This window comes from Salvia hispanica, chromosome 1 (assembly GCF_029641045.1).
Source record: "Salvia hispanica isolate PSC_SH4W2 chromosome 1, Shi_PSC_v1, whole genome shotgun sequence".
Classification (NCBI taxonomy): domain Eukaryota; kingdom Viridiplantae; phylum Streptophyta; class Magnoliopsida; order Lamiales; family Lamiaceae; genus Salvia; species Salvia hispanica.
This window is the reverse complement of record NC_142692.1, coordinates 46407737-46479825: the sequence shown is the minus strand read 5'-3', so window position 1 is coordinate 46479825 and position 72089 is coordinate 46407737. Positions and strand designations below refer to the sequence as shown.

Here is a 72089-nt window from a genome sequence, read left to right as displayed (position 1 = left end):
TAATATTTTGAATATATATCTTTCAAATTTCATCACTTTGATTCTCTCTCTAATTATAAACTTTATTTTCCAAATACTTTAACAATTCGCAATCTCTTGACACATTACATTTTATAAACTCCACTCTTCGTCAGAGCATCCACTATAGGTGGATGCTTTTTGGCGGACAACTTTTTCTTTTGTCCATAGCCCCAATTTATTTGTCCACGGTCATAAAAAAAAGTGTCTGCAGCAATAGTGGACATTTTTTGGTGGACAAATTTCACTTTATTTTTTTTATTGTATATTTTAATTCAATTATAATTAAAATTATCAGACTATAAATAATTAGAGAACGAGATAATAATAAAATTAAAAAGTTCGATGAGACCAAATATTCGTTGTATTAATGGATACCGGAAAATTACACAACGAACATTTAAAAAAAAAAACATACAAAAACAAATAAAAACACCGCCACCATCTACTCGGGGGCGGAGTCGGAATCCTCTGCCTCATCTTCGTCGCCCACTCCCCCCGGCGCCGCCGCCCCTGCCCCCGCCGCCCCCGGCGTCGCCCGTGGACCAGTCAGCCCCAGATCCTCTCTGATCCTACACATCAGCTCATAGTATATCGCCTTGGTGATCGGGTCGGTGGCCGACTCGTAGAAACGACAGTTATCTTGCAGTTGTTTAATCAACTGCACATTCAGGTTCCTGTTCAAGACCACATGGCCCCATGGTCCATGGACTGAGCTCCAGAAGGCGCCTGCGCGCCTCGCGATCCAGACGCGGCCGCCGAGTAGCGGGAGGAACCTGCAGACATTCGGGCGCTGCGGATACTTGCCTTCTGCCCCGGAGGGCGTGAGCGCCTGGTGTGTGTATCAGAGGGCTCCTCCGCTTGGGCATCGTTGAGGTCGATTGATTGTCCGCCGCTGCTGCTGCTGTAGTTCCCGGCTCTGTTGCGTCTATTGCGCTTCGCCGTGTGATCCTCAGTCTCCTCTGCACAGATGGCCTTGAATTCCGGGCAGTTCTCGAGAACGAGAAACTCCTCCCAGTGGTTGAACCTAGGCTTATATAGCGCGTTGTATTGGGACACAGACAGAGCCTTCACGTCGGCTTCGTTGCGGCCACTCTCAGCGTTGAGAAGGTTGTTGCCGTAGATGCCCGCAAACTTCTTGGTGGGTGTCAGAATCCTCCCAAATTTTTTCCGGAGCTGTTCTGCGTCACGCGGTTTGGCGCCTCTCGGCTTGAACTCATTGTAGGTCAACAAGACGCACTTCCAAAAGCCCATCTCGGTCTGATCGGTGCCAACACAGGGGTCTAATGTGACGGCATCCCATGCCCTCGCCACAGCAATCGACTCGTCTTTGGTGTAGTGCCCGCCCCGACTTGTTACCGCGGACTCGCTACCGCCGCTGCCGCTGCCATCCCTGTCGCCGCCGGCCCGCCCCCCACCGCCGGCGCCGCTGCCTCTCCCCTCCCCGCCGTCGCCGCCGCCCCTCCCCCCACCGCCGTTGCCGCCGCCCCTCCCACCACCACCGTTGCCGCCGCCTCTCCCACCACCACCGTCGCCGGAAGATCTCGTCGGCGGGGTCTCCGGTAGGCCCGGACTCATCAGCCCCATCATCTGCTCTAGTGTGAACCTATCGAAATCAGACAACGGAGTCTGGGTGCGCTGGAAAGAGTGAGAAGGGGTATCCGGCCGCGGATGGTTGGGCGAGTCCATAGTGGGTCGATAATCTCCAAATGCCGAACGACCCAAATGTTGGGGTTTGGTGCCCCTTGCACAGCGGAAGACTTGTACAAAACAAATAAATCAGATATGGATCTATTTGACCGATTATGCGATTAATCAATTCACATGTTAAACAGATAATTGCATGCTAGAACGCAAATAATTCATGCTCAAAGAAAGTAAATCCTAAAACATGAATTCTACGGTTTAGAGTTACCGATTTTGATTCTCCAAAGAATCGTCGATTGCTCGCGCCTTCTCCACGTGATGATCTTCAATACTAGACCACGGATCTTCTCTCTAGTTCCCGAACTGTATCTCGATATCAGGGTGGGCTGATCTTATCAAAACACTAGGACTCGAATAAAGAAGACAGAAGAAATCCTTTTGGGAAAAAGAGTGGAATTCGAAAATTCCTACAGCTGATGGGGCTGATATTTTCGAAAATTTCAGTAATGAAAATTGTGATTATTCTGTCTCCTTTATTCTCCTATTTATATTAAGTTCCTTTTGGGCCCAGACAGGGATCTATGGAAGGTTTTGGATATGGGCTCGCCCAATTAGCTTTTTACTAATTAAATTGAACCCACAATTTAATACAAGCTTATATTGGAATATTACGAGCAGCCACTACAGAAGTAATATTGAACTCTCCCCATCCAAATCCGAAATTACAAGTAATCCGGGTTTCCACTTTTATTATTTATTTCCCGCGCTTAAGATATAAATGTCCATTAATTAATTAATGTCTGCTATGGACTTAATTAATTAATATCTTATTAATTCCAAGAGTGGACTTAGCAAGAATCATTTATTTATTATTCATAGAGTAATAAAACTCCAACTGGCCAGTTTTCCGAATAATAAAACCTTGTTCGAGCTCCTCTTGAGGACATTATCAAACGAGACTCACCTCGTGCACGTTTCAACATAATAGCAATCCTAGCACCGCTAGATATTAATCACCACTACCCAATATATCAGGATTATTGGGTTGCGAAAAACCCGCACCATTTGATAAGTCAAAGTAGTGCATAATCAATACCGTATGCTCAATGCTAACATATGTAGATTAAGAAATAATATTTTATCAAGACCTAGTCTTTCAGTAGATAGCATAAAGACACGTCTTGCTGTTAGATCCGTTCAGTGCTATACCACACCAATGTCAAATTATTTCAGTAAGGCTTAGAAATATGCGGACTGACATTGCAACCTTTCACGATAGGTAGCCAAAGCCTATCTAGGTTGTGAAATTCTTCTTTTTCTTTTGCAAAGCATTGCATAGATCTGACCGTGTTACCTTAAAGTGGACGACGCCCACAACCGGTCTACTAAGCAAAAGACTTAGACTTTGTTTACTTCTTATGCATTTAAATGTTTGTAAAACATCTTATAAATGCACAAGCAAACACAATGTAATAATAATAGTGATTCTATTCGTGCGAGACTGCTCGAATAATACTGAATCAGGTTAAAAGTGGATTATAGAGTTTTACGTATACAAGCAAGATTCTATTCGAGCGAAACTTGCTCGAAACATGCTTTTCAGTATACCAAACCTAACAATCTCCCACTTATACTCAAAACATGCTTTCGAGTATACCCACTGCCAAAAACTCTCCCACTTATACACAAAGCAGGTATTGATTTTAGATATATCGAACTACCATTCATTTCACCAAGTGAAAGAAAAATCTGCTTGGTTGTTCTCTGATAATATCTTTTTCACCATAATGTCTTTGCTGCGTACTTGATCTTTAATTAATTTCATCCCCATATGTGATTGTTTAGCTTAATAAACTCGTGTGTCCCTTGAGTTAGCCTTCACTAGAGTAATCAAAAAATAATACTCATAGGCATACTCAAACTTACGATTAAAGCTATTAGGAAGATATTCCTAAGGTAAACACATATTCAGAGGATGACTTACTCGATCACTGATTAGTCATAAAACTAAGACAGTGTAACCCCAAGGACATTACATGAATGACTGGTAAACTAGAATATAGTTACTAGTCTTTCTCAAGCACTAGGGTATATTCATTACCTCAATCAAAATCCTTTGCCATGGTCAATATGATATATACTTGCTATGCATAAGCATAACTAATATTAAACTTAGTACACATTATAGCATACATGAGACATCTATCTCCAAAACTAATCTCATTATTCTTGATCTCACTAAGTGTCAAACGACACACGACTAGAGACAAGACAATTCCATCTTGAAAAGTAAGACCTTTGCATGGAAATTCTAATGCTAAAACGTTCCAAGCAATGTGTAGATATAGGATTGCTAAGAGAATCTCAACATTCTTTCTAGCATCTTAAAAGGACTTAGATGCTAAGAATGTAATTAGTTTCTCTTAAATCATTTATCTTAAACTGGGTAGACAACCAGTTTCCTACGCCAGATGTCAATCTTAGTTGTTTGCAACTTTTGTAGATTTCATCATCGTAGAGTACCAATAATACCATATGTAATGCACTTTCAACTTCCTTGTGCTTACAGCACTGTTAAGGACACATGTCAAATTCCAAACATTTGACAATTTTGATAAAACACATATACTCTGATTTAGATGCTTGCCTAAGACCACGAAGGTCTATATAAGCTTCTAATCATGCGTTTCTTGCCCTTAATTACATATCCATTAGAACGTTCTAGTAGATGATTTCCTCAAGACTTCTATTTATAGAAGGCTGTCTTGATAATCATAATACATACATTCTAATTTATGTAAGTTCTAATAGACAATAGGATCGAATAAATCCTGGCACAACGATAGCGAGAAGATAATTCTCTTTGGGCATAACCCATTGTCATTGTCTAGCCATTTGAGATCCACATTTACACTTGCAAAGATACTTGCTCCCACTGACTGACACAGCCTGTAGGTAGTATTGCAACTCTTGTAAAACATGTTGTCTATCTTAGATTGTAATATGGAATCTATCACCTTTTCAAAGATGATTATCCAAATTAACCAATACTACATTGTAGTTAAAGGGATTATGTTCAAGTTAATCTAAGACCGAGTCTTACGACACTCTTAGACCCATGAACTTGTTGTGTTCCAGTGGAACGCTCCCACTACGACATGGTTCTTACAATCTTAGGTACTGAAGTTGATTTTACTAGTCCAAAAGTTTCTAATGGTATGGCTTCTTGGTAATGTGGAAAATCCGATATCTCTCTCTTTATCTTGAGAGTTATCACGCTGTTAGGCTTGTAGTTCATCTCTTGATCTTCATACAAGAATTATATCTTTGAAGATTACAGAACTTATAACCTTACATCATTTGGGACAAACCTTAAAACATGCCTCAGTACTCAACTCCAATTTCTTGGACACTTTTCCAACACGTGTTGGAACAACATTACACCTTGAGATGTGCTAGACTAGAGACGCTCTAGTCCACAACTCGTGTTTTGTAGAAGGTACTGATGTTGGTAGTTTCTTTAATGTTTATCCCACCAATGATAAGATTTTAATGAGTACAACTCATCACTTAATCAAACTTGTCTTAGAAAGACTGTGATTCCTTCTTACATAACTATCCCATTCATTAGATGAATGCTTGGATTCGTTAATGGAGATTAGACTCCCACTACTGATCATAACCCTTTGCTTGTCTTCTTATGGTGTAAACCATTAAGACTCGCTAGTCTTTCTATGTTGCACTTCTATAAGTGTTCTGAATCAAACGATTCTAACTCATAGTGCATTAAACAGACATTTTCGACTTTCAAGCTATTTAACAAACAAATTGTTAAAATCTTGATAGTCTAGATCAGTTCGAACAATTGCTAAGTATTTTCTTGGCCTTAAGACTAAGAGCCATAAATACTTTATCATTCAATGATTAAGAAGTTGATGTGTTGTTGAATACTCAACCTTGTCGCACTTATATTATTTTAATACTATGATGCCTTAAGCATCAACCATAAAACAATAGTTGAGCATTAATAGCTCCCACTGCAACAAAAACCTAACTGGATCAAGATTTCTTATTTAGAAGTTGCATTGTCATGTAAGTCATTGTCCTTCTCTAAAGTAGGTCAATCCAACTCACAAAGCATCTTTTCTCGCTTTAAACAAACATTGATGACAATTCAGGCTCTCCCATTTCCATATCTAGTCTTTTGTTCAAATGAACTAGGACTTAAGAATAATGCAGCCTTTATGAATTCGTCATCTATCATGTTACTTTTCTCTAACAGTAACATAACGACTATTCTGAAGATTTTCTACTTTTCAGTTAAACCTTCTTATAGTCATTTCTTATTACTTTAGGCGATGACTTGTGTCAGAAACTATTTGAGTGATCAAAAGATCCTCAAAACATTCTGTCACTCTAGGATATTTCAATCGAATCATCTTGACAGATTCTATTGATATCCATCTTTCATCGTCATGAACCAAGACTTGTCGAGCTACTTAAAGGAAAATAGCTTGACCTTATTCCTCAAAGAGCTTGTCAAGTACATGCATAATGCATTCTCGAACATTCTTCGTGGAATTATGTCGAGGAAATAGAGGACATGAATCATTGAGTATAAACTCAAGGTTTTCAGCGATGAGAAACTTATCCATTTTCGTTTCCGGTCTACATAATTTAGGCATTCGAGTTTTCTTTCTTTAAGGATCGCAGACAAATATTAAATGACATAATGAAGATTTGGCAAATAAACTTATTATCACATACTCATGCTCAATACATAATCACAAATAACCACAAAACAATTATGTATCTTACAACAGCAAAATTAATAAATTGTATCCTCCTCTGGAGGTTAATACGCATTAAAATTTTGACAATTTTCCTGGTCACAACACCGACGCATCAATAGCTTCCTCCTCTGGAGGTTGACACGCCTAATGCTGCCTAAGCACGACCATCAGATTTAGCATTACAGAATTTTATTTCTACAACACACTCCCATAACAATGTTCATGTGTTGATAACAAAATCAAGCTATCTCATAAATTCTGATTGAACCCTGAAACTCGCAATTCCTTAGGATTATTGTCCCCACTCTGCAGGTGGCAATAATATTGGGAACCACTTTCTAGTTCATTCTATTTATTATGTGAGAAGTCTGCCCTTATGAACTTACTGTTTTCGTAGGATTATTGTCCCTACTCTGTAGGTGGCGATAATATTAGAAAATCAGCTTCACAAAATTTTACAGTCCAACCGATGGAGACCATATACAACGCACTTGTTGTAATCATCACTTAGATATTTTTATATGGTTTTTGCATAATTATCACATAAGCAGATAAAGCAGATAATCCACTTAAAATAGATAAACACCAAATAAACAGATAAATCCATCTAATGCATGGCATTTAAACACAGGATAATTATCGAGAATTATTTAATCTAGTCAAGGGGGAATCAATTAAATAATTAAGTTTTATTTTGGATAATGTTTATCCAAATTTATTTAGGATTTATCAAGATAGAGTTAACTATCTAAATCCATTTAGGATTATTCTAGATTTCATTTCGATAAAATCAAATCCTACAATTCAAGATAACGTTGATCTAGGATTATCATCATTTAAATCATACTAGGATATTACTAGATAGAAATAATCCCATCATAATCCATAAGATAAAAATAAAATCCAATCAATAAAGATTCGTACAAATCTTAATTCTATTTAGAATAGATATCCAAAATATATCAAACATTACTTAGGATTTCTTAGATCAATAAATTTATCTAAATCCAATTAATTAAGGATTTCTTATATATCATGTTTATCCTAATCTATCTAGGATATAAATCCAAAAGACAAGGATAAATTGGATTAATACTTATTTTAATCCATCTAAGATTTGTCTTAATAGAATAAAATCTATTCAAATCCATAGGATAAAATAAATCAATATTAATATTAATCCTAATCCATCTAGGATTTAACTTGGAGTAAATCCATATAAATCCATAGAATTAAATAATATTATATTCGAATTATTCAAATCTATCCAAGATTTATCTAGGAATAAATCCATATAAATCTACATGATAAGAATAAAATATTATATTATCACTATCCAAATCCATCTAGAATTTATCTATGAATAAATTCATATAAACTCATAGGATAAGAATAAAATAATATTATATTTATCTAAATCCAACTAGGATTTGTCTAGGGATAAATCCACAATAATCCATAGGATATAGATAAATATTAGATTGTCGTTATCCAAATTTAACTAGGATTTATCTAGGAGTTAAATCCCTACAAATCCATAAAATAAGGATAAAATCTATAATTAATCCATGATTTAATACAAAATCAAATCTTATATAATATATAAAATCCAAAAGATATATTCAAATTTTATTTCTAAATTTAATCTTGAATTATTTCCAAAATTGAATCCAAGGATTTGAAATCCTAATCAAATTTGGAAAGCGAAGTTTCGGGACGAGGCGTGCGACGTCACGCATAGGGAAACCCTAATCTTGCGTCGTCATACTACCACTGAAATTTGCAACTGCCATTGATTCCGGCAGCCGGCATTCGCCTCTCGAGTCCAGGGAATCGTGACCGACGGACTCCCACTCGAATCGCCACTGCTGCCTGCGTGACGACGTCGCTGCTGCGTCGTCCTCGTCACCGCTGCACGCACGCCTCCACCGGGCTCCCACTCGAACAAAAACTGTCGATGCTCGGAGACGTCGCTGCTGTCACAAAATCGTGCACAACGCAGCCATCTCCGTCGACGTTCGAGCCTGGGAAACCCTCTTCGTCCATGGCTGCTGTGGGGCAATCTTCGACGCTGCTGCGTCATCGCCCCCATACCGCTGCCGCTGCCGCTGCTGCTGCGTCGACATCGCCGACATCGCCTTCGCAGCGGCTGCTGTCCGGTGCACGCAGAGCTCCTATCGCTTCAGCGTTGTCCATCTCGAGTCTGGGAAACTGCACACGAAGGGCTCCCACTCGATTGGATTGTCCTCTTCGCCACACTCAGGCGTCGAAGCTACTGGAGTTCAGCGCCGCAGCTGGCCTGCCGGAACAAAAATGCCCAGCACCATCGCGGTTCTACTAAACGCCCCCAAAAGGTTTCATACCATGCAAAATCCCAAATTCACATATGGATACATAAGGAATATCCATAATTAATTCAACCAAGTAATCATTATAAGTTGATTACGTCCTAGGCAAATTAGATTCCACTGAAGCATAGAAGTCAAAGAAGGGTTTATTGATTGCATGGAATTGTTGAATTATTGCAGCGAGCAATTCAATTTCAGTTCTTGTGTTCTTCGTCGTTCGTAGTTTAAAAAAAAATTAAAACAGCAAACATCTAACGAAACACAAAAAAAATCATGCATTCAAGCAATTCACATAACATGAAATTAATCCACATAATCAGAGCCAAAAATTGGCTCTGATACCAATTGTTGGGGTTTGGTGCCCCTTGCACAGCGGAAGACTTGTACAAAACAAATAAATCAGATATGGATCTATTTGACCGATTATGCGATTAATCAATTCACATGTTAAACAGATAATTGCATGCTAGAACGCAAATAATTCATGCTCAAAGAAAGTAAATCCTAAAACATGAATTCTACGGTTTAGAGTTACCGATTTTGATTCTCCAAAGAATCGTCGATTGCTCGCGCCTTCTCCACGTGATGATCTTCAATACTAGACCACGGATCTTCTCTCTAGTTCCCGAACTGTATCTCGATATCAGGGTGGGCTGATCTTATCAAAACACTAGGACTCGAATAAAGAAGACAGAAGAAATCCTTTTGGGAAAAAGAGTGGAATTCGAAAATTCCTACAGCTGATGGGGCTGATATTTTCGAAAATTTCAGTAATGAAAATTGTGATTATTCTGTCTCCTTTATTCTCCTATTTATATTAAGTTCCTTTTGGGCCCAGACAGGGATCTATGGAAGGTTTTGGATATGGGCTCGCCCAATTAGCTTTTTACTAATTAAATTGAACCCACAATTTAATACAAGCTTATATTGGAATATTACGAGCAGCCACTACAGAAGTAATATTGAACTCTCCCCATCCAAATCCGAAATTACAAGTAATCCGGGTTTCCACTTTTATTATTTATTTCCCGCGCTTAAGATATAAATGTCCATTAATTAATTAATGTCTGCTATGGACTTAATTAATTAATATCTTATTAATTCCAAGAGTGGACTTAGCAAGAATCATTTATTTATTATTCATAGAGTAATAAAACTCCAACTGGCCAGTTTTCCGAATAATAAAACCTTGTTCGAGCTCCTCTTGAGGACATTATCAAACGAGACTCACCTCGTGCACGTTTCAACATAATAGCAATCCTAGCACCGCTAGATATTAATCACCACTACCCAATATATCAGGATTATTGGGTTGCGAAAAACCCGCACCATTTGATAAGTCAAAGTAGTGCATAATCAATACCGTATGCTCAATGCTAACATATGTAGATTAAGAAATAATATTTTATCAAGACCTAGTCTTTCAGTAGATAGCATAAAGACACGTCTTGCTGTTAGATCCGTTCAGTGCTATACCACACCAATGTCAAATTATTTCAGTAAGGCTTAGAAATATGCGGACTGACATTGCAACCTTTCACGATAGGTAGCCAAAGCCTATCTAGGTTGTGAAATTCTTCTTTTTCTTTTGCAAAGCATTGCATAGATCTGACCGTGTTACCTTAAAGTGGACGACGCCCACAACCGGTCTACTAAGCAAAAGACTTAGACTTTGTTTACTTCTTATGCATTTAAATGTTTGTAAAACATCTTATAAATGCACAAGCAAACACAATGTAATAATAATAGTGATTCTATTCGTGCGAGACTGCTCGAATAATACTGAATCAGGTTAAAAGTGGATTATAGAGTTTTACGTATACAAGCAAGATTCTATTCGAGCGAAACTTGCTCGAAACATGCTTTTCAGTATACCAAACCTAACACCAAATTCCTCTGATGAGAAGATTGACCCCGATATTGGCTTTGTTGCCACGGCGGGGATGTCGGTGACCACGACTGGAATGGAGGGGGACTGGGACTCGATCCCCACAGCTGAGATGGCTGGGAAGAAGGATAGTATCCGTATCCCGATTCTTCCGTGCCGGATGAATCTTCGTCTCTCCCGTGCATTTGGTAAAATCTAGGGTTGTGAAATTGGGGTGGAGTGAAAATGGGTGTGGAGTGGAAAATAAATTGGTGGGGTATTTAAATAAGCCAAAAAAATGAATTAAAATTCGATTTTTTTTTTTTAAAAAAAAAAAACAAAAATCCGGCTACCGCCGCGGCGGTGCTACCGCGCAATAGATAGGCGCGGCGGCGGCCGCGATTCTCTCTCATGCGGCCCGTCCTCGCCGCAAAGCCGGCGATGCCCCTTCCGCCCCAAGAGTTTTGTCCGCCCGCGGGGCGGACGCCTTCCCCCCTATAGATCGCCGCGGCTAAGCCGCCTCCGGGGCGGCCGGCGCGCCGCCCCTATAGTGGTTGCTCTTACAAGCTTAGTCAAACATGCCCTTAGTTTGTACACAATTATGTGAAAATCTTGCAGTCATAAAACAATACACAATTACACAAACAAAACCCTATGTTGAAACATCATTAATATACAGTCCATTTATATTTCATGACACGAGTTACACTTGAACACAAAATATTACACCGTGAAATGAAGAAGGAAAGTATACAACACTTCCATTATATATTTATAGATGATGAGCAAGTAAATCACTCATAAATTTCACCCAATCTTCCGAGTTTTGGAGGCGTCGATCACAGCACGCTCGGCAGATCTAAAACTCCAATAGTCGACGTCGTGAAGAGCAACACAGTCTCCGGTAGCAGAGGCGATCCCGACCTGAACAAACGGAGGTAGCAATGTCCCCAAATCATACTCATATTCAAGAAGACGCGTTTCTTTTTCGCACTTGAGATGAACATAAATCAAGCCAACGCCGTCGTATCGTATGTTCAGCTCCGCCTTCTTCCCAACGCAGGAGTCTCCGAACTCTACGAAGGCGTCCGATTTTACAGAATTGATATCGATCCCGATGTGCCTGAGTTTATGGCTGGGATCCCACTGGTTGGAGAAGATGTCGAATTCAACGGCGAAGAAGGGGGGGCTTTTGCCTGCAACGTCGAATAGGCCAAAGTCGCCTCCGTAGGCGCCCTCTGGGATGGTGGTCCCAGCGGGCGCCATGAAGAAGGCGAGGCCGTCGCCGGCTGGGGCTTTGGCGGGTGTGACGGTGAATTCTATGGTGGTGTTGAAGGAAATTAGTAGTGAACGTTCCCACAACTTGAAGGATTTGGAGTACAAGATGCGGCCGGTGCTGTGGGGCTGTGGGAGGCCGTGGGAGTCGGTTTTGGTGAGGCGGAGGGAGGAGGCGCCGGTGGGGACGTGGGTGTCGCCTTGGTAGGTTAGGTCGGTGGGGGCGGAGGCGAAGGAGGTGAAGGTGAAGTGGGTCTCTTGTGAGATAGCATTTTTGGCTAGCATTAGGAAGAATGGTATGCAAAAGAGGGGAGGAATTAGGGTTTGGAGAAGGTTGGTCATGATTTGATTTGGTTGATAGTGGTTGCCTCTTTAGCTCCTATTTATATTGGTGTATTAAAGAGAAGAAAATGAAAAAAAAAGAAGAGTCATAGGAGAGAAATATTAAATAAAGACTAAAATATCTTTTAAATTTAAAAGGTGAAAAAGGGCAAAATAGTCCAAATTACAATGTAAAAGTACTTCAAATGTAATGAAATCTTTATCTAAAAAGGTGATATTTTTTTTACGAGATACCTGAAATATGCAAACCATATTGTCCAAGGACTTTCATTATCTAGAAATATGAAAATAGAATAATCTATAAATATAGAACTTAAATTCCTTACCACAAATTTAAGTCAATCAGCCGATCATGCCTTGTCTTAAGATTCAATTTCGGCATTGAAACTAATTAAATTTCTTACAACTGCCTACTATGGATATGTAATCGTGTCTTGTCTTGGGATTAAGTTGGCATTTGAAATTATATTTATTGCGCCTATTCGTTCCAGCCTCGCTCAAGCATATGCTACAATGCATATACCAAAAGTGTACCTATATAAGAAAGCTAACTCCAAAAAAGAAAAAAAGTTAATTAAGAATGTATATTGTTTATCTACCTTTTCAAAAAGTAAGCATATCTTAAATATTAAACGTAGTGATTTTCAAAAAGCAGGTAAATGATTATAGATATAAATAAGTACTTATCAAATTTATTTTTTGTGTGAATAAGAGGTGAATATATATTTTCAAAATTTAAAAAGAGTTAGTAGAGCAGTGTGTGATAGTGGGAGAGAGGTAGAACAAGATAAAATGAAGAGACTGACTGCGAAAAAGGGAATTCCAGCCTATAAGGCCCAAACAATATTGGAAAGTCTTCAGAAGCAGCCCACTTCTAGTCATGATCTCCCTTTTACAGTTTCTAATTTTATAATTTTTAAGATTTTAGTTAGTAATTTTAGGATTCTTATTAGTAATTTTAGGCTTTTAATTATACTACACCCTCCATTCCATATTAGTAGAGTCATTTTGCCATTTTGGTATGTTCCATAATAGTTAAGTCATTTTGCCATTTTTGTACGTTCCATAATAGTAGAGTCATTTTCTTTTTTAGTAAAACTCAACACATTCCTTCTCACTTAGTACTTAATTCTATCTTCATCTCTCTACCATTTTCACTTTTTACTTTATTCTTTATTACTTAACTCACGTAACACAATTTTTCTTAATTTCCGTGCCGAAAAAAATGCCTCCACTCCTATCAAAGGAAACTGAGTATAATTTTAGTAATTTTGACAGAACTAACATTTCAAAATTTAAAAACTGAGTAGTATTTATAAATATTTAGTTGCAAAGTATATTAATTAAAAAAGAAAAAAAAAAAAAAACATATATCACCTGAACAGCGGTAATATCCTATAGTACTTACTATTTAATATTAAAAAATTTATGAGAAAAAGTATTGAGATATGAATGCTCTCTCATATTAATAATTGTAGAGACGATCGAGTAAAAATGTTTGGACCGCGAACACGCAGTTCGATAACTAATTGTGTAGAATAAGACAAGCGCTTCCAGTTCGAGATAAGCTTCAACATATACTCCTATTTTGTTGCATCCTATCCCTTGTATTAGTAATGTCCCTTTCTTTGTGCGCTGGAGTACTAATTACTTCATTCTTAGTTTTGTCATCTCAAATTAACAATTGCTTTATTATCAGTTTATAATATGCACCAACTCCTTGTTTAGAACACTTGATAGCATTCCAGGAAATTGAAGGACATAAAACCATAACATTGTTACATTACATAGTCGTCCATCACTATACACAAAGATGCTCAGCTCGACTCGACTATCTTATTTCGAACACAACAACAGAAGAAGACTCATCCATTTCACAACACAAACCTAAAACCCCACAAACTGCTCAATCTTCCCAGCCAGCTCCTTCCTGCTCCTGCTGCCGGCATTGTTATTCTGGTTCATGGTGGCCGTGAAATACCACGACACGATGTCGTGTGTAGCGACGTACTCTCCCGTGGCCGCGGACAGCCCGACTTGAACCTGACTGTTCAGGAATCCGCTCAAGTCGTACTCATAGCTGAGCTCGAACGTCTGCGATCCCGCGGTGGCGCGGACGGTGATCATCTTCGTGGCTCCGACGTAGTTGATCCTGGCGTTCACCTGCTGCCCGATGATGGCGTCGCCGACCTCCGTGGTCACGCGGGAGGACCTGGAGCCGATGTCGATGCCGATGTGGCGGTAGCTGGGGTCCCAGGCGCTGTTGACGTAGGTGTCGAACTCGACTGCGAAGACGGAGGGGGAGGAGCCGGAGGAGGCGAAGATGCCGAGGTTGGAGCCGGTGGAGCTGCTAGGGATGGTGGAGCCCACGGGGGCGATGAAGAAGGTGAGGCCGTCGGCGGGGGCGTTGGCGGAGCTGGGCGTGATGATGAAGTTGATGGTGGTTTCGAAGTCGACTTGGCTGCCGCCTTGGGAGAACTGGACGGGGCTGGAGTGGAGGACGCGGCCGACGTTGCCTCTCTCGGCGTTTGTGAGGCGGAGGAAGGTGGTGTCGGATGGGAAGTGGGCGTCGCCTTGGTAGATTAGGTCGGTGGGCTCGTCGCCGTAGAAGTCGTAGGTGAAGGAGGTTGATTGCGACTGCGCGGTGTTGGCGGCCGCGAAGAGGAGAACGAGGATGGTTGGGATTAGGGTTTGGGGGAGCTTGGCCATGGCTTTGTTTGAGTTTTAGTAGGAATGGTGTGGTGGATGGAATGTGGTTTCTCTTGCTCCTATTTATACATGTGTGGGAATGTTATTTAATTAATCTTCATATTTTAGTAAGTACATTGCATGTAGTCGGTTGTTTTTATCTATTAGTATATGAACGTAAGTACGGATACGTGTATTTCATGTATGTGATACCCACTTGATTCATTAATTGTGGTCCCGTTGTAAACATGTACTAGTATATGTGATTTTTGACAAGGAGATTGATCATCTGTAATAAAGTACTTTTGCTTTTGTAGAATATATAGTGTTTCTAATATACAATAATGGATTTTTTCTGTGTGCGCAACATTACGCATGTATGAGAAAAATTTGCCAAATTTATATGATATATATTTGTTGGTTTACAAATTCATTCCATGTCAAATGAGTAAGAGAAGTTGGAAGCAGTATATAACAAATTCGTGCGGACTTGGCTCAAAAGCGAACAATATCAAGCTAATGTCAAGTCGACGATTCTAATAATATAGGACCATGGCCCATTGGGACATGGTGCCAAAGGTGGCCACACACAAGGTTTAATATGCATGGTATGGATTCTTGAAATTCATATAATGCTAACCGTTGATTCAAATTTATTTCATTACTTGAAGATAAAAAACATATACTTGAAATGTTTGAGTTTGGTCTTTGGTTGTACGTATCCATAGGAATATTTTGGTCTGAAAATTTGAAAATCAATTACTCCATATTTTATTAAAATTAAATTTGATTATATTTTGTTATCTATTTTGACCCTTCGAAGTTTGGCTCTTTTATTCATATTGGAAATTGTATGCTTGGCCAGCTGCTGTAGGTGTAACGTGATAAATATACACATGGTCACCTCGAGATCTATAATAGTAAGACGTGGTATTTTGTGCGAATTATTCGTATTATCTTCGTTTGTTATTTTATACATTGGGAAAGACAACATGAAAAATATCTAATGTGCACTTACATTAATGTCGTCTTTCAACCTAACTTTAATGAAAATGATTATCACCAAAAGAACAGAAAATGTCAACAATTTTGTGATAAATTTTCGATCTAACAAAGCTTCTAATATAAGAAAAATATATGCTTCCAAAATTGATTGCGTACGTGTGTTTGATTAGTAGATATAAGAAAAATATAATGATTAGTAGATGATGTTTGATTTATTAAACAAGATAATATACTATTATGTTTTCAGTTTCAAAAAGTTTATCACTTCGTTGTTATTCGTTCTATAAAATTTGTCATATTTTACTTTTTTCTATTTTGGTAGTAGATCTCATATTCCATTATCTCAATCTTATTGTCATTTTATTATAAAACTAATATTCTATCCATTTCTAAAAAGTTGAATTATTTCCTTATTAGTCCGTCCTTGAAAGGTATGAACTTTCTAATTTTGGAATAGTAAAACAACATTTTAATTTCTCTTTCACATAATTTTATTTACAACTTATACACTACACTCATTCGAGTCCTTCATGACGCGATCTTTAAATTTATGTTCATTTACCAATAAAAAATTATAATTATGAAAATCTTAATTTATATAGTATTATGGATGAAGTTGAGCGAACTCCACATTTTTTTGTACTGAACTCCTAAACTAGTTCGGGTGTGCACTGGTCGAATCCTCACAATTATGAGTCTGAAATTTTTTTATTTATAGAGTGAACTACAAAAATAGTCTCTGGACTATGCGTTTATCTCGCCAATGAACTATGGACTTTTAAAATATCCCCAGACAACCCTGGACTAAGATACCCTTTTAGGGGGTTTGGACAATTTGGTCATTTTACAATTTAAATCTGATATTATTTCAGTGATCTACTATCGAATCCTCACAATTATGAGTCTGAAATTTTTTTATTTATAGAGTGAACTACAAAAATAGTCTCTGGACTATGCGTTTATCTCGCCAATGAACTATGGACTTTTAAAATATCCCCAGACAACCCTGGACTAAGATACCCTTTTAGGGGGTTTGGACAATTTGGTCATTTTACAATTTAAATCTGATATTATTTCAGTGATGTACTAAATCTGATATTATTTCAAAATTATCATTCTTCTTCCCTTTTGACATCTTTCACTTTCTTTTTTTTATTTTAATATTAGATTTAATGTTATAAAATTAAATTTTAAATTTGGATTTTTAAATATCAATCATTTTTTTTAATTATTAAAACTATCATTAAACAACAAATTAATAGTTTTAATCAATATTTGATAGTTTCTAATATTTAATCAATAAGGTACGACGGCGCCTTAGTTTTAATCAATATTTAATAGTTTTAATCATAAATAGATCATATAGCACGATTTATTCCGAAATAAATATGCATCTAATGTAACACTAATATAATTTTCGTTTATTAATTTGAAAACAATCTAAATTAACTAGAAAATTTCAACAAAAATTCTCCTATATCAAATTTTATGTAGAATCAAATTTTTAGTCAACTTCATAATATTGCACAAGCAATTATAACAATCGAACAAAGGCTAAATAAAATAGCTCTTATTTTTCCATCATGATTAATCTGCACTTCTTCAATTCAGCTGAATATTATATTAAATAACTAAAATTAATAGTTTTAATCAATATATATAGTGTCCATGAATTAATAGTTTTAATTTAAAAAATTTATTGATATTTAAAAATCAAAATTTAAAATTTAATTTGTAAAATTAAATCTAATATTGAAATAAAGAAATAAAGTGAAAGATGACAAAAAGGAAGAAGAATGATAATTTTGAAATAATATCAGATTTAGTACATCACTGTAATAATATCAGATTTAAAATGTAAAAAAACCAAATTGTCTAAACTAGGGGTGTCGAAACGGGTAGCGGGTAACGGGTATTCCCGAACCCGACCCGATACCCGTCGGGTAACGGGTACCCGATACCCGATGGAGTCGGGTAACGGGGCGGGATCGGGTATGACTATTTTGGATTTTGCGGGTATCGGGTATACCCGATACCCGCTCGGGTAACCCGTTAGTCCTGACATACCCGATATGTATATTAATATTTTATAATTTTTTATTTTTAATTTTAATATTTGGTGACTTTTGGTTATAATCATTTACTACTTTTGATGAAAGTGAGACATTGTTGGTTACTTTGTTAATTTTTTATATTTAGTTTTTTGAATGGTGATTTGAATTTAGGTTTTTTGGCATTGTAATTGAATTTGAATTTACATATTTACAGGTGGTAATTTGTAACATGAAAATTTGAAGCAAATATTTCAATTTTTTTAAAAAAAATATAAGTTTCTAATTCCTTATTTACAGTATGTAAACAATATAGAAGGAGAAATTAAGCATTTTAACTTAAAATTTTGGAAACACACGAAGGCAGAGAATCAAATATTACAATTACATTACATGCTTCATCTCAATTCTCAGCAAAATTAATTAATAAAGTTAAAGGGTTAAAAGTGAGAATCTACAACATTCAACAAGTAGTATTTTATAAAATATGATAAACTATACAAATAAATAAAAAAAGAAGATTTAGAAAAAAAAAAATTGGCTTCGGGTCGGGTACCCGCGGTGTCGGGTGCGGGATACCCGACTCGGGTATCGGGTAATACCCGACTCACTGCGGGACGGGTATCGGGACAAAGTTTTCGGCCAAAGTCGGGTGCGGGTACCCGACTCGTCGGGTGCGGGTACCCGCGGGTATCCGTTTCGACACCCCTAGTCTAAACCCTCCAAAACTAAAAGGGTGTTTTCGTCACGAAACAGTGAAAAATGACCATTTTCGAGATAAACGCTTAGTCCAGGATTATCTGAGAATATTTTGAAAGTTCAGGATTTATTGATGAGATAAAAGCATAATCCAAGGACTATTTTTATAGTTCACTCTTATTTAATAAGTTGAGTGAGCATAGGATTCAAAATAATTGAAGTTAAGAAGTTGAGTGAGCATAGGATTCAAAATAATTGAAGTTGAGCTAAATGTATGTTTCAATATATCGTTATTGATCCTTACCCAATTGCGTGACATGTTAATTCAATGAGATATTTTTACACCGTTAAAATTGATAATTATAGTGAAGTACTAATCGTTTATTTAAAGAAAAATGTAATGGCACTCGAGATCTCTGCTATTAACGCATGATCCGCTCAAGAGAATAATTAAATAACAGTACTACACTACTCCCTATTAATTCATCATTGTTTATGATTATCAATACCAGTACTACACTACTCCCAAACGTTCATATAAATTTAATTTATGATAGTTTTTCATTCTAACACGTTTAAAATTTGGGTGAAATATAATTTGGCCAGAATTGATGAATAATATGAATTCTGTTCTGTAATAATATTGCTCTTCTTCTCCACTTTCAACAATCTCTGTTGGAAACAAGAATCTTGTTTTCAATTGCCCCGCAATACGCATTAACATCATATATCATTTCATCCGAAAAATCATTAAAGAAGGTTAGTTTTAACTCTCACTTAGCAAATCCAATGATTAAAATTAGCAGAGGTTTTCAAAAAATACATTTTTAAAGGTATTTTTTTTTAAATATGGAGAACTTCATGTTGTCATGGATAAAGTCTTTTAGAGTCAATGTGCAACATAATTTAATTATGCTTTTATTTAAGAGAAAACTACAATTTTGTTTCTGGACATTGTACTAATATCATCCGTGGTCTTTATTCCTTAAAATTATTACCAGACGCTGACAAACTCATGTTTTAATCGGTTTAAATGGTCTGTTGAGGTGCTTAATGTCGAATTTATCGCTTGAATTGTTTATTTCCAACCAATTATTCTATGCTTTTGGGTTTTATTGTTTGTTGAGTGTTTTAGGCAAAAACAGATAAAAGAAGGTGAAAATTCGACTGTGGAAGATAAGAGGGCAGCAAGCAGCCAGAAAATACCACCCGGCCGGGTGGATTTATAGAGAAAAAATTATACCCGGCCGGGTACTAATTCGCAGCTTCCGAAGTCCAGCGGAGGGCCTAAAAGTGTCACCCGACCGGGTGAGTTTTCAGTTCATTAATCCACCCGGCCGGGTCCGTCTAATCAGTCAACGTTTCAGCCGTTTCTGATATTCGAAAGAAAAAAAAGGAAAAGGGGATCTAGGTTTTATCATTCTACATTCCACCGCCTCCAACACACCCTACACTTCCCCAAGAACACTTTGAAGATAGATTTGAAGATTGAAGACTACAAATCGAGAGATTGGAGTCTCTAATCCATAGAATCGTTCCACATGAGTATTTATTTGCTTTCTTTGATGTATTTGATTGAATCCACTGTTTTGGTTTTCATGAAGAACACGAGTAGCTAATTTTATTGTGGAGTTTTGGTGAAGACTACAATGGGTGTTTGTGATTAATTCAAGGACTTCTTTTGATTGCTTAGCTCTTCTAATTTCTTTGTTCATTCTTGCGCCTTTTCAATTCAATTGCTTAGCTACCAATTGAGTTTGTTTACCTTTATAGTTGTGATCGAGAGATACCTATATAGGTTTGATAAAAGAGTAAGCATCACTTTGATAATCTACACTCGAGAGAGGGGAACCTTAGTGAGGGCTTGGGTCTTTTGTTCTTTGGAATTAGTCTAAACATATTAGAAGGAGACTTCAATATTAAGGGTTCATCAACGTGGTGAGTACACTCGCGATGGGGCTCAACCTAGACTAGCGACTTTCCTAGTAATCCTTGAGACATAAAATGGGTAATCGAAGTTGTTGAATCAATTGCACGACAATTCCATTGTAGTTGGATCCAAAACTCTACTATTCTCTTTGTGGTATATTTTCACTTGTGTTTATTTCTTCTTGTTACTTTGAATTCTTTTTTCATTGTTATATGCTTATAGTTGTGTTAGAACAAAACCTTTTCTCTTTGGATTATCTAGATAGCAGTCGAAGTTTGTTCGTGGTACTTGAGTTGATACAATCTTGTCTCTGTGGGATACGATACTCTTGCTTAGTAATTGCTACACTAGCCCCGTACACTTGCAGGTATTACTTGTGTTAAAATAAGTCGAGTCAAGTTTTTGGCGCTGTTGTCGGGGACAATTTTGTGTCAATATAGCTTAATGTCGTGATAATAATTGAGATTACTAATCTAGATTTTATTTGCTTTATTTTTATCTTTATTTTTGAGTTCTCTAATCTTTGTGTTTCCTTGGACAGGTTGTATGCACACGCGTTCTAAAGGTCCACCTTTAGAGCCAATCGATCTTGAGATCGAAGCATCCAACATGAAGAGGAACGCATAAAGGAGGTTAAAACAAAGGATTTGGGTATCTTCACCCGGTCATAGGCGTCTACCTCCTCCCATTCAGAGAACTCCTTCACCTAGTCCAACTCCACTCCCATCTCCCATACAGCACGGGCAGCAGTTTCCAATTCTGATGGAGAACAATGAGGAGAATAATCATAATGAAAACAACAATGAGAACAACGAGGAGAATAACAATGAGAACAATAATGTGTAGCATCCCGATCCACTTGTCCATCAACTTCTTCAGCAAATGGCCAATATGCAAAGGCGTTTGGATGCGCAAAATGTGAGACCAAACACCGTGTAGAATTTGTTTACATACAGACGAGTGGCTAATCCACCGGTCAACAATGGGGGAATTGCCGCCAACAACTTTGAATTGAAGCCGAGGTTGATAAACATGGTAGAAGCACATGCATTTGGTGGAACAGTTTCAGAAGATGCCAACAAGCACTTGACCAAGTTTATACAGATCAGCAACACGGTGAAGGCTAATGGGGTTCAGATGATCAGATTCGACTCAGACTATTTCCCTTCTCTTTGAAGGACGATACCAGAGATTGGTATGATAGTATGGATCCCAACTTGGTCGCAACCTGGGATGCAATGGTTGAGCTTTTCTTGGAGAAATACTACCCACCTAGCGAGGCACTAAAGCGACAAGCAGAAGTAATCTCCTATACTATGCAGCCTAAGGAGAATATTCAAGAGGCATGGAAGAGATTTAAATATCTAATGAAGAGATGCCCCAACCACGGTTTAAGCCCAGGGCAACAAATCATAACTTTCTATAGAGGAGCCACTCTAGAGGCAGTGCGCGAGTTGGATATGAGCGCATGGGGTTCACTCCTTAGGTTGGGAGAAGAGCAGTCTCTTGAGGTGATTGAAAAGGTAGCTTCCAATGATGAGGGATGGAAGAATGAGAAAAGCAAAACCTACAGGGTAGCATCCACATCTGACATTGACAGGATGGACATGATGTCCAAGCAGCTGGACTTCTTGACAAACAAGCTAGCCTTCATGGGAACATAGCCAATTGGGCTCGAAAGTGAAGATGTGAATTATGTGCATCAAGGCGGCAACAACAGGAATTACAACAACTACCGCCAAAATCAAGGGGGTGGTAACTTCAACAACTTTGGGAACAGGGGTCATCCCAACTTGTCCTATGGGAATCCCAACAATGCCCTGCAACCACCTCCGGGGTTCCATGTGTCAAATGGCGAGATTAAGGAGCCAAAGAAGGTTGAGCTCAACGATGTCTTGATGGCATTTATGAAACAAACAGGGGATATAATGGCCGACTCTGATAAGAGGCTGAAAAAGGTAGAGACAGAGGTGCAAGACTTGAGCACACACATAAAGAGTATGAACAATCAAATGAGTCAGATAGCTCAATCTGTGAGCAAATTACATACTCCCGGCCAATTCCCAGGGCAACCAATTTTGAATCCCAAAGATTGCAAGACAGTTCAGCTTAGGAGTGGCAAAAGCTATGATGGCCCTTCTATGCCCGAGACTGCAGTTCAAAAAGAGAAGGAAGCAGAATTTGAGCCAAAGGTAGAATCAGAGCCAGAGAAGGAGGAGCCTAAGCTACCACCGGTAGTTCATGCTGAGGTTTCTTCCCCACCTAAGCATGCAGCAGTCAGAGTACCTTTTCCTCAGATCGTGCAGAAGAAGAAGAAGGAGGAACAATTTGCACGATTCTTGGACATCTTCAGGAAAGTGCAGATTAACATACCACTTGTGGAAGCTCTGCAGCAGATGCCCAGCTATGCCAAGTTCCTTAAGGATGTTGTCTCTCAGAAGAAGAAGTGGGGGCAGTATGAAACTGTCAATTTAACAGAAAGCTGCAGCGGGATATACAGAGGAAGCTCCCAGCCAAGATGAAAGATCCAGGGAGTTTTACTATTGCTTGCACAGTGGGAGATTGTCACGTGAGGAATGCTTTGTGTGATCTTGGGGAAAGCATCAACCTTATGCCCCTCTCTTTCTTTGAGAAGCTGAACATTGGTACCTTGACGCCTACCACCATTACTTTGCAGATGGCAGACAGATCAGTATCATATCCTACGGGGACTGTGGAGGACATCCTAGTTAGGGTGAATGACTTCATCTTTCCAGTGGATTTTGTTGTGTTGGAGATGGCAGAAGACTAGGCTGTACCCCTTATCTTGGGGAGACCTTTCCTAGCTACAGTGAAGGCCATGATCGATGTGCAGAAGGGAGAGCTTACCCTTCGTCTTAATGATGAGAGTGTAACTTTCTCTATTTATGAAGCCTTGAAGAGGCACGATGCAGATACATGGGGGAGCCTCCGTTGCAATGGGGTGACCGTGGTCGATGAGTGTGTTAGAGAAGTGGCCCATGCCAACTCTTCACAAGATCAACTTGAGAGATGCCTCTTTCAATCGTTTTATTCTTCACACTCTTTTGATATGTTGGATTCTAACTTTGATTTGTTGGAATTTGTAGGTGCTCTAGATCCAGCAAAGGAGATTTCTAGACCACGCCGTCAGCAGTTCCTACCTCTTAGGGACGAAGAGGAAGACGACAAGAAGGAAGAGCAGGACAAGAAATTGGAGTTGAAGCCGTTGCCTGCACATCTGCAGTATGCCTTTCCGGTAATTGTATCATATTTTCTCTCAAGTTCAGAATTGGATAAGTTGTTGAGGGTGCTTAGGACTTACAAGGGGGAAATTGGGTGGTGTATCTCAGATTTGAAGGGGATAAGCCCAACAATTTGTATGCATAGGATACGCCTTGAGGAATGGTATAAACCTAAGGTCCAAAACCAAAGGAGTCTCAACCCGATTATGCAAAATGTGGTTAGGAAGGAGGTCTTGAAGTTGTTAGATGCCGGCATTATCTATGCCATTTTTGATAGTGAGTGGGTTAGTCCTACTCAAGTGGTAGCCAAAAAGGGGGTACAACTGTAGTGAAAGGGGAGAATGATGAGATGATAGCTACTAGGTTGGTCACCGGATGGAGAGTTTGTATGGACTATAGAGCTTTGAATGCTTCCAATAGGAAAGACCATTTCCCACTCCCCTTTATTGACCAAATGTTGGATAGGCTATCCGGGCATGAGTACTATTGCTTCTTAGATGGGTACTCGGGGTACAACCAAATCCATATAGCACCTGAAGACCAACACAAGTCAACCTTCATTTGTCCCTATGGTGTCTATGCCTATAGGAGGACGTCTTTCGGTTTATGCAATGCCCCTGCTACCTTCTAAAGATGCATGATGCCTATCTTTCATGGTTTAATTGAAAATATTATGGAAGTGTTTATGGATGACTTCTCTGTTTTTGGCGACTCTTTTGACAATTGTCTTGACAATTTATCTCAAGTTTTGCAGCGGTGTGAGGAGACTAACCTTGTATTGAACTGGGAGAAGTGCCATTTTATGGTGAAGGATGAGATTGTTCTTGGTCACAAAATTTCTGCAGGTGGCTTGGAGGTTGATAGGGCGAAGATCATTGCTATTGAGCAACTACCTCCCCCATCCAATGAAAAGGGAGTGAGGAGCTTTTTGGGACATGCCGGCTTCTACAGGCGTTTTATCAGGAATTTTTCGAAGATTGCTAAACCTCTTTGTAATTTATTAGCAAAGGACGTGAAATTTAATTTTTCTCCTGATTGTGTGCAGGCATTCGAGAAGTTGAAGTTAGCATTGGTGAGCGCTCCCATCCTCATCTCGCCAGATTGGTCCCAACCCTTCAAGATTATGTGCGATGCGAGTGATATAGCAGTGGGCTCAGCATTAGGACAGAAGAGAGACAAGATTTTTCGGGTGATTTACTATGCGAGCCGGACCTTGGATCCAGCTCAAGCCAACTACACTACCACTGAAAAGGAGATGCTAGCGGTGGTCTATTATTTCGACAAGTTCCGCCCCTACCTTATTGGGGCCAAGACCATCGTCTTCACCGATCCGACACCTCTTTGCAAAAAAAGATGCGAAGCCAAGGCTCATAAGGTGGATCTTACTCCTTCAAGAGTGCGATTTGGAGATCCGGGATAGAAGAGGGTGTGAAAACGTGGTAGCGGACCACTTGTCGAGGTTGGAACATGCTAATGAGGATGAGAAGTTGAAGATGGTGATAAATGAAGAGTTTTCCGATGAGCACTTATTCTATGTTTCTAAGGGAAAGGTGGCATGGTATGCCAATATTGTAAATTACCTTGTTGCTAAGATGATCCCCGAAGGACTTGCGGACTATGCGAAGAAGAAGTTCTTCTATGATGTGAAATTCTATTTTTGGGACGAGCCTTGTCTCTTTAGAAGATGCGCCAACATGGTGACAAGAAGATGTGTTCCGCAAGAGGAATGAGAAGAAGTCATGATGCAATGTCACTCCGCACCTAGTGGGGGGCATTTTGGAGCCAACCGAACCGCCATGAAAGTGCTCCAAAGCGGTCTTTATTGGCCAAGCATTTCAAAAGATTGCCAAGGGTTTGTGAGTAGATGCAATGAGTGCCAAAGAATGGGGGGTATTTCCAAGAAGAAGGAGATGCTAATGACGACCATTGTGGAGGTTGAACTATTCGATGTGTGGGGAATTGATTTCATGGGACCCTTCCCTTCATCTAAGGGGTTCCAATACATCCTTCTAGCCGTGCACTACGTCTCAAGGTGGGTGGAAGCCATTCCTACCCAAACCAACGACTCAAAGGTGGTGATTAAGTTTGTTCAAAAGAACATATTCACGTGATTTGGCGCACCACGAGCTATTATAAGTGATGGTGGTTCCCATTTCAAGAATAGATGGCTCGAGGCGGTCCTAGAAAGATATGGGGTGAAGCATAGGGTGACAACTCCTTATCACCCTCAAGTTAATGGTCAAATGGAGCTGGCCAATAGAGAGATCAAGCAAACCTCCAAAAGAGTGTCAACCCCAATCGGAAAGATTGGGCTCTCAAACTTGATGATACCTTGTGGGCATATAGAACGACATACAAGACCCCAATCGAAATGTCTCCCTACCAATTGGTGTTTGGAAAATCCTGTCACCTTCTGGTTGAATTGAAACATTCATCATATTGGGCGGTGAGACAATTGAACGCGGATTTCGCCAAGGCCGGCAAGGAGAGGAAGCTTCACCTCAACTTACTTGAAGAATTTCGGAATGAAGCTTATGCAAATTCCCCTATATACAAGGAGAGGTTGAAGACTTACCATGACAAGATGATAGAGAAGCGGGAGTTCCAACAGGGAGAGGTCGTGTTGCTCTTCAACCATAAGTTGAGGTTCTTTCGGGGGAAGCTAAAATCTAAATGGTCGGGCCCTTTCACTATCCAAAGTGTGATGAACAATGGCACGTTGGAGCTTATAGCACCCGATGGGAGCACATTCAAGGAAAATGGGCAAAACATCAAGAGGTTCTACACTAAGGAGCAACAAGATGGGTCTTCGTTGTTGCCTTGATAAGTAGATGGAGCTTGCAAGACGTCGAGCATACGACGATAAAAAGTTGCGCTATATTGGAGGCAACCCATAGTAGGTTACTTTATTTTCTTTTATGTGTGGTTATTGTTTTTGTTTTTGGGCTTGTTTTTATTTAGTGTGAGTTTTTGTTTAGTGAGTTTCTCGTTAGTTGTTAGGTTGTATTAGGACTAGCTATAGCTCTTTTGGGTGTTGGAAGTTGGTATTTTGCTTGGCTTGGTGTTGATTTTGGTGTAGGAATTCAAATTCTACAAGGCTGGGGCAATGAGGAGAACAAAAATCAGCAGAAATTGCCCAGAAAAGAGCACCCGGTCGGGTTTGTTTTCTGTGTAAAATTCTACCCGGCCGGGTCTGGTCCAAAATGAGTCGGAGGTCCCTAGAGGGCTTAAATGTTGTCACTCGGCCGGGTGTATTGTCAGTGTAAAAATTATACCCGGCCGGGTCAATCGCGGCGAACCCTAGGTCTATAAAAGGTACGAATTTTCGCCCCTCTTCATTTTTCACCGACCCGGCGGCTCCTTCCAACCCCCCCCTAACTCGATTTTCACCCACAATACACCACACCCACAACAAATTTCACACATCCATTACTAATTCTCCAAAAATTAAAGTGTTTGGATCGATTAATTTGAGAAAATTTGGAGAATTTCGACCTAGCCACTTTCAAGAGGCGGATTTCGGTTTGTGTGAATTTTCTAAGCTTCAAAGGTACGTCTCCCACTTGAACTCCCTCTATTTTGGTGAAATTTTGGTTGGGCTCTCATAATGTGAAGCTTAAATGTTGAGTTTGGCCTAGGGTTTTGAGAAATTGCATGCTTTGCTATGAATGTGCTCGAATTTCTTAGTTTTGGTGTATTATGAGCATGAATTTTGGTGTTATTCATGATTGGAGCATGTTTTTGCTGGGGTTTGGTGCCCCTTGCACAGCGGAAGACTTGTACAAAACAAATAAATCAGATAAGGATCTATTTGACCGATTATGCGATTAATTAATTCACATGTTAAACAGATAATTGCATGCTAGAACGCAAATAATTCATGCTTATAGAAAGTAAATCCTAAACATGAATACTACGGTTTAGAGTTACCGATTTGATTCTCCAAAGAATCGTCGATTGCTCGCGCCTTCTCCACGTGAAGATCTTCAATGCTAGACCACGGATCTTCTCTCTGGTTCCCGAACTGTATCTCGATATCAGGGTGGGCTGATCTTATCAAAATACTAGGACTCGAATAAAGAAGACAGAAGAAATCCTTTTGGGAAAAGGAGTGGAATTCGAAAATTCCTACAACTGGGGAAGCTGAAATTTTCGAAAATTACAAATAATGAAATTGTGATTTTCTGTGTCCTTTATTCTCCTATTTATATTAAGTTCCTTTTGGGCCCAGACAGGGATCTATGGATGGTTTTGGATATGGGCTCTCCCAATTAGCTTTTTACTAATTAAATTGAACCCACAATTTAATACAAGCTTATATTGGAATATTACGAGCAGCCACTACAGAAGTAATATTGCACTCCCCATCCAAATCCGAAATTACAAGTAATCCGGGTTTCCATTATTTATATTATTTATTTCCCGCGCTTAAGATATAAATGTCCATTAATTAATTAATGTCTGCTATGGACTTAATTAATTAACATCTTATTAATTCCAAGAGTGGACTTAGCAAGAAACACTTATTATTATTCATAGAGTAATACAACTCCAACTGGCCAGTTTCCCGAATAATAAAACCTTGTTCGAGCTCCTCTTGAGGACATTATCAAACGAGACTCACCTCGCGCACGATTCAACATAATAGCAATCCTAGCACCGCTAGATATTAATCACCACTACCCAATATATCAGGATTATTGGGTTGCGAAAAACCCGCACCATTTGATAAGTCAAAGTAGTGCATAATCAATATCGTATGCTCAATGCTAACGTATGTAGATTAAGAAATAGTATTTTATCAAGACCTAGTCTTTCAGTAGATAGCATAAAGACACGTCTTGCAGTTAGATCCATTCAGTGCTATACCACACCAACGTCATCTTATTTCAGAAAGGCTTAGAAATAATCGGACTGACATTGCAACCTTTCACGATAGGTAGTCTAAGCCTATCTGGGTTGTGAAATTCTTCTTTTTCTTTTGCAAAGCATTGCATAGAACCGACTGTGTTACCTTAAAGTAGACGACGCCCACAACCAGTCTACTAAGCAAAAGACTTAGACTTTGTTTGCTTCTTATACATTTAAATGTTTATAAAACATCTTATAAATGCACAAGCAAACACAATGTAATAATATACTGATTCTATTCGTGCGAAACTGCTCGAATAATACTGAATCGGGTTAAAAGTGGATTATAGAGTTTTACGTATACAAGCAAGATTCTATTCGAGCGAAACTTGCTCGAAACATGCTTTTCAGTATACCAAACCTAACAATCTCTCACTTATACTCAAAACATGCTTTCGAGTATACCCACTGCCAAAAACTCTCCCACTTATACACAAAGCAGGTCTTGGTACTAGATATATCGAACCACCATTCATTTCACATCATGTTTGAACATGTTGCCACAAAGGCATTTTATGTGAAAAATCTGCTTGGTTGTTCTCTGATCATATCTTATCCACCATCATGTCTTTGCTGCGTACTTGATCTTTTAATTAATTTCATCTCTCTATGTGATTGCTTAGCTTTATTAACTCGTGTGTCCCTTGAGTTAGCCTTCACTAGAGTAATCACAACCAAACGTAATACTCATAGGCATACTCAAACTTACGATTAAAGCTATTAGGAAGATACTCCCGAGGTAAACACATTTTCAGAGGATGACTTACTCGATCACTGATTAGTCATAAAACTAAGTCAGTATAATCCCAAGGACATTACATGAATGACTGGTAAACTAGAATATAGCAATTAGTCTTTCTCAAGCACTATGGTATACTCTTTACCTCAATCAAAGTCCTTTGCCATGGTTAATATGATATATATACTTGTCATGCATAAGCACAACTAATATCAAAACTTAGTACACATTATAGCATACATGAGACAACTATCTCCGAAACTAGTCTCATAATTCTTGATCTCACTAAGCGTCAAACGACTGGACTAGAGACAAGACAATTCCATCTTGAAAGGTATAAACCTTTTCATGGAATATCTAATGCTAAAATGTTCCAAGCAATGTGTAGATATAGGATTCCTGAGAGAATCTCAACATTCTTTCTAGCAATATTAAAAGGACTTAGATGCTAAGAATGTAATTAGTTTCTCTTAACTCCTTTATCTTAAACTGGGCAGACAACCAGTTTCCTACGCCAGATGTCAATCTTAGTTGCTTGCAACTTTTGTAGATTTCATCATCGTAGAGTACCAATAATACCATATGTAATGCACTTTCAACTTCCTTGTGCTTATAGCACTGATAAGGACACAAGTCAAATTCCAAATATTTGACAATTTGATTAAACACATATACTCTGATTTAGATGCTTGCCTAAGACCATGAAGGTCTACATAAGCTTCCAATCATGCATTTCTTGCCCTTAATTACATATCCATTAGAATGTTCTAGTAGATGATTTCCTCAAGACTTCTATTTATAGAAGGCTGTCTTGACAATCATAATACATACATTCTAATTTATGTAAGTTCTAATAGACAATATGATCGATTAAATCCTGGCACAACGATAGCGAGAAGATAATTCTCTTTGGGCATAACCCATTGTCATTGTCTAGCCATTTGAGATCCACATTTACACTTGCAAAGATACTTGCTCCTACTGACTGACACAGCCTGTAGGTAGTATTGCAATTCTTGTAAAATATGTTGTCTATCATAGATTGTAATATGGAATCTATCACCTTTTCAAAGAGGATTATCCAAATTAACCAATACTACATTTTAGTTAAAGGGATTATGTTCAAGTTAATCTAAGACTGGGTCTTATGACACTCTTAGACCCATGAACTTGTTGTGTTCCAGTGGAACGCTCCCACTACGACATGGTTCTTACAATCTTAGGTACTGAAGTTGATTTTATTAGTGAAAAAGTTTCTAATGGTATGACTCCTTGGTAGTGTGGAAAGTCTGATATCTCTCTCTTTATTTTGAGAGTTATCACGCTGTTAGGCTTGTAGTTCATCTCATGATCTTCATACAAGAATTATATCTTTGAAGATTACAAAACTTATAACCTTACATCATTTGGGACAACTTTAAAACATGCCTCAGTATTCAACTCCAATTTCTTGGACACTTTTCCAACACGTGTTGGAACAACATTACACCTCGAGATGTGCTAGACTAGAGACGCTCTAGTCCACAACTCGTGTTTTGTAGAAGGTACTGATGTTGGTAGTTTCTTTAATGTTTATCCCATCAATGATATGATTTTAATGAGTACAACTCGTCACTTAATCAAACTTGTCTTAGAAAGACTTCGATTCCTTCTTACATAACTATCCCATTCATTAGATGAATGCTTGGATTCGTTAATGGAGATTAGACTCCCACTACTGATCATAACCCTTTGCTCGTCTCGTAATGGTGTAAACCATTGAGACTTGCTAGTCTTTCTATGTTGCACTTCTATAAGTATTCTGAATCTCTTGAAAAATCAAATGATTCTAACTCATAGTGCATCAAACAGACTTTCTCAACTCTCAAGCTATTTAACGAAATGTTAAAATCTTGATAGTCTAGATCAGTTCGAACAATTGCTAAGTATTTTCTTGGCCTTAAGACTAAGAGCCAAAAATACTTTATCATTCAATGATTAAGAAGTTGATGTTTTGTTGAGTACTCAACTTTGTTGCACTTATATTATTTTAATACTTTGATGCCTTAAGCATCAACCATAAAACAATAGTTGAGCATTAATAGCTCCCACTGCAACAAAAGCCTAACTGGATCAAGATCTCTTACTTAGAAGTTGCATTGTCATGTAAGTCATTGTCCTTCTATAAAATAGGTCAATCCAACTCACAAAGCATCTTTTCTCGCTTTAAACAAACTTTGATGACAATTCAGGCTGTCCCATTTCCATATCTAGTCTTTTGTTCAAATGAACTAGGACTTAAGAAAAATGCAGCCTTTATGAATTCGCCATCCATCATGTTACTTTCCTCTAACAGTAATATAACGACTATTAGTCTGAAGATTTTCTACTTTTTAGTTAAACCTTCTTGTAGTCAATTCTTATTACTTTAGGCGATGACTTGTGTGTCAGAAACTATTTGAGTGATCAAAAGATCCTCAAAACATTCTGTCACTATAGGATATTCCAATCGAATCATCTTGATAGATTCTATTGATATCCATCTTTCATCGTCATTAACCAAGACTTGTCGTGCTACTTAAAGGAAAATAGCTTGACCTTATTCCTCAAAGAACTTGTCAAGTACATGCATAATGCATTCTCGAACATTCTTCGTGGAATTATGTCGAGAAATTGGAGGACATGAATCATTGAGTATAAACTCCAAGCTTTCAGCGATGAGAATCTTATCCATTTTCGTTTCCAGTCTACTTAATTTAGGCATTCGAGTTTACTTTCTTTAAGGATCGCAGACAAATATTAAATGACATAATGAAGATTTGGCAAATAAACTTATTATCACATACTCATGCTCAATACATAATCGCAAATAACCACAAAACAATTATGTATCTTGCAACTGTAAAATTTAAATTTTGTACCCTCAAGCAGAGGTCAATACGCATTAAAATTTTAGCATTTTTACTGGTCACAACACCGACGAATAGTCCAGAGACCGCAGCACGGCATGGCCGCCAAATGTTGCCTAAGCACGACCATCAGATTTAGCATTACAGAATCTTGTTTCTACAACACACTCCCATAACAATGCTCATGTGCTGATAACAAAACCAAGCTATCTCATAAATTCTGTTTGAACTTCTGAAACTTGTAATTTCTTAGGATTATTGTCCCCACAGCATGGGTGGCGATAATATTAGAAACTACTTTCTAGTTCATACTATTTATATTTTAGAAGTCTGCCCTTATGAACTTGCTATTTCTTAGGATTATTGTCCCCACAGCATGGGTGATGATAATATTAGAAACTAGCTTCATAAATTTGCAAACCAACCGATGGAGACCGTATACAACGCACTTGTTGTAATCATCACTTAGATATTTTTATATGGTTTTTGCATAATTATCACATAAGCAGATAAAGCAGAGAATCCACTTAAAATAGATAAACACCAAATAAACAGATAAGTCCATTAATGCATGGCATTTAAACACACATGATAATTATCGAAAATTATTTAATCTAGTCAAGGGAGAATCAATTAAATAATTAAGTTTTATCTTGGATAATAATTATCCAAATTCATTTAGGATTTATCAAGATAGTGTTAACTATCTAAATCCATTTAGGATTATTCTAGATTTTATTTCGATAAAATCAAATCCTTTAATTCAAGATAACGTTGATCTAGGATTATCATTATTTAAATCGCACTAGGATATTACTAGATAGAAACAATCCCATCATAATCCATAAGATAAAAATAAAATCCTATCAACCAAGATTTATACAAATCTTAATGAGTATTATTTAGAATAAACATCTAGAATATATCAAACATTGCTTAGGATTTCTTAGACAAACAAATTTATCTAAATCCAATTAAATAAGGATTTTCTTATATATCATTAACATCCTAATCTATCTAGGATATAAATCCAAAAGATAAGGATAGCTTGGATTAACACTTATTTTAATCCATTTAGGATTTGTCTTAATAGAATTAAATCTATTCAAATCCATAGGATAAAAATAAATTAATATAAATATTTATCCTAATTCATCTAGGATTTATCTTGGAATAAATCCATATAAATCCATAGAATACGATAATATTATATTATAATTATTCAAATCTATCCAAGATTTATCTAGGAACAAATCCATATAAATCTATAAGATAAGAATAAAGTATTATATTATCACTACCCAAATCCATCTAGAATTTATCTATGAATAAATTCATATAAATTCATAGGATAAGAGTAAAATAATATGATCATTATCTAAATCCAACTAAGATTCATCTAGGAATAAATCCACATAAATCTATAGGATATAGATAAAAACTTAGATTATTCTTTTCCAAATATAACTAGGATTCATCTAGGAATAATATCCATATAAATCCTTTTAAATAAGGAAAGAATCTAATTAATCCATGATTTAATACAAAATCAAATCATATATAATATATAAAATTTACAAAAGATATATTCAAATCTTATTTCCAAATTAATCTTGAATACTTTCCAAAAATAATTCTAAGGGTTAGGAAACCCTAATTTAAATTTGGAAAGCGAAGTCACGAGATGAGACGATTCTTCGTTGCACATAGGGAAAACCCTAATCTAGCGCCATCGTTCTCCCACTCGAAATTCGCCGCTGCTGCCTGCGTGACGACGTTGCTGCTGCGTCGTTCTCGTCACCGCTGCACGCACCCCACCTTCGGGCTCCCACTCGAAAAAAAAATTGTCGTTGCTCGGAGACGTCGCTGCTGTCACACAATCGTGCCCAACCCAGCCATCTCCGTCGACGTTCGAGCCCGGGAAACACTCTTCGTCCATGGCTGCTGCGTCGTCGTCGCTACTGCGACGTCGGCTTCGCAGCGGCTGCTGTGGGGCAATCTCCGACGCTGCTGCGTCATCGCCCCCGTACCGGATCACCGCTGATCGCCGCTGCCGTTCCTGCCAGCGCCCAGTCCAGATAGCCCAGCCCAAGGGCGTGGTCAGCCTGAACTCCGGTCGCCGCCGAGGCATTACAGCCGCAGCTGCGGTGTCTTCAATTACGGAGCGAATTGACGAAGTATGGATTCATAAATCACGCAAAGAAAAAGAGGGTTTGTTTTCGTTCATGCATGTATTCATAAACTTAGGAAGTCAAAGTAATCATTACCACATAATTATTATGTTTTGATTACAAATATTAGGAATTAGATTCCTCATGGCACGTCTCCAACAATCACGCAAAAAGAGGACGCAATTCCTCCAACCATACAATGGTCAAACATTCAGGCAACTCACATAACATGAAATTAGTCCATATAATCAGAGCCAAAAAATTGGCTCTGATACCAATTGCTGGGGTTTGGTACCCCTTGCACAGCGGAAGACTTGTACAAAACAAATAAATCAGATAAGGATCTATTTGACCGATTATGCGATTAATTAATTCACATGTTAAACAGATAATTGCATGCTAGAACGCAAATAATTCAAGCTTATAAAAAGTAAATCCTAAACATGAATACTACGGTTTAGAGTTACCGATTTGATTCTCCAAAGAATCGTCGATTGCTCGCGCCTTCTCCACGTGAAGATCTTCAATACTAGACCACGGATCTTCTCTCTGGTTCCCGAACTGTATCTCGATATCAGGGTGGGCTGATCTTATCAAAATACTAGGACTCGAATAAAGAAGACAGAAGAAATCCTTTTGGGAAAAGGAGTGGAATTCGAAAATTCCTACAGCTGGGGAAGCTGAAATTTTCGAAAATTACAAAGAATGAAATTGTGATTTTCTGTCTCCTTTATTCTCTTATTTATATTAAGTTCCTTTTGGGCCCAAACAGGGATCTATGGAAGGTTTTGGATATGGGCTCTCCCAATTAGCGTTTTACTAATTAAATTAAACCCACAATTTAATACAAGCTTATATTGGAATATTACGAGCAGCCACTACAGAAGTAATATTGCACTCCCCATCCAAATCCGAAATTACAAGTAATCCGGGTTTCCATTATTTATATTATTTATTTCCCGCGCTTAAGATATAAATGTCCATTAATTAATTAATGTCTGCTATGGACTTAATTAATTAACATCTTATTAATTCCAAGAGTGGACTTAGCAAGAAACACTTATTATTATTCATAGAGTAATACAACTCCAACTGGCCAGTTTCCCGAATAATAAAACCTTGTTCGAGCTCCTCTTGAGGACATTATCAAACGAGACTCACCTCGCGCACGATTCAACATAATAGCAATCCTAGGGATCGAACCTAACAGTTTTATGGATATATTGTGATACTTTTCAAAGGGTATGGAGTTTGTTGCTCTATTGTGTTGATTGGGTGATATATGGTGTTTAAGTGATGATTTTTACATGCTGAGAAGCTTTGGATTATGATTTGGTGAAGTTTTGTGCTACATTGTCAATTGGTTGAGATTGTTGCTTGTTGTTGGGTGTGAATCGTGTTGATTGAGTAATTGCTACATGAGGGGAGGGGAGGGGGGGGGGGTGAAGTTGATGGTTTTGTGAGTTTTAGGGATTGAGTCTACCTCTCTCGTATGATTTTGTGATGAATGGGCATAGGGATCGAATCTATCTCCCTAAAATGGTTGTGTTGCGTTTTGTTGGTTTTAGAAATTGAGTCTATCTTTCTAAAATTCTTCTTATTGCTTGTCCTTTATGGTTGAAAATTGGTTTGATAGGTGCTTTGATGAAAATAATAGGGATTGAGTCTATCTCCCTAACTTGATGCTATTGCCTTTGATTTTAGGAATCGAGTCTATCTTCCTAATTTCACCTTGTCTTGTCTACATTTATAAATATTTGATTATGGACTAAAGTTTGGGGAGTTGGCAGTTTGTTTTGGTCTATTTCAGGTACATCTAATATGGTCAACTTTGCTAACCCCCGGAATGTGAACGTCATCTTAAGAGGCAAGGAGGAGAAGACAAGATGGGCAACTCTTGCACCGTTGGATAGTATGCCGTCCCGGTACCCGGTCACCGACTTGATCACAGATATGGGCATTCAAACATCTTGGGAAGCCCTCTTGGATGCAGGCCACCTCCACTTCCTCTTTGTACACCGGTACGGTTTGTACAAGGCGTTAACCTTGGAGTTCTTGTCCACTCTCCAGGTGAACTACGTCCACAAAGCCTTGGCCTCCATCACTTTCCGCTTGGACAACGTCGAGCACACACTCACGCTGGCAGAATTCAACTCCATTTTTCATTTGCTCAACGAAAATGAGGAGGGATATATTGAAGAGCCCCAAGAGTATGACAGGAATGATTTCTGGGGCCGCATTACACTTGAGGAGGCCACATCTAGCCAAGGCCCTACTTTTGTTCCCTCCCGCGCTAAAACAAACTCCATTCGGAATCCGGTTCTGAAGTACATGGCTAAAGCTTTGGTATGCTTCCCGTTCGCACACAAAGAACTGGGTAGCATATCCTCCGAGATGCTTTTCATTCTATGGGGCATGTTGGCCCACCGGAGGATCAATACTGGATATTATATGATAAAGCACTTGTAGAGACACACAAAGAAGAGGAGTGGAAAATTATGCTGTGGAGGTGTGATCACCCGCTTGGCCCTCCATTTTCAGGTCGATGTGGAAGAGCGGGCTACAGATTCGGGGCCCATGTCCATTGATTGGGACATTCTGAAGAAGTCGGACATAATCACTGTTGATAGCAGGGGCGTCGGGTACTTCGTTCTCGCCCCGAAGACGTTTTTCAGATTTCCCGACCCTTTGCTTACTTCAGTTCGAGGTTGGACCCATTAGGCCAATTGGAAGATGAACTCCGATGACCATGTGGTGAAAATGGAGAGTGACCCTCCCCAGGGCGACGGTCAGCGACCTATGCGTGTGGGCGCCCATCTACTCCAACGCCCCGAGATCCTCTACGAGCCCCTGCCAGTTCAAGATGACGAATCGGACAGGGAGGATGAGGATGGAGAGGCCGCCATGGAGCACGAAGTAGGGGAAGACAGCCGACCGAAAAGAAGCCGCCCAGTAGGCTGCCCTTCTAGGAGCAGAATGGCAGACATAGCCTCCGGGATCCAGAGTCTGTAGCTCGGGCAGGCCAGGCAGTGGGAATATATGTGAAGCGACTAGAGTAGACGTGCAGTTTTGCGATGTGTATGATATCACTCGATCTAACAGGTCCAGAGGATTCGACTAGACTTCAGAGGCTTGAAGATCATGAAACTATCAGAAAGGGGTCGTTGGGTGCACTTTATTCCTTCAAAAACCTCAACCCACTATACTACAACTTAGCACAGGGAAGTAAAGGATCAATCCCACGAGGACGAAGGTGTTACGAAACTGCATTTGAGGATGTTAAAAGGGGTTGGCTGCTGCCACCCAATTTTTGTGGGTCGAGAACTTAAAACTACTGGGTCTGAGAGATAAGTAAAACTTTACTCTACCTACTGGGTCTAAGAACTGAGAATGTACGGGACATGCATGACTTAGAGAAATGAGATATTTTAAGGTTCTAAGACAACTGGAGTTAACTTAACTAGACGGACTTTCCTAATTTGGACAGACAAGCATAAAGCGAAAGGTAAAGACAAGTTTCCTTAAACTACCAGGGTCTGGAAAAACATGCAGAAAAGTAAAAAGACAAAGCAGATCGTACTGACAGGGTCTAGGGGACATGCAGAAAAAGCAAAGTACATGTGCAGAAAGTACTGACAAAAGCAGATCTGGTTCTAACTACCAACAACTTCATCTTCTTCGGGAATCAAACGAGAATAGCAGGTAAAACAGAGTATTGAACACCATGAAAACAGAGCAAACTTTAGATCTAAACTTAAAACGAGAAATTAAAGCCTAAACTAACAGATCTATGCTACTGGACCTAAAGGATGCAGAAACAGAACGTGAATAACCATAATCATGCACAACGTGAACAGCAAACACCAAATACGCGAAACTCCAACTCAAATACACTACGATTCAACAATTCCAGACATCTCCATACGCAAATCCCCAACCTCCAACAATAAACCAACAGATCTTAGCTCCCAACATCCAACAATAAACAAAGAACGCAAGTAAAAAGCAAGAAATAAAGATCAACTCAGCGAGATCCAACAAAAACCAACATAAACTTCCATAATAACGAGAAATAGGTTCGAATCCAGTGGATCAAAGTCAGAAACTAAAGTTGCGAAACTTAAAAACCAACAAGTACTAAACGAAAGCAAGTAAATATTGTTTCTTCGCCTTCACAAGGCGGTGTTACACAGCAGCAAAATAACGATGATGAGAACCACGGTGGCCAGAATCCTCCATCTCCAAGCACGCAGTAAACGAAATGAGAAATTTTTGAAGTGTGGAACTAAGGAATGTAATGAGAGCTTAACCTAAAGTGCGAGTAGAAGTGGCTGTCTTGTTCTTCAAGGTTGAACTCTTTATATATGTGAGGCTCTGATCCCTAGGGTATCCCTCTGGTGATTTGACGCTCTTGCCCTTGTGTAAGACTTTTAAAATGATCTGCTCACGCTCCATTCTGTTCCTGTCGCCAACTTTTAATTCTCCCAGGTCTGGACGACGACTTCTGATTTTTACTTTAATTCCATCTTTTTTGCATCTGCCAGGTCAGGTAACAGCACCTGAACTCATAAACCCACATTAGCGCCCCAAATGCACAGAATTTCAACCCTAAACCAATACATAAAACGAGCCTTATCAATATGAAACAATGGCGAGAGGAGAACCAAGCCTGTCTCGAGGCCTGCGAGACGCGGATAGATCACCTCCATGCTCAGGGTGACGCCAGGTGGGCCGAGGCTCAGGCATTCTACAGAGCCTACTATGCGAGGTTTTCGCCTCCATCTGAGTAGAGGTACGCAACACCACCCACTTCTCTTCAAACTTATTCATTCCTTCGCATTGAATAAGTTTGGGGGGGGGGGGGGGTCTGACGTGGATTGGTGATGCTCTCCCTCCCCACTATCTCTGTGTTGATAAACCTTTGATTTGGTTGATGCTTGTTGAACTCTTTGTTTTACTTATTTTTTCTATTTGATTTGTGTACGTCCCTCCTGTGGGACTTGAATATGGGCATGTACTGATCATATAACTACTCATATTATGAGGTGTTTACTTTGGGCGCTTATGATGATTTCTTGTGAAAATGCTTTGTGAAAATGGTGGGAATATGCGTTATTGGTTATGATTTGCTTTTGAGTGAATTGCTTGTGTGCTGTTCAATGCCGACTCCCAGTGAGATTTGAGCCAAACATTCATTTCCGTGTGATTTTATCATATACTTGTTGTTGTTTCTAGAACTTGCTCCCGATCATATTAAGTCTACATAGTGAATGTGAGTTTAGGAGATGACGTTAGACCCTCTTTGTTTTTCCCTTCACTAGTATTTGTATTTTTATCCCTAGTTAACCCTCATAGCCCAAAAAGTTCTCCAATGTTTTTGATTTGTTAATTCACTCTCAAAATTGACAAGCCTATGAACATGGAAGCACATCATATACGGGGGTTGAAAAGCTTAAAAAAATGGAGGTATAAGCCAGACGAAGTCTAGGAGAAGAAGAAAAAAATTATATATAAAAGAAAAGCAATAAAGCTATGGAGGTATAAGCTAGACGATGTCTAGAGGGGTTTTTGGTTGGTTATCTAAATAAGTGAGGACTGGACGGGAGGAAGAAGTTCGACAAAGTCTTACTTTTCTGAGATTTGTTATGGGACATGGTCTTTTGTTGGATTTTTAATATGTGAGTACTAGTGCTTCTCTTACTTTTCAACAACTTTAGCCAAAATGTTACCTACCATCCAAAGAGCCACATTACAACCTTAATAAAGTCCTTTCAGATTTTAGATTCACTTTCACAAGTCTAGTAGAGGAGATGGTTTTGGAGCAAGCCTATGGTAAACACTACTTGGATTTTGATTCGAGCGATTATTATTGAGAATGAGTGAATCATTTAAGAAAAAAAAATCACACTTCATCAACTTGTGAGGGCATTGAAATCAAGTGATACACGAGACAGTAGCTCAAGGTAATGTTTATTTGATCTTGTATGCTTTCCCATGCCTTTATCTTTAAAAATCTTTATCTGAAGCAAAGCCCAATTTCGCCTCTTGTATTAGTTTGTATCGTTGGTGATCTTTTTCTTATTTGAGGACAAACAAGGTCAGTTTGGGGGAGTTGACAAACTCATGTTTTAATCGGTTTAATTGGTCTGTTGAGGTGCTTAATATCGAGTTTATCGCTTGAATTGTTTATTTCCAGCCAATTATTCTATCCTTTTGGGTTTTATTATTTGTTGAGTGTTTTAGGAAAAAACAGATAAAAGAAGGTGAAAATTCGATTGTGGAAGCTAAGAGGGCAGCAAGCAGCCAGAAAATACCACCCGACCGGGTGGATTTATAGAGAAAAAATTATACCTAGCCGGGTACTAATTCACAGCTTCCGAAGTCTAGCGGAAGGCCTAAAAGTGTCACCCGACTGGGTCTGTCTAATCAGTCAACGTTTCAGTCGTTTCTGATTTTCGAAAGAAAAAAAAGGAAAATGGGATCTAGGTTTTATCATTCTACATTCCACCGCCTCCAACACACCCTACACTTTCCCAAGAACACTTTGAAGAGAGATTTGAAGATTGAAGACTACAAATCGAGAGATTGGAGTCTCTAATCCATAGAATCGTTCCACATGAGTATTTATTTGCTTTCTTTGATGTATTTGATTGAATCCACTGTTTTGGTTTTCATGAAGAACACGAGTAGCTAATTTTATTGTGGAGTTTTGGTGAAGACTACAATGGGTGTTTGTGATTAATTCAAGGAATTCTTTTGATTGCTTAGCTCTTGTGATTTCTTTGTTCATTCTTGTGCCTTTTCAATTCAATTGCTTAGCTACCAATTGGGTTTGTTTACCTTTATAGTTGTGATCGAGAGATACCTATATAGGTTTGATAAAAGAGTGAGCATCACTTTGATAATCTATACTCGAGAGAGGGCAACCTTAGTGAGGGCTTGGGTCTTTTGTTCTTTGGAATTAGTCTAAACATATTAGAAGGAGACTTCAATATTAAGGGTTAATAAACGGGGTGAGTACACTTGCGAGGGGGCTCAACCTAGACTAGCGACTTTCCTAGTAATCCTAGAGACATAAAATGTGTAATTGAAGTTGTTGAATCAATTGCACGACAATTCCATTGTAGTTGGATCCAAAACTCTACTCTTCTCTTTGTGGTATCTTTTCACTTGTGTTTATTTCTTCTTGTTACTTTTAATTCATTTTTCATTGTTATATGCTTATAGTAGTGTTAGAACAAAACCTTTTCTCTTTGGATTATCTAGATAGTAGTCGAAGTTTGTTCGTGGTACTTGAGTTGATACAATCTTGTCTCTGTGGGATACGATACTCTTGCTTGCTAATTGCTACACTAGCCCCGTACACTTGCGGGTATTATTTGTGTTAAAATAAGTTGAGTCAGACGCAGGGACAAATCTAGAAAATTATAGTAGGAGGGGCAAAAATATTAATATATAAATAAATAAATATAACAAAATATAATATATTATAATAACAAGGGAAAAAAGTTTATCGACCGTTAACTAAGGTTACCTAACGGTTACAACTTTTCTCGACGGGGTCTCATAACTTGAAAACTATTCAAAATTCTTTCACGATCAATCTTACAAAAAATGTCTTTCTCAGTTTAGGTAATCAAACAATCATTCATCCAAGTGTCTCCCATCTTATTGCGAAGGCGAGTTTTCACAATTTTCATTGCTGAAAAAGTTCTCTCCACTGATGTCGTTGCAACCGGTAATACCAACACCAACTTCACGAGCAAATAAACAAATGGATATACAATATGTTTTCTTGTAGCAACCAACTTCTGAGAAAGATCTCCACTACTTTTGAGACTTGAGAACTCTTCATGTGAACTTAAATCACGAATGTAAGTCTCGAGTTGTTTATCAAGCAACCAAAGATCAATCTTTGTGAACTCCGATGGATAACAATGGGAAAGTACTATCAATTTGGACTATCAAGCTCTATTTTATAAGGCTTTGTGTATTTTAATTTGGGGAAAGGGAAAATAAATATTTTATTATAGTGAGAAAGTAACGTGAATGTTTAGGATAAGGGGCAAATGACTTCTTCTTTTTTTTAATGAAGGGGGGCAAATTAGTGTTAGAATACATTATAATAATATTATATCTGGAATGTGATCAAATGAAAACTCTAAATATTATACAAACTCAAAACTTGAAAAATGTCAACGGATCACAAAAAGGCATCAACAGGAAAATGCCAATAGAATTTCAACGGTAGTCAATGATTGATGTTGTGTTGATATTGTGTTGATACTGTGTTGACAGTAAAATCTTGAAATTTTACACTGTGTTGATATTGTATTGAAACAGTATTGAAGTTGTGTTGAGAAGTTTTGAGTTTGTACAATATATAAGTTTGCATTATATCACTACCCTATTATATCTACACGTATACATGTCGATGAAAAGTTGAACTGGGGCAATTGCCCCTTCTCACTATACATTACATCCGTCCCTGACCTGACGTCTCTTGACATTGATATAATATCGTTTGAAGGACTTACACTCTTTCGTGACTGTTTTGCCCTTTTGATATCTTTTTGACCTAAAAGGCATTTTTGTACTTTAGAACTACATTTTTCGTCTACGAACTTTATCATAATATCATATGTCACTCCTATTCTTTAAAAAAAATGTGAGAATGCATGGACAGAAGAAGACATTATAATGTAATAAATTGACAAAATTGCGATGAAGGAAAAAAATAGATAAAGTAGTAATATCATATAAATGTCCAGAGTTGTGTGATTATATTTTTAAAACATATGGACCACAAATGATATTATAATAATGTGTAGGGATGAAAAATGTAATTCTATCTTTCAATTTATTTGAGTTCAAATAAGAATCCATTTATTTATTAATAATTTAATATAATATTTAATTCACCTAAACACTTATATTTTCCTATAGCTATCATACTCTTCATTTATATTAAATAGTTATCTATTTAGAATGAGTAGAAAATGATAATAATATACAATTACTCGAATAGCCTTATTCATTTTAGAATTCCAAAAATCTGTTACAGTATCCGATCTATAATCGAGTAATTTAAGATATGCAACGCAGATGAGATTATTATTACACGGTATCTATAATGAAGTAGTTATCTTTTGTATAGAGATAATGTCACTCGAGATCTCTGCTATTGACTCACGATTATTATTACACACTATACCACTATTTATTATTGTTTATGATTATGAACATAGGTGTGTCTTTGCCATGATATTGAATATTCATACCTTTAATTTATTTATTGCAAATTATCAATGACTCGTTATCGACCATGCACATTCCAACGTCTTGAGTTATAGTTCAAATTAATTTTAAGCGCGTATAAATGAAAAACTATCTTTAGGATCTAAGGCTCGTGATCCATTGCTAATTCACTCTCTAATTGCTAACTATAACTAATTTAAGACTATAGAATTTTAGAAATCTAGTGGTCGTCTAAAATTTGTCACGTGTAATTTTTGTTTTTATTAATTAAATTGAAAAAGATAATAAAAACTACCAAATTAGGATTTTAGATGAACATGTCAATATAGTGTTTTGAAAATATCAACACAATGCTTTGAGAGTGTCAACACATTGCTTTAAGAATGACATTCTACATGTATTATATTTACATATTTTATATAATATGATGACATTTGTTGTTGTACAAAAAAATTTAAAATTTTTGATTTTTTTTTCTTTCAAATTTTGACATCGGAACATATGCAAGTGAGATCTCGTTAAAATTCTTATGAAATTATATTTAAAGTTATGAGATATTTTTTAAAAGTTAGTTACAACTAATTTTTACTGTATGATAGTTATAGTGTTGGTCGATCCCAATTGTACCACTATGAAACATGTTAGAAAAAAAAGAAAGAAGAAGAAGCCGAGACGATATATAACACAAGGGAAACTGATTAACAACTTTCACTTCCATCTCGAACATACATAGTCCATTGAGAGGGTCATGATCACACAAACAAACATCGAACTTATACCAGTTCGACCTTATTTTAATGACAAAATACGAAAATGAGACTTAAATTTGGGCTATTTTGGCGGTCTTGTCCTCGCTCACAAGATTACTGACGAGGGTGGAGGTGAAATACCAGGAGACGACGTCGTGGACGGCAGCATCGATCCATTTGAGCCCGCTTGCCGCTGAGAGGCCGACTTGAACTTGGTCGGGCAACAAAGCGCTCAAGTCGTACGCCAAGCTGACCTCGTAATTAGCCGCTCCGGCGGTGGCGCGCACACTGATCACTTTGGTTGCTGCCTCGTAGTTTATGCGGGCTCTCACACGCTCCCCGATGTGGCCCTGAAACCCCGTCACATTGCTAGAAGTACTCGATCCGAGGTTGATCCCGATGTGGCGGAATCTAGGGTCCCACGGGTTGTTGAACACGTCGAATTCGATGGCCAACACGTTGGGAGCCAATCCGGATTGGTCGTACACGCCCAAGTTGCCCCCTTCGCTGCCCGCGGGGATGGTGGAGCCCACGGGCGCCACGAAGAACACGATCCCGTCGGCAGGTGTAGTGGCGTTGGTCCAAGAGCTGATGATATATTCTATGCTCGTTTCAAATGACGCTAATGCCCCTTCTGCGCGGAACAGTATTGGGGCCGTGTGGAGGACTCGGCCCACGCTGCCCGGTATTGAGACGCCCGACTCGGTCTTTGTCAGACGGAGGAAGGTTGAGTCCGGTGGGAAGAAGGCGTCGCCTTGGTAGGTTAGGGTTGTGGGTTTGTCGCCGTAGAAGTCGTACGTGAAGGAAGTTGATTCGCTCTGAGAGTAGGCTTTGTTCGTCATTGCCAGAATGACGAACAGGGCTATGGCTGCTGATGAAAGCAGATGCTTTAGGGTTTTCAAGAGGGCCATGGCTTATGTATTATTCACTGAGAGTGTTTGGTGTGAGGAAGGGCTAATGCTATTGATCTATTTATAGAAGCAGTGAATGCAGTGTTTAGATATAATGAGACACCTCACTTTCTAATCATATATTGTTTCTATATATAAATAATTCAGTTTTTGTCTGTTTAGTCATCTTTTGGACGTAATACAAAATAATTATACAATTTGAATTTATTTTATTGTGAAATTTTCTAATGAAATGCCATATCCGAAAAAAAAAATCATACTCGATGTAGCTCCCAAATAATTAAACAATAGTACTATTGTTTATTAATAAGGAAAACAATATTATTTATTTGAATAATATAAATAAGGAGTTTATTATATGTAGACGACCATAATTTTTTAATATAGGATAACTGAATACAAATTCAAATTTCATAATTTTTCAAAAGTCGTGGAATTGACCAAATTTCGGGAAATTTTGTTTGCCATTCATCCCTATTCTTTTTAACATAGTATAATTGATTCTCCTCTCAGACTCCACAAAAACACATGCACCGTCCGACGTTACACAATCTCTCTCTCTCTCTCTCTCTCCCAACCTTCTCATCTTTGCAAATAAATCTGACTTTATACTTTTTTTAGCGTCCCAGATTTTTGTACCCTTTCTTTAACGTGTAATTTTGCTTTTAAGACATGAAACCACGCTTTAAAAAAAATAAGAATTGATGTGTAGTTAGTTCATTAGATTCTTTTGCAAGTGCCAAGATTGATTTAATCTAAAGTGGAGGACTTAATAAGTCATGTTTGTTTCTTTGTCCTTTTAGAATTATTTTATTGATGCATCTATATGTTAATTCTATTTTTGATCTAGGATACATTGCCCATTCCATCTTAATACTGCATTTTTTTTAGCTTATCAGTTTGGGAGAAACGCATGAGGATCATGCGTCTTCCGTTAATGAGACGCATGATAGTTACGCGTTTTAAGGAAAGACGCATGCGTTTCTCAATTTTTTTTAAAATTTTTTTCATTACCAACTTCATCAGGTACTTCAGAAGGATCACTTGGTAATTTGCGAAAGAATTTCATTCCGTTGGGAACGTATTTTGGAAGTGGTTATTCACCTTGCACAACGGGTTTACAAACTACTATCTCATCATAAGAAGCATCACTAGGAGAATCGTCACTTAGACTGACATCTGCCTCAGATGTTACTGGCGACATTGGTTCATCATTATCTCGTACAATGCGAGTATTATCATCAAGGGTATCTGCAACTTCTAAGTCGTTATTTATTCCAACACCAACATTAACAACATCTGCAACACTCACATCACGATCAGAGCTCAAATGTTCAACCCTCGCCGATGATCCAATACCACAATCAACAACGCCATAATCAACAGCTGGTGAGATTTCTGAACTTCTCACAGGTGAATATTCAACAAACAATTCAATACAACGAGTAGAATTTTGAGCATCGTTGAACATAAACTCCACACTTTGATCAGTGTAAATCTCAGTACATATATAACTCAAAGTGGATGCAAAGACTAGACAATGTCTCCATGATATTTGAATGACGTGTTGATTCATATCTATTCTCAGTGCACCACATATCATTGCAACTAATTCAGAATACGAAACGCACGAATTCAATATAATGGAGCCTCTCGCCCGAGGTGGATCATAACAAATACCCAAGTGTGGAAGTTGAACTATTTTACCACCCCAATACAAACTCACAAATATTTGCATGATTTCTGCATAAATATAACAAATACAAAAATTAGGGACAATTTTTTTCCTATAAACCCTAATTTAATAAATCAGGGAAAACCAACCTAATCTAACAATATTATTCAATAATTAAGAGTAAGAGATAAACTTACCTAAATATAACGACAAAATGGAAGAAATCGTCGGCAAAATTAATGAAATCGCCGGAAATTGGCTCAAAATTGCGCTGCCTCTTTTTTTTTTCTCTCATCTCAAAATAGAGACGCATGTCCCTAATGCGTCTTAGAGAAAGACGCATGAGGGTCATGCGTCTTTCAATAAAAATATTTAAAAATTTAAAAACGCATAATTATTATGCGTTTTTCCGTAAAACGCATGATTCTCATGCATTTTATTAACGGGTGACGCATGACAATCATGCGTCTCTCCTAAATTAAGAAGCTAAATAAAGTCTAGTATTAAGATGCAATGTACTATGTGTCCTATAACACAAATAGAATTAATAGAATTAATGTATAATGTGTCTTAGAACACAAATAGAATTAACCCATGCATCTATTGGTGGGTGGAATACAATTATTTTAGCACAATGACAACAATTTGAGCATAAAATAGAGTGATGGACTATTTTATCTTTTGAGACAACCAAATGTGTAATAACGTGTCGTCATAATTGCTCAAGACGCTGTACGTTACTACTATTTGAATATGATTACTAATGGCTTGTGTGTGGTATATTATATGAGACAATATTAAGCGATCGAGATCTATGCTACCGCAATTCAGGGTCGTCGAAAAGATCAATTAAAAGTATGTATTTTTGGAACACTACTATTAATAGTACTATCTCCGTCCCCAAAAATTTGCTACACTTTGACCCGACATGAGTTTTAAGAAATGTAATGGAAAGTGAGTTGAAAAAGTTGGTGGGATGTGGGTCCTACTTTTAAAGTATTAGTTTTATAATAAAATGTGAGTAGGAATGAGTTAGTGAAATATGGGGTCCACTACCAAAAATGGTAAACGTAAAGTGTATCAGATTTTCAGGGACGGACCGAAATGGTAATATGTATCAAATTTTCAGTGACAGAGGTAGTAATATTTAGTCACAGGCACTTCGAGAAATTTAAATGTTTTATTTTTACATTTTTAGTCTGCATTGGCATGATATCTTGTTGTCATATATTATAATCCCTTCGTCACTCTTTCATTTTTAGTCTATCGTATAATAATATACACTTTTTAATTTAAAAACTCTTATTTTTAATCTATTGAGATAAGATCCATTTTCCACTAATACTATTTTAATTACTTTATCAATAGTGCATTAAATACGTACCCAACCAAATGTGCATATTTTTGTGGGATGAAGAGAGTACTATGTACTAGATAAAATGAAACAAAATAAGTAATATCGAATGGATCAAAATGATAAAATAAAATGTGTAGTTATCTAGTTGTAGATTATGACAGTATTAAATTGTTATACTCCCTCCGTCTCAACTAAGTTGAATTATTTTTTTTGGACACAGAGATTAAGAAATTGTGTTTCAATGGATTAAATGATAATAAAATAAAATAGGAGAGAGAAAAAAAGTAGGAGAGATAAAAGAGAGGAAAACAGGTGATGAAGTAAAGTAAGAGTGATTAAATATTTTATTTTTTATCAAAAAGGGAAATGACTCAACTTTGTTGAGACGTCCCAAAAACGAATATAACTCAACTTAATTGGGAAACTTAATTTGGACGGAGGGAGTATAATTTTTTTATGGATAAAAATGACAAAATAAAATGCTTAATTATAGACTATGGGGGTATTAAATTGTTCTATTAATTTTCTTGAACTTGATGTTGGTATATATTGTTTAATCTTCAAATCATCTTGATGATTAATTATATAATGTTATATTAATCATCTTGAACTAGACTTATTACGTTTTCTTCAGTCGACTTTTCTCTATATAATTTGACCCCGAACTATTGTATGTAACATATAAGTTTATTGTTAAGTCGAAGCAAAACATATCCTAATTCGGTAATAGGGATATGAATCATGTAAAAACAACAAAAGAACCAAAAACAAATTATAGCAGAACGGAATATATACAACTGATTAACAACTTTTACTTCCATCTCGAACATAATCTATTGAGACTATCATGATCACACAAATGTTACACATATGTATATTAAATATAGAATAAAAGATAATATTTTATATACTAATTATTTATATTGTAAAATGATAATTAAAATGTCATATCAATTGTTATATAACATGAAACAACAGATAGTATTATACCCAGGTTTAACCCACCATAACAGTGCTTGTTAAATTATACTCCCTCCGTCCCGAGGAAGATGACCCTTTTTTGGGCGGCATAAGTTTTTATGCTAATTACTTTATTTATGACACTGAATCACGAGGTTCTAATTAATTTGATGTATATGGTATTGGGTTGATCCAAATAGCTCGTTATAGAAGGTTAGGGCTAAAAATTATTTTACTCTCTCCACTTAATACATAAATAAAGTAGAAATAAAGATATTTTCATTTTTAGTAATAAATTATTTTTGTTGAAAAAAAAAAAAGGAAAGTGAATCATCTTTAATGAGACGGATGAAATACTAGCTATTAATTTTATTAAATCAGAAAATATGTAGTCCTAACCTTCTACAACGAGCTATTTGGATAACCCAATACCATATACATTACATTAATTAGAACCTCGTGATTCAGTGTTATAGATAAAGTAATTAGCATTCCGAAATGGAGTACAGAAATATTGAATTTTAATTAAGATGTAACGTGTCCACATTAATTACTAAATCATCGATAACATCATTATTCATCGTTAATGAGACTACTAGACAAGTTAAGACCTTATCCTTTTAAAATTATAATGATAATTCTTGAAAACTCTGTCGCCTTATCTAACTCGTGTTTCATAGTATTTTATTTTTATATTTTTTTACAAGAAAAGGACAATGCCCCTACATTTCACATATGGGCCATTTGGGTATCCTCAGCCGGTCAACTCGTGTTTTTATTTAACATACATGTTATAAATTTTGATTCTGTTTATAACCTTTTTTTTTGTTTTAATTTTCGCTGGCCGGCTGTCATGATTCATTTGGCCATTGACACGTCTATTATATAAATTATTATTTCTCTATGGTGTTGCATGATATTCCCTCATCCCATTAGGAGCACTCTTATTATTTTGAGCACATATTTTAAAAAATGTAAATAATAGTGGATTAGAAAAGTTAGAGGAATATGAGACACACCTTTTTATATTTATTTTATAATAAAATGTGAGTGAAGTGAGTTAGTGGAATATAAACCTTTACCATTTATGATAAAAACGAAATGTGACTCCTATTGTGGGACGAACTAAAATAGGAAAGTGTGACTCTTATTGTGGAACAGACCAAAATGACAAAGAGTGATTCTTATTGTGCAACGGAGGGAGTACATTATATTTTTCTGAAAATGCTATTCTCTCTGTCCCAATATAGTCGAAGCAATTTTTTGGGAAGGAGTTTAAGAAATTGGTATTTTAAATGTTAAAGTGAAGAGAGTAAAGTAAGAGAATAAATAAAGTAAGAGAGATGAAGATAGAGTAAAATAAGAGAGATAATAAAATTTTTATCAAAAGAAAAAAGAAATGACTCAACTACCTTGAGACAAAAAAAAAAAAAATTACGACTCAACTACTTTGGGACGGAAGTGGATATATAGTACAAAGTATAACATTATTATCTATCTAAAACAGAAATAGAAAAATAGTAGTAATATATATTCATACATAACCATTGATTGAAATTTGATATAAACTAAAACCACACATCAACATGTAACTAAAAATGTACTTTATTTCGATAGTGAAAATGTTAAATATGGATTTAGAGATGTATTGTAAAGAAAGTCACACAACGTTTGATTAGGGAGAAACTGTATTTTTCATTACAGGAAGCATCTTCTACATAGCATGATACAAGAGTGTTGTATCAAAGCAGATTCAGCAGATTCGAGGGAGATTTGTGAACCTGAGAGTAGTGATCAATCAATGATTGCGAGATGCGATCGAATAAAAGTGAGATGAACTCGGGTTTCACGAGGAAAACCCTAGCCACGTGAAGAATAGAGAAAAATAATAATTCGTTTATTAGATATCTTGAGTTTGAATTAAATAAATGAAATGACTCAACGACCTTGGAATGGATGGAGTATAATATTTATTTATTCTTCTATCACTACAGAAAACTAATCTTTTAGGGACACAAAAATTGGGACACAGTTACTAGCGTTTGGAAATTTTTAAAAATAACCATAATTTAGGACGCAAATGAAAGCATCAATAAGTTGAAGGCAAATAATCTTAATCTTTTGCTTTTAGCACGCTTCTATTTGTCTCCCAATTTTAGTTGAGACACTAATAATAAGGAAAATTTATGAAGCATTAGTGGTGTAATTAGATGCACAAATTGGCATTCTTAATAGTATTAAAAAATATTTTTATCTGATTTTTTTTTGTTGCGGTATATATATATCTTGATGAAATGAAAGTATAATATAGGGATGGCTAGCTAGCTTCTCGAATTGCTAATTCACCTCATTTTTCAGCAGCAAGGTCGGTTTGTAATTTAAGGCTGTTTCTATGATCGCCTGAGGGGACCGAAAAAAATAAATATCACTAAAATATATTTGAATTAACAGTTTGAATCTTAACTCGTATCTCTAGTCTTACGGAGAAATGCAGATAAATTTGATGCATGGAGATTTGGAGTTAGTCACATTATTGCATAATATTATATATTAGTTAAAATCTGATAGGTTAGGTTATATCGCATGCAATATTATATAGTTAAACTAACAAGTTTACATTACATTAGTCATCGCATTTATCCAAAACAAGTATTCCATCTATTTAATTTTGACGCGACACGAGTTTTAAGTAATATATAGAAATCCTATTATTATGTGAAGTGAGTGAAAAAAATTAGTGGAATGTAAATCCTGCTTTTATGCGAAGAAAAAATTGATGCGAGTTGATTATATTTTGTTGTTTAATTACTTATAATGATACATAACTTTTATTCTAATAACAATGCAATGAAAGTAAATAAGTTATTGTAGATTTGATCAATTGACTAATGGTACAATTATCTCATTTAATAAAATTAAGGTAGTTACAGTATATTCTCAAATTGTGGAAGAAAATTTTCAGTGCATATAATGAATGTGGATTATACCTATGTAATACTAATATATGTATTGATATTGTGTCTAACATAGAAAATCGATATGCTGATATAGAATGATAGATATGTTACTATTTTACTGATTTTTGAAAATATATGAGTAGGGATGTGTGAAGATGAACATTTATTATAATGACATCATATCATAATTTTAGGTTATTGGATCTGGAAATCGTGTGCTTATTAAGCTGTCATGTGACAGCTGATTTTAATTTTTTTGAACCTATTAAAAACGCTAGGGGAAAATAGGAATTTTCTATTCCTTATGTGATCACGCTGATTTCCATCCAGATTCTGAATTTCACGCAATATTCAACCCAATTTCACGCCATATTCAATCCAGATTTTGTAAATTGAAATCAATTTTCAATCCTAAATCCAATTCGATTCTGAATCCGGATTCTACAATTCAATTTCTCCACAATTCATTTTCTGCAATTGGATTTCGAATCTTCAATTTCAATCCTAATTTGAAAACCTAGAAATCTCCAAATCGTGTTCTCTTCATAGGTTTCTGCAATTCATTCCACAAATTCATGAGAATATGGGCGACTCGATCATCAATTTTGATTTTGTTAGATTTGCTTTTTTCGATGAATACTTGTTTAGTAGAGTATGTTTCTAGTTTTGTTCAATATTGGTAGACAAGTAATGTTCGATTTCATGGCAATACTCTGTTTCTGTATTACGAAATTTGGATGCATTACTGGTGATTCTGCATCTGTTCAGTAGTTTGTAGTAATTGCTGTCATATTCGGTTTCTTGCTTAATCAAGATTATTGATATGTATTTCGTTTAAAATAATTGCTGGTTTATGTGTATCACTTTACTGTTCACCTAATTGTTTATTGCAGTCAATCGTATATTAATTAATTTGCCTCATGTTTTATCATTTGATCCAGTTGCATGTGTGCCAGAGATCTCCACAGTAAAAGACATGTATGGTAAATCTTGGGTCGTATTCCTGTTCTTGCAAATTGTTTGGGAAGGAGGGAATTCTTTGTAGTCATATATTTTTGGTTTTCAAGAACAGGTTTGTGAAGGTTATACCTGAGAAGTGCTTTCATGTGAGGTGGTTGAAGATTGCCTTAGCCGATGCTATTCGTGGACCAGCTCGAAGTTTGCGAGAAACTGAAATTCCATCAGATCCAAAGCAGCTCTCAAAAATAAAGCTGCTGACATTTTTTTCAGTTACATGAAAAAATTTGATGGTGATAGTGCGATCATTGATATGTTTTCAGCTGGAATTGATGAGCTTGGGAAGAGTCTTATGACAAGAATCCCTTAACTATCTTCAACAGACAAGGGTAAGACAGTTAAAGATTTCGATTTTGCTGAAAAGCCGGCTGTGGTTGAAGTACAACCACCATCAGTTGTGTTGACCAAAGGTTCGACAAGTGATTCTAAAAGCTGTTTGGTGTCCGCGAAGGAGAAGGCTATAAAGTTGAACAGCAAACCATTGCGTCAGTGTAAAAAATGTGGAGAATTCGGTCACCATGACTCTAGGAATTGTGGCCGACAAAAAGGAATATAAAATTGTTAGTTCATTTATACATTTCCATATTGTTGTCGTATACATTGTAAATTGCAGTATTAGGATCGCTATATTGCAGTCTAATTAAACAAGTGCAGTCACACTATTTGCTTCTTTCTATTACTTCATTAGTTTCACACCATAGTAGGATTAAATATTAGTTTTATACTATTGTTTCCAAGTTGCCTTCCATTTCAATAAATAGTGTAACTTTAATCCTTTTTAACTACAAATTTTTACATTACTATATTGCAGTCTTATTCAATGAATGTTGCAGTGTTACCACAACAATGTTGCAGTTTACATATAATTGTAATAATTTTTCTTTCTTATGTAGTTTAATTGAGCGAAACTATAGCTTACCCCATTAGATAGTTCTTATTCTTTCTATTAGTTTACTCATTTCATACCACATTAGGATTAATGTTCTTATTCATTCTATTAGTTTACTCATTTCATACCACATTAGGATTAATTTTTACTGTTATAGTAATTAATGTTTATTAGTGAGAACAATTTAGTTTGAGTCAAGATTGTTGTACATGGCTATATAAGTTGTAGTGCAACCAATATTGCTGTAAAATGTTTTGACATATTCTTTACCTGTAATTAATCTCAACCATGCAAGCATAATACATGTAATTAATCTCAACCATGCAAGCATTTTATAAGTAACTGACATCAAAACAATTATGAAAAAAAGTCAAATCAAATTAAGTCAGTCACATTGTCTACCCAAAAATAAAACTATAAAACTTAATGTTTCAGTACGAGCTCATTCAAACAGCCAAGACTTCATTCATCATTGCAGCAGTCATATGCCCTATTGTCATTGTGAGGCAAGCCAAGATGATTTGTTGTTGTATTCTGCGACCATCTTCTCCACATCTATCGGCCCTCTCTTTTTTGCCTCCGCAAACTGATGTGAGGCAAGTCTCAACACACAACCAAAGACCTTATTGTCGTTGTTATACAACATTGATGTACAATATTTGGCTTGGAATCTGTCCCAGGCCCACCTATAGGTTGAAGGATGTTGCAAGCCAGAACCTCAGTTTGGAGGCATGTAATTTAACTTGAAATTCAGAAGTGCCCCGAAGCCCAATTCTATTATATCCCGCTGCTGCTTCACATTTAAATATCTTGTTATAGAACAAAACTGCAATATTCTACATGATGCACTGCAATATATAACAATCAATACTGCAATATATAATATGGAAAACTGCAGGATGTATCACAATACCTAAACCTCCTCGTACAGATTGTGTTTCATCTTCATTCATGCTATTGCTGATTTCTTCAAACTCTTCTTCATTCGTATTCCATTCACTATTACTTGCTTCAACTTCGTCCTCATCTGGTTCGGTTCTTGTTCTCTTTCTTACCATTATAATTCTTCTATCACGGAATTAAACCAAGAACATCAATCAAATACCATCCATCATACAAGTAATATCCAAAAACATTCTGTATCTGCATTTTAACAACTAATCAACAACCAAATCATCCACAAATCGAGATTAACTGAGTAAAATTCGATGGCACATCAACCAAAATCGATGGTTACAGTTGCTCACTGATCTAGAATTTCCTAACCGAGCAACTCCTCACAAATCGCGATTTATTGAGTAAAAATTCTATGGCACATCAACCAAAATCGATGGTTACAGTAGCTCACATCAACCAAAGTTTCAAAATATCAAATTAAAATTTCGTTGATCTAAGGTTTCCAAAACATCAACCTAAATTTCGCAAAAACGTTTGATCCAAACATTAAAAAGGCATTAATTGAATGAATAATACTTAAATCTCACAGCAACATCAAGGAACCATGAACAAAAATCAATAAACACATACATAAATCTGCATACACAAGCATAATAACATTCTCGAAACCTATTTTGATCAACACCTAACGGTATCAGATTAACATACCTTGTGAACTGATTTCACTGTTTAGTTGTTGTAGGCGTTCGGAATTCCAGAAATTAGCCGTAAATCGCGCGATTCATGATGTAGTCGTGGCTGGAAATCGAAGTTTCACGGTGTAAAGGCGGAGGCGGCTGGAAATCGATTTGTGAATATGGAGGCGGCGGAATAAGAGTAATCGTTGTATGGAGTCGGGGAGAGAGAGAGATGGATTTGGAGAGTGATTCTATTTTTGGGGGATATCCCCAATTTAATTCTATATGAAATGACTAAAATGGCCACGACTGCAATTTGTAATACACTAGACGGCAATCTGTATTATGTTAGTGAAATTTAATCTTAAGCATTGGATTTCCGGATCTAACGGGTATATTGGTGTTAAGTTGTTATCCTAACTATGGTGGCACCCTAATGCACCCCCATATGAGCATAACACAAATATTATGATTTCTTAATATGAGAACCTCCTTAGATTCTTCATAAATTACCTTTAATTTAATATGCGTTCATGAAAAAATAATTTAAATCATGAAAATATTGCGAAAAAAAAAATCAAAGTTTTGATATATCTTTTAGGAAAGAGAAAATTATTAGCTTTACTTAACCGTCACCTATATATTATATCTTCCTGTTATTCGTGGTATAAAATACGATATCCATAGCGTTAAATCTGCATCACGCTATTACATAATAATTTAATGAGATGTGCTGCTGTGAAAATTTTTTCTACTTCATTACTAGCCCATTTTACTTCATTGTATAGGTTTATTACTTCATTCTGTACGTAATACCTTGAAACTACAACATGTTTTTACTTGCTTCCAGTAGGTTTTGAAATGATTCAACATATGCTTCATTCAAATTCATTGACGTGGGTTTTTGCTTGATTAACATTTAAATATGCAATTTATTCAAGTAAGTTTATTACTTCATTCAGAAACGTTATTACTTCATTGGATAAGATTTTTACTTCATTCCAGTAGGACTTCAAATGCTTCTACACATACTTCATTCCAATAATTTATTATATTATTCCATGTGTTTATTAAACCATATTAGCGCCAAGGCGGTGGTGATAGATATCGTAGAGAGAAAGAACGGCACGCGACGGCGAAACCACATTTACGTAGTGGAATGAAGTAAAAACCTACTAAAATGAAGTAAAAACCTACTAGAATGAAGTAATATATTCTGGACGAAGTTAAATCTTCGTAACATGTTAGTATGACTTATTTACCTTCGGATGAATTAAAATAGGCTCGTGATGAAGGCGAAAATAATTTATAAATTTATGTATCTTATCCATAAAGAACTAGATCCAAAAGCCCTAATTTAGTAGGGTTCGGTGGTTCGGTCTTTAAGAGTGAATTTATGGATAATGAGACTCTCTATATATATATATAATATTTGGATGATGGGGAACACAATTTTTGGGACAAACCCGACCTTGCTGCAAAAATATTAAGAGGCACTAGGGTTTGGAGAAAGTCCACAATCCTAATAACAAAATGACTGAAAATTTGAGCTTAAATAGAGAGTGATGAATTATACTTTCATTAGAGACAACCAAATGTGAAAACGTGTTGCTATTAATATAAAGCTTGAGATCTGATCTGCTGCCGCAATTCAGGGTCTTTAAAAACATATTGAAAAAATATATTTTTAACTTTAATAGGTTACACTTCGGGAAAATTAAATATTTTTTTTTACATTTTGTTGTCGGCATTAGCTAGATATCTTGCTGTTTCCTATAAGTCACTATTTTTATTTATATTTGCTTATCTTGTTATAAACAATCTTTAATTCAAAAACTGAAATGGCATGCGAATCTGCAGAATTATTCAATTTTGGTTAAAGATAAAACGTGTCCACATTTATTACTATCATCGAAAACATCATTATTCTTATCTATCTAGTAAAATAAAAACAAGTCCTTATCCATGTAAATTATATTAATAAATTCTCGAAAACTATGTCGCCTCATACAAATCGTGTTTTATATTAAAAGTACATGTGATCATTTTTTATAATCTGCAACTTTTATTATTTTAATTTTCATTGTCATGATTCATTTGGCCATTGAGACGTCTACTAGTTAATTTGGTTGATCAAAGAATAAATACGGGGTTACTCATTATTCATTAATTAATTTCAAGATCTGAGATTCTGAATAGATCTCCTATAGTTTCACTACGACATGATACGATTGCGGAGTAAACATATAGTTTAACAATTTAACATCGAACGGTACACCTTTAGAAACAAAAAAAATAAATTAGATAAAAGTGAACATTTATAATTTTTTTAATAAACATAAAAATTAATGTTTATTAGATCATACTCCATCCGTTCTATGTTAATAGAGTTATACTGACTCCGTCCGCCAATAGAACCCTATTACCATTTATAGTAAAAGTGAACTGGAACTTCTATTCGTGAACGGAGGGAGTATCTTTTTTGCATGAAAATTAAGAAATAGATATTTAATATGTGAAGTGGGAAGAAAAAAATTAAGAGAAAAGATAAAGTAAGTGAAATGAAGAGAGAATAGAGTAAATGAGATCAAAAAGTATGAGAGAGTGTGTGTATTGCTTTTTTACCAAAGATTTAAATGACTTTATTATGTTGGAACATCCCCAAAAAATATGATTATATTAATATGGAACGGATAGAGTATATCATAATGGACGTTTTAATATCACGGAACTTTCAAAAAGTTGGGTTTTTCCCACGAACTGTAAATTTGACAAATAATATCACGAACTTTACTATCTGTGTGTTATTTCCCACCCGTTAGGTGAGCTGGAAAAATAAAGCGTAGGTGGATTGCCGGAGGTTATCGGGAAGGTGACGTGGAATTTTCCGGAATTTAGACAAAACAGTGTCATTTTACTTGGTAAAGTTTGCACTCTTATATTCACAAAACGACATCGTTTCTTGGTGTTCTTACGATTACCCAGATTTGTTTCTGAACGATTTTGAGTTCTTCTTTCAAAAATGATTTTCAGTTCTTTTTTCAATCTCATAATCGATTCCATACTTCAATTGAAGTTCTCGATCGGTTGTGGATAGAAGTTCATCCTTCAGTTTACGATTTAGGGTTTGCAATTTGGTTGGGGATTTGGTTAGGAATAGGGTTCACGATTAGGTTGTGATTTAGGGATCAATTGGCTGTAGATAAGTAGAATTGTGACTTTGAGATCAGAGGAAGAATCAAATGAAAAACTGTTGTTTTATTACTATTGAAGGTCAACAATGTCGTCTTTTTTTATTACGTAGGAGGCTCTATGATTTAGGATTAGGTTTATTAACATTATTTTAGTTTAGGATTGAAAACGTTTTGTGAAAAATTTGCCAAATAGTTGACGATTCATTGAGTTGATGGCCAAATATATAATACCCGCTTCTTTTATTAACCATTTCCTTTATGATTAAATGTCGAACTAGAGAAATATCGTTCTTTTGTTTCGTTGAAATAAATGGAACTCGTTACCCCTTTGTTGATACTTGATGATGTTAGTTCGCAAAACAAAAGCTAAAGAGATAATTGAAACAAAACTAAAACAAAACGTATGTATGAAATAAAATGACCATTTGAAAAAGAACGTGAAGATGTCCTTCCCGAACTAAAGTGTTCGCTTACATCTCAAATAATGCATTAACTTACATGATCATATTACGTATGAATTATGAATGAAAAGAAAAGAATATGGGATACTATCCTATTACAAAATACCCATGAATGGGCCAAAAGAGCTTAAGAAACTAAAGTCTTATTTTTGCTTGCACTTTGGGCCTCTTTCTCCCAAGCCCAAATCACGGCTCGTTTCGAATAGCCCGTCGAGCCCGGGGCAACAAGCCCATGTCTCGGACAGCAACGTGGCAGCTAAGCCTTTCCTTCACCTGCAAGATAATACAAGTTTTAATGATAAAGGAACAAGAGAAATTAAAGAAGCTTTTATTAGAAGAAAAGAGACAATCCCTCTTTAGCTATAGAGGACCAAGGACTTACCCAAGAAGGCAGGTCAATGCCTGCAATACCCACTCCTCAAAACAACACCTACAGACTACTATGCCCTACAATATCACCCCTGCAATAAGCAAACAAGTGATTTAATGAAGGGAGTACTTGTGCTTCAAGAAAGAGACGAATGCGTTGATTAAAAGCTTAGTGAAGATCTTAAAAAGGAGGATTCACCTGCAACATGAAAACAAAGAGTTTGGGAGCTCCATTTAATTATCCTAAGTACACTACAGTCTGCCTATAAGAAATCCCCATACCACCTTCAAATCCCCTCCCACATACTTCGAGAGAGAGCTTGGAGTAGAGTTCTGCAGAGTTCTTGCAGGAATTTCCTACTCTCCGTAGGTAACACCATTGCCCTCTTTTCACAAGTTTTTCTTGCTAAAACTCAAGCTCACCCCTCTTCCTTACATTGCATCTAGGAATATCAGGGTAGGTGAGTGTTCTTGGAGGATTTTAGAACTGAAAATCAAGGCAGTTCCTACCTTCCAGTAGGTAACCCACACAACTCTCCTTATAACTCCCTTTTCATCCATGTAGAACATCACTACACCATCATGCATAAGCACAAGAATCACTTAGCAAACCTACAATACTAAATCAGTAGAAAGCCAAGCACAAGAAAGTTTAGAGCTTTACTACATAATGAAACAAGAGAAACTGTTGGGGTTTGGTGCCCCTTGCACAGCGGAAGACTTGTACAAAACAAATAATTGCATGCTACAAAGCAAATAATTCATGTTTAGAAAATATAAATCCTAAAACATGATTTCTACGGTTTAGGGTTACCGATTTTGATTCTCCAAAGAATCGTCGATTGCTCGCGCCTTCTCCACGTGATGATCTTCAATACTAGACCACAGATCTTCTAACTGGTTCCCGAACTGTATCTCGATATCAGGGTAGGCTGATCTTATCAAAATACTAGGACTCGAATAAAGAAGACAGAAAAAATCTCACGGAGGAGAGCTGAGAGAATTTTCGAGCTCCTCTCAAATTAGAGGGGAGCGAAAATTTCTACTACTGATTAATTAATTCTGTCTTTCCTTTATTCTCCTATTTATATTAAGTTCATATTGGGCCCAGTCGGGGATCTATGGAAGGTTTTGGATATGGGCTCCCCCAATTAGCTTTTTACTAATTAAATTGAACCCACAATTTAATACAAGTTTATATGGAATATTATGAGCAGCCACTACAGAAGTAATATTGCACTCCCCATCCAAATCCGAAATTACAAGTAATCCGGATTTTCATTATTTATATTATTTATTTCTCGCGCTTAAGATATAAATGTCCATTAATTAATTAATGTCTGCTATGGACTTAATTAATTAACATCTTATTAATTCCAAGAGTGGACTTAGCAAGAAACATTTATTTATTATTCATAGAGCGATAAAACTCCAACTGGCCAGTTTTCTGAATAATAAAACCTTGATCGAGCTCCTCTTGAGGACATTATCAAACGAGACTCACCTCGCACACGTTTCAACATAATAGCAATCCTAGCACCGCTAGAAATTAATCACCACTACCCAATATATCAGGATTATTGGGTTGCGAAAAACCCGCACCATTTGATAAGTCAAAGTAGTGCATAATCAATACCGTATGCTCAATGCTAACATATGTAGATTAAGAAATAGTATTTTATCAAGACCTAGTCTTTCAGTAGAGAGCACAAAGACACGTCTTGCTGTTAGATTCGTTCAGTGCTATACCACACCAATGTCATCTTATTTCAGTAAGGCTTAGAAATATGCGGACTGACATTGCAACCTTTCACGATAGGTAGCCAAAGCCTATCTAGGTTGTGAAATTCTTCTTTTTCTTCTGCAAAGCATTGCATAGATCTGACCGTGTTACCTTAAAGTGGACGACGCCCACAACCAGTCTACTAAGCAAAAGACTTAGACTTTGTTTACTTCTTATGCATTTAAATGTTTGTAAAACATCTTATAAATGCACAAGTAAACACAATGTAATAATAATAGTGATTCTATTCGTGCGAAACTGCTCGAATAATACTGAATCGGATTAAAAGTGGATTGTAGAGTTTTACGTATACAAGCAAGATTTTATTCGCGCGAAACTTGCTCGAAACATGCTTTTCAGTATGCTGCTCCTTTTTACTCGAATTCAGTAACTTGAGTAGTGCTCAACCCTCAAAACATAGAAACCATCATGTATATACAAGGTTCTTTCAAGTAATGTCAACCCCTCGCAATAAGTAAGAAATAAGTTCAAAACTGTAAGCCAAAAGTCCAGATTATTCAATCCGCCAATTTCTTCGAAGAACAACTATAATCTGCCTAACTCTAAAACTATGAAACAAGAACAAACTCTGCACTAAAGAAATCACCAAAATAGGCTATGATAGAAGGCTTAGCTTGAGAGTTGAGAGGGCGCTGACTGAACGGCGACGGAGCATTGAGAACAGCCACGCGGAAACCGTAGGGCAGCAGCGAATACCTCACCAGGCATCACACAGTTCCGTTTCACCTATCAATGACGGCGTGTGTATAACGGCTGTTGCTAGAGGTGTCGATTGGAGGCGGAAACGGGCGGCGATGCGACGGAGAACACATAACTCCTCAGTGGTTTCAACGGAGAAAAAGAGAGTTTGAAGGCGAGACGCCGGCGACGCCTTGTTGCTGATCGGAGCGGTGCGCCGACGCGGGGAAGAAGAGGAGCGATGAATTGCAATTTGGGGATTTCTTTGTGAATTAGGGATTTGGTTTTTGAAAGTGAGGAAGGCAGTAGTGACCGATGGAGATGGAAGGAGTTGTTGGGCCTTTCCCTTAATTTGATACTTGAGCCAAATATTATTAACCTTGGGTCAAATATTATTAACCTTGGGCCTTTTAATTCAATTCTGGGGCTAAGGATTTAATATAGGAAGTGGGCTGCGAATCTTTAATTCTTGGGCCGCATGAAGATTTAACTAAGTAAGAATCTGGCCCAAATTAATTGATCAATTAATTAGGAATAAGCGATGGTTCGCTAAGTAACTTCCGAGACGATAAATTAATTTCCAGATTTATCTAACTCCATGAATAATGAATATATGGAGATTAAGGTGTTTTTTTTTAGTTGAGCAAGAAATTTCTCAAACTTTTCGAATGATTAAATTTCCTGATTTAATTAATGCTCATGGATCCTAGAGCTTCCTCTAAAGAAATTTAGAAAAAGAATAAAAGGAGCACACGCTTAGGATGCATTCATGTTTAAGTCTATTTGACTTCTTAAAGTCTAATTAAGGTATTACCTAATTTTCTAAAGGGACGTCTTCGCACGTCGTTTAAGACCAAGTCAAGGATTTTCCGAAAAGACTTAAGCTATCGAGGTGGGCATTTTCTTTCAAAATGTGAACTTGCCTTTTTGCATGATTATGTGAAAATGATTCTATTTGTGTTTTGTCATGCCTTTTTGTTTTATGAAATACCTATCTGCTTGGCTATGCCAATTTATGTTTAATCGAATTCGGGTCCCAGTAGGGCTGCAAATCCTACTCGGACTAGTGTACACATATGGGGATCGTGAGCTAGCTTTTAAGTTGGCCGGTCCAGTGACCGTCGTGGAATGTGACCACATTCCCGGTTCACATACGTTTCAGATATGGTATATATGTTATGTGATTGCGCAATCAACTTTGCGAACAAAAGAAATTTTAGTGACTAGGGCCTTTTTAAGTTAAAACCCCGTGATCACTCAACTGGCTGACAAAACTTTTACGAAAATTATGTTTCGGCAGTGTGCCCACTGAGTATATCAAATACTCAGCCCTGCATGTTTCTTTTATAATGTGCAGGTTGAACATGTACGAGGAGGCGAAGGTGTTGGGAAATGATCATTAAATAAGTAGTTAGGTAGCCCAAAGTAGTATGTCTTCATACATACTATTTTGTCTCGCACTCTTCCGCTGCAGTAGAACTATGTTCTAGAAACATATGATTTTAGTCTTGATACTCTGATTCTCTTTTGACTATGTACCCATTCGCGTTTGAAACTATTACCTCGAGTTGAATTGTTGCTCTTATGTTTATTTCATGATTGATGAGATTATTTGAGTCACGAAATAGCTACGCTCACTAGTACTAGGGAGTTGTGGTTGTGACAAAATATGATAAATAAATTTTAAAAATTGCTAAGTAGATTGACAACTAGATTTAATTTGCCAACTCAACATACATGTCATTCTACTAATAGCAGGAATTTTAGGCAGTGGGAAATAACACTCAGGTAGTAAAGTTCATGATATTATTTGTCAAATTTAAAGTTCGTAGAAAAAATCCTAACTTTTTGAAAATTCTGTGATACTAGAGGCCAATATCACTATTATTAAAAGATGGAAGTCGTATAAAAAACATACACACCCTTGTTATAGAACTAATTAACAAGCTATATTAACAATATTTTAAATTTGCGGTACAATAGATCACATCAATTCTTAGGATTTTATTAGCGGTTGTAATATAGTGGTCCTATTGCAAATGGGCCGGTCTGCTTCACTTGTAACCAGCCTAAGAGTATTGGCCTGATGTAGTCAAGGCCTTAGCCCACTTCATCTAACTAACCCTACACGTGGCCTGGCTTGGTTGGGGTGTGAGAGCTGTGTCATATATATACTCCTTGGCCCTCTCTCTCTTCAGATTATTCATTCGTGTGCCTCTTCTCTTCTCTGAGTTGTTCTAGGGTTTGTTGCTTCTTCCTCTCGATTGATCTCTCTGTGCTGTTAGCTTGAGAGATTGTAGATCTCCTTTCGTGTTCCTGCGTGTGTATACACTGAGTCAGTGAGTGAGGGTAGGGATGTCAATCGGGCCAGCCCACCGGATTTCGGGCCAACCCTATTCGGGTTGCGGGTCAATCAAGTGCGGGCTAATCGGGCTATGATTTTTTCGGGTTATAAAAGTTCAACCCTAACCCTAAAAGCTCAGGTTTCGGGCTAGCCCAGTGGGCTAATTGGGTTGCTACCGATAAAATTAACGTGCGATCAATCCAATAAACAATGGCGAAAATTAGTTATATTTACAAATTGTAAAATACTTAATTATGATAAATTTGAGATATATGCTTAAACTCAAACATAAACATGATCAAATACTAATATTTGAGATTTATGCAAAATAAAACATAAACATCAAGAAATTTTAAAGCATGTTTTAGAAATTTAAATATATTTTTAGTGAATTTGAACTTTCTAATTTATATAGTATCTATTATTATGTTAATAAAATTTATATATTTAATATATAAAATTGAAAATTATTTTTTTAGTAATCTATATTATAAAATAACCAATGAAGTGTTGAATTACAGTCAAACAAATAGAACGATAGAAATTTTATCGGGTTTCCGGGCCAGCCCATCGGGTTTTCGGGTCTGGCCCTAACGGGTTGCGGGTTAATCGGGTGCGGGCTAATCGGGCTGTGATTTTATCGGGCTAGAAATTTTCAGCCCTAACCCTGTAAATTTGGCGGGCTATTCGGGCCGGCCCATGGGTTGCGGGCTACATTGACATCCCTAAGGGATGGAGTGCTTGAGAAAGGAAACCTCTGGTTTCTGGTCTAAGGAATCTGACCGTGTGTTTGGGGTTTTTCTTGAGTGTCTGAGGAAGTTCAAGTGTGGTGATTTGCTGGAGCTAGGGTTCTGGTTCTTGACTGCAATCTGAGAGGATTACTGAATCTAGGGCTTTGTGGATACTGTGAAGCAGATCAGTGATCTGCTATAGTTTCTCCTAACCGGGCAAATCAATCGGTGAACAAGGGACTGAGGGTCGGATTATAGGTCTGTGCAGTTGTAACTGGTGCAACTTGAGCCTACGATTTATCTTTGATCTTTTGGTTGTTTCTTTGTGTTCACTTTGAATCTATTTCATATATTCTTGAGGTGAACGAATTTAATCTGTGTGTTAAGTGTTTCAGGTTTGCTCATCCCAGATCTGAAGTATCTTGAACTAGAAGTAGTTAGATCTAGATGCAGACTTGTATTATGGATTGATTGTCACCTTACGGCGGCCATCACTTCAATTTCCTAATTACACTAAAAAAACCCGCTAAGAGTATATTTTTTAATGTAATTAAGTATGCTAATTTATATTTCTAAATAAACAATTAAAATTAAGGGATACAAATGGAACTATCCTAGTAAAATACTCTTAAAAGATTAAGATAATTTACTTTTAACTTAGAAATTAACACTTTCTTTTATTTGCGTCATAAATCGTAATTATATTTCAAAATTAGTATAACACAAATAATTGCTTCTCTATTTTTGTGGTGTATTTATTTTCTGAGTTGATTACGTTTAAAATTCACACAATCTTGATTAGAATTAATGTTTAGGAATTGTTTTATGTTCCACATGATTAACTACCTTATTGGTGGAAATACAATTTCAGTAGACTTTATTAGCGTCTTACATATTGTATTGACATTTTTTGTTGCTGTTATTTTGTCATTTATTGACGCTTTCTAACGGTTTAGATCATAGTTTAAAGTTTGTACGAACTATTGTGTTGGTTGATCCCAATTGAAACATTATTCACTCTGAAACATGTAAAGAAAAAACAAAAGGAGCCGAGACGATTGTAACACAAACGGAAACTGATTAACAACTTTCACTTCCATCTCGAACATACATAGTCTATTAGTCTATTGAGAGGGTCTTACATGATCACACAAACGAACATCGAACATACACCAGTTCGACCTTATTTTTATGGCACACAACGCACATGCATATACACAAAATACGAAAATGACACAGTTACACTTGGGCAATTTTGGTGCCCTTCTCCTCGCTCACAAAATTATTCACGAGGGTGGAGGTGAAATACCAGGAGACGACGTCGTGGACGGCGGCATCTTCCCATTCCAGCCCGCTTGCGCCTGAGAGCCCGACTTGAACTTGCTCGGGCAACAAAGCGCTCAAGTCGTACACCAAGCTGACCTCGTAATTAGCAGCTCCTGCAGTGGCGCGCACGCTGATCACTTTCGTCGCTGCCTCGTAGTTTATGCGGGCCCTCACACGCTGCCCGATGGTGCCCTCGAACCTCGTCACATTGGTAGAAGTCCTCGAGCCGAGGTTGATCCCGATGTGGGGGAAGCTCGGGTCATACGGCGAGTTCACAAAAATATCGAATTCGATGGCTAACACGTTGGGAGCCTGCCCATATAGCGAGTACACGCCCAAGTTGCCCCCGACGCTGTACTGGGGGATGGTGGAGCCCACGGGCGCCACGAAGAATACGATCCCGTCGGCTGGTTGAGTGGTGCTGGTCCAAGAGCTGATGTTAAACTCTATGCTCGTTTCAAATGACGCTAACGCCCCTTCTCTGCGGAACAGTACTGGGGCCGTGTGGAGGACTCGGCCGACCGTGCCCGGCACTGAGACGCCCGACGCGGTCTTTGTCAGACGGAGGAAGGTCGAGTCCGGTGGGAAGAAGGCGTCGCCTTGGTAGGTTAGGGTTGTGGGTTTGTCGCCGTAGAAGTCGTACGTGAAGGAAGTTGATTCGCTCTGAGAGTAGGCCTTGTTCGTCATTGCCAGAATGACGAACATGGCTATGGCTGCCGAAGAAAGCAGAGGCTTTAGGGTTTTCAAGAGGGCCATGGCTTATGATTCAGTGAGATGTTGTGAGATTTTTTTGTGTTTGATGTGGTGAATGGGGTATGGTATTTATAGTAGTTGTTCACCGACTACAATTTAAATTTAAATTAATAATTAACAGTTGAATTTACTAATCTAATCTTGGGTAGCCATCACATGGTAATTTAGCACCCCTCTTTCTGTATTCTTTGGTCCGTTTATTGTTTACGTAAAACCAATATTTGTATTATGATATGGAGTACTCCCTTTATCTGCGAATAAGAGTCTCGTTTTTCTATTTTAGTCCGTCCGCGAATAGGAGTCTCGGTTCACTTTTACCATAAATAGTAGGGACCTCTATTCTACTAACTTTTTCCACCCACTTTTCTTAACATTTTTTAAAGTCCGTGCTGCCCATAAATGGGACTCCTAATGGCGGACGAAGGAAGTACTATTTTGTTTAGCTGTTCACTTATCGTACCTAATGATATAAGTATAATTTCATAGTAGTACAATTTTTAACTTGTGAATTTATTCCTGTACGATTTTTGTTTAAGTTAATTTACTTCTTCCGTTCCATAGTAATGAAGGCGTTTCTTTTCGACACGGAGATTAAGAAAAATTGTGTTAGGTGAGTTAAGTAAAGGGAGAGTAAAGTGGGAAATGAAAAAGGTAGAGAGATGAAGAGAGAAAAAAGTACGAGAGAGTAAAGTAAGTGTAGAAAAATGTGTTGACTTTTACTAAAAAGAGAAATAACTCTAAGATTATGGAACGTACCAAAATGACGAAATGACTCTATTACTATGGAACGGAAGGAGTACAATTTAGTAGTAACATATTTTGTATAGACACTCTTTATATTTGATTTAAATAATTATCTATTGGTTTCTAACGTTCTTCAAAGTTATTATATGGAATATACGGTGTGTGATCAAATAGTAACTAAGTTACGGTAATAACTAATACTTCCTCCGTCCCGCTTTAGCAGTCCCATTGACTTTTCTGCACTCGTTTTGTAAAAATGATAATAAATAGTTAAAGTGGAGAAATAATAAAGTAAAAAAGAGAATAATGTAGATAAGACTCTTCTCTATATTATTCTCTTTTTTACTTTATTATTTCTCCACTTTAACTATTTATTATCATTTTTACAAAACGAGTGCAGAAAAGTCAATGAGACTGCTAAAGCGGGACGAAGGGAGTAACTAATATCAATTTTGTATGTTAAAAACATCAACACAAAGACATAAATTTATCAAGTTTCTTGTGTTGATAAAATAATATCTTTGTGTTGACATTTTAAATTTACATGTTGTATTGATATAATTATGTCTTTGTGTCGATAATTTTAACATACAATATTGAAAGTTATTAGTTATTATTGTAAATTAATATAGTACTATTATCACAGGCATCGAATGTACCATCATGTTTGTATTTTTGAATTTACTTATATTTTCTAGTAAGTAAATGTTACTCCCTATATGTTCGTATAAACGTTTCGTTTTTAGCATTTATTTTGGGAAAATAAGTAATGAATAATTAAATTGAAGAGAAACTAAAGTAAGAGATAGAATGATAAGGAGAAGACTTTTCTCTATATTATTCTATCTCCTACTTTATTATCTCTCCATTTTCACTATTTATTATAATTTTTCAAAACAAGTGTTCAAAATAAAACGCCTCTACTGCAGATGGACATAAGGAGTAGTATTATATAGTAGTACGAGAAGTTGGATAATGATTAATTATTGAAAAACGATTTCACCTTTTAATTGTAAAGATATGCATGTAGGTTTGTGGAGAAAGAGTGAATGTGGTTATTGTTTATTTTATCGTAAATAAAAGGGAAGCATGAAAAAAAGGCATAATGGGTAGTTTATACGCTTCACGCTCCAGCTCCAGAAAAATATGAACTATTTTCTTATTAGTCCGTGTCTGGAAAGTATGAACTTCCTTTGTCCCAGATAATTTGTCATATTTTTCCATTTCGATCCGTCAAACAAGATAATTTGTCCCATTTCACTTTTACCAATTTTGGTAGTGGACTCTATATTCCACTAACTCATTCTCACTCACATTTTATTATAAAACTAATATATAAAAGTAAGACCCACATTCCACTAACTTTTTCAACTCATTTTTCATTACATTTCTTAAAACATGTGCCCGATCAAAGTGATACGAATTATCTGGGACAGAGGGAGTATTACTTAAATGTTTGTTTGAGGGGAAAGTAATGTTAGCAGGAAAATAATTTCTATGAATATCAAACCTGAAAAATATAATTTTTAATAATTTTACTTTCGTTTGTTTGGATAAAACAAAAAAAAGTTAATTTTATTTGTAATTTAAAACCCTAAAAGAACACATCCGAATAATAATCTTTTTTAAATGACATTAACATCAGATGCGATCATGCGAGCTAAAAGATTTATAGGTCACCAGTCCATATCCTAGCTAAGTAATAGATTCTTCTATATATCTTGATGAAAGAGATAATGTAGGGATGCGAGCTTGCTGACTTTCTCGAATTGCTAATTCTACCTCATTTTTCAGCAGTTTAAGGCTGTTTAAGTGATAGCCTCAGGGGTCCAAAAAAATAAATATCACTAAAATAAGTTTGAATTAAAAGTTTGAATCTTATCTCGTATCTCCAGTCTTATGGAGAAATGCAGATAAATTTGGTGCATGGAGATTTGGAGTTAGTCACACTATTGCATGTAATATAATATACTCCACTAGTTAAATTCTGATAGGTTTACATTACATGATTGTCGCGCAATATTATATAGTTAAACACGAATAGGTTTACCTTACATATATAATTATCGCATGCAATATTATATAGTTAAACACGAATAGGTTTACCTTACATAATTATCGCATGTAAATAATATAGTTTAAATTCTAATTTTGTAAATCTCTCTCGCTCAACCTTCTCATCTTTGAAAATAAATCTGATTATATACTTTTTGTAACGTCCCGAATTTTTGTACCCTACACTTGAACCTCGCTTTAAAAAAAATAAAAGTTTCGATGTGGAGTTCACTAGATTCTTTTGCAAGTGCTAAGTTTGATTTAATCTTAAATAGAGAACTTAATAAGTCATGTTTGGTTCTTTGGCCTTTTGAAATTATTTAATTGATGTATCTTCTGGTGGGTGGAATACAATTATTTTAGCATAGTGACTAACAATTTGAGCATAAAATAGAGTGATATATACTACTAACGTGTCCACTTTCATTACTATATCATCGAAAACAACATTATTCATCTTTAATGATACTACTAGACAAGTTAAGACCTTATCTTTTAAAATTATAGTAATAATATTTCTTGAAAACTCTGTCGCCTCGTCTACCTTGTTTTTAATACTTTATTTTTATACTATTTTTTGTACTCCCTCCGTCCTGTCTCAAGCGATTAATTTCTTTTTTACCATTTTTTAACGAAAATGATAATAAATAATTAAAATAAAGAGAAAGTAAAGTAAATGAGATAATAATATAAAAGAGAGCCGTATCTACATTATTCTCTTACTTACTTTACTTTCTCTCCACTCTAATTATTTATTATCATTTTTCCCGAACTTTTATTTTAATTTTCATTTGGCCATTGAGACGTCTATAAATTATTATTTCTCCCGTGACGTTGCACAATACATTATATTTCTTTTAAAAATATTAGTCTTTCCATCCTAAGATAGTTGTGGTCTTTTTTTCAAAGAATTTAAGAAATTGATTTGTTAAATGTTAAAATGGAAAGAGTAACATAAGAGAATAAATAAAGTAAGCGAAGTAAAGAGAGAGAATAAATCAGTAAGAGAGATGAGGAAGCGAAGTAAAGAGAGAGAATAAATCAGTAAGAGAGATGAGGAGAAAATAGTAAACCTGAGATGAAGAGAAAGTAGTGAACATGTTACTCAATTACCTTGAGACAAATAAAAGAAATACGACTCAACTACCTTGGAACAGAGGGAGTATATACTACAGAAGAGTATTAAATTATTATCTATCTAAAACAGAAAATAAAAAAAATATTACTCCCTCCGTTACCTCATAGTTGAGGTGAAACTTTTCCGCACAAAGTTTAAGAAAGGGATATTGAGTATGTTAAATAAATAAATAAATAAGAGAGAGATAAAGGTAGAGAGAATAAAGTAGAAAGTGAATAAAAAAAAAAGAGAAAAATGTTACTATATACTCCCTCCGTCCACAAAAAATAGGACACTTTGTGAATGGCACGGGTTTTAATGTAGAATTAGTAAAGTAAGAGAGAAGGATAAAAAGTAAGAGGGGAAGGGAAAAAAAGTAAGAGAGAAGTTGTTGAAAACTTTCCTTTTTTGAATGTGCCCTATTTTTCGTGGACAACCAAAAATGACAAATGTGCCCTATTTTTCGTGGACGGAGGAAGTATGAAAATAACTCAACTATAAGGGAACGAAGAGAGTAGTAATATATTCATACATAACCATTGATTGAAATCT

The 72089-nt window shown here is 36.7% G+C and overlaps 6 protein-coding genes and 1 long non-coding RNA gene across 9 annotated transcripts; 2 read left to right on the top strand and 5 right to left on the bottom strand.

The window, feature by feature from the left end:
• Window positions 1-11480: 11480 nt before the first annotated feature.
• Window positions 11481-12290, bottom strand: LOC125220514 (agglutinin-2-like). The gene has a single exon (XM_048122677.2). It carries the CDS (start codon window positions 12288-12290, stop codon window positions 11481-11483), a length of 810 nt encoding a protein of 269 aa, XP_047978634.1.
• A 1720-nt stretch (window positions 12291-14010) lies between these two features.
• On the bottom strand, window positions 14011-15053 carry LOC148933961 (agglutinin-2-like). Its single transcript, XM_089068375.1, has one exon. It carries the CDS (start codon window positions 14997-14999, stop codon window positions 14178-14180), a length of 822 nt encoding a protein of 273 aa, XP_088924501.1. The 5' UTR covers window positions 15000-15053; the 3' UTR covers window positions 14011-14177.
• A 6642-nt stretch (window positions 15054-21695) lies between these two features.
• Window positions 21696-23185, top strand: LOC148933960 (uncharacterized). Its single transcript, XM_089062116.1, has 3 exons — window positions 21696-21794; window positions 21842-22237; window positions 22328-23185. The coding sequence occupies exons 1-3, from the start codon at window positions 21696-21698 to the stop codon at window positions 23183-23185; spliced, it is 1353 nt and encodes a 450-aa protein (XP_088918242.1).
• A 2603-nt stretch (window positions 23186-25788) lies between these two features.
• On the top strand, window positions 25789-26729 carry LOC125209318 (uncharacterized). Its single transcript, XM_048108920.2, has 2 exons — window positions 25789-25937; window positions 26252-26729. Exons 1-2 carry the CDS (start codon window positions 25789-25791, stop codon window positions 26727-26729), a joined length of 627 nt encoding a protein of 208 aa, XP_047964877.2.
• A 17803-nt stretch (window positions 26730-44532) lies between these two features.
• LOC125220528 (seed lectin-like) lies at window positions 44533-45550 on the bottom strand. The gene has a single exon (XM_048122689.2). The coding sequence runs from the start codon at window positions 45530-45532 to the stop codon at window positions 44693-44695; it is 840 nt and encodes a 279-aa protein (XP_047978646.2). The 5' UTR covers window positions 45533-45550; the 3' UTR covers window positions 44533-44692.
• Window positions 45551-59559: 14009 nt separating this feature from the next.
• LOC125224379 (uncharacterized) lies at window positions 59560-62784 on the bottom strand. Of its 3 annotated transcripts, none has more exons than XR_007176862.2 (4): window positions 60800-62784; window positions 60185-60557; window positions 59999-60077; window positions 59560-59889 (listed from the first exon to the last, which is right to left on the bottom strand). It is a non-coding gene; the product is annotated as an uncharacterized LOC125224379 (long non-coding RNA). The 3 variants fall into 3 exon arrangements; XR_007176864.2 differs by having other exon boundaries at window positions 60185-60428; window positions 60496-62782; XR_007176861.2 differs by having other exon boundaries at window positions 60185-62779.
• A 3845-nt stretch (window positions 62785-66629) lies between these two features.
• LOC125224440 (mannose/glucose-specific lectin-like) lies at window positions 66630-67642 on the bottom strand. Its single transcript, XM_048127840.2, has one exon. The coding sequence runs from the start codon at window positions 67622-67624 to the stop codon at window positions 66782-66784; it is 843 nt and encodes a 280-aa protein (XP_047983797.1). The 5' UTR covers window positions 67625-67642; the 3' UTR covers window positions 66630-66781.
• Window positions 67643-72089: the final 4447 nt, after the last annotated feature.

What these genes read in the sequence shown, in the direction of transcription:
- LOC125220528 (XM_048122689.2), bottom strand. Translation starts at nt 45,532, where the DNA reads ATGGCCCTCTTGAAAACCCTAAAGCATCTGCTTTCATCAGCAGCCATA.
- LOC125209318 (XM_048108920.2), top strand. Translation starts at nt 25,789, where the DNA reads ATGGGGGGTATTTCCAAGAAGAAGGAGATGCTAATGACGACCATTGTG. An exon ending in GCCGTGCACTACGTCTCAAG is followed by an intron (nt 25,938 to 26,251) that starts GTGGGTGGAAGC and finishes GTGGGCATATAG; the next exon opens with AACGACATACAAGACCCCAA.
- LOC125224440 (XM_048127840.2), bottom strand. Translation starts at nt 67,624, where the DNA reads ATGGCCCTCTTGAAAACCCTAAAGCCTCTGCTTTCTTCGGCAGCCATA.
- LOC148933960 (XM_089062116.1), top strand. Translation starts at nt 21,696, where the DNA reads ATGGTAGAAGCACATGCATTTGGTGGAACAGTTTCAGAAGATGCCAAC. An exon ending in ACACGGTGAAGGCTAATGGG is followed by an intron (nt 21,795 to 21,841) that starts GTTCAGATGATC and finishes TTCTCTTTGAAG; the next exon opens with GACGATACCAGAGATTGGTA. An exon ending in AGAAAAGCAAAACCTACAGG is followed by an intron (nt 22,238 to 22,327) that starts GTAGCATCCACA and finishes ATGGGAACATAG; the next exon opens with CCAATTGGGCTCGAAAGTGA.
- LOC148933961 (XM_089068375.1), bottom strand. Translation starts at nt 14,999, where the DNA reads ATGGCCAAGCTCCCCCAAACCCTAATCCCAACCATCCTCGTTCTCCTC.
- LOC125220514 (XM_048122677.2), bottom strand. Translation starts at nt 12,290, where the DNA reads ATGACCAACCTTCTCCAAACCCTAATTCCTCCCCTCTTTTGCATACCA.